Source organism: Glycine max, chromosome 18 (genome assembly GCF_000004515.6).
Source record: "Glycine max cultivar Williams 82 chromosome 18, Glycine_max_v4.0, whole genome shotgun sequence".
NCBI lineage: Eukaryota > Viridiplantae > Streptophyta > Magnoliopsida > Fabales > Fabaceae > Glycine > Glycine max.
Window position 1 is genome coordinate 45,804,130 of NC_038254.2, and position 72,089 is coordinate 45,876,218.

The 72,089-nt window shown below is 33.1% G+C and overlaps 3 protein-coding genes, 1 non-coding gene and 1 pseudogene across 4 annotated transcripts; 2 read left to right on the plus strand and 3 right to left on the minus strand.

The window, feature by feature from the left end:
- Window positions 1-11,906: 11,906 nt before the first annotated feature.
- On the minus strand, window positions 11,907-17,173 carry LOC100793002 (PRA1 family protein A1). Its single transcript, XM_003552157.5, has 8 exons — window positions 16,767-17,173; window positions 16,087-16,127; window positions 15,924-16,002; window positions 14,520-14,606; window positions 14,355-14,443; window positions 14,162-14,233; window positions 13,942-14,072; window positions 11,907-12,126 (listed from the first exon to the last, which is right to left on the minus strand). The coding sequence occupies exons 1-7, from the start codon at window positions 16,922-16,924 to the stop codon at window positions 13,969-13,971; spliced, it is 630 nt and encodes a 209-aa protein (XP_003552205.1). The 5' UTR covers window positions 16,925-17,173; the 3' UTR covers window positions 11,907-12,126; window positions 13,942-13,968.
- A 36-nt stretch (window positions 17,174-17,209) lies between these two features.
- Window positions 17,210-17,282, minus strand: TRNAV-CAC (transfer RNA valine (anticodon CAC)). The gene has a single exon. It is a non-coding gene; the product is annotated as a tRNA-Val (tRNA).
- Window positions 17,283-26,183: 8,901 nt separating this feature from the next.
- On the plus strand, window positions 26,184-30,835 carry LOC100783806 (protein RETICULATA, chloroplastic). The gene is made up of 8 exons (XM_003551457.4): window positions 26,184-26,342; window positions 26,561-27,279; window positions 27,424-27,522; window positions 27,951-28,171; window positions 28,357-28,426; window positions 28,516-28,595; window positions 29,343-29,407; window positions 30,449-30,835. The coding sequence occupies exons 2-8, from the start codon at window positions 26,671-26,673 to the stop codon at window positions 30,640-30,642; spliced, it is 1,338 nt and encodes a 445-aa protein (XP_003551505.2). The 5' UTR covers window positions 26,184-26,342; window positions 26,561-26,670; the 3' UTR covers window positions 30,643-30,835.
- Window positions 30,836-32,217: 1,382 nt separating this feature from the next.
- On the plus strand, window positions 32,218-34,955 carry LOC100784337 (protein NRT1/ PTR FAMILY 2.8). The gene is made up of 3 exons (XM_003551458.4): window positions 32,218-32,534; window positions 32,641-32,858; window positions 33,330-34,955. The coding sequence occupies exons 1-3, from the start codon at window positions 32,423-32,425 to the stop codon at window positions 34,746-34,748; spliced, it is 1,749 nt and encodes a 582-aa protein (XP_003551506.1). The 5' UTR covers window positions 32,218-32,422; the 3' UTR covers window positions 34,749-34,955.
- Window positions 34,956-61,558: 26,603 nt separating this feature from the next.
- Window positions 61,559-62,288, minus strand: LOC106797015 (uncharacterized; annotated as a pseudogene).
- Between the last annotated feature and the right edge of the window lie 9,801 nt (window positions 62,289-72,089).

The window sequence follows — 72,089 nt, forward strand, 5'->3', positions numbered from 1 at the left end:
AAAGAAAGATAAGTTGTCTAGCTGAAAAACCAACATGCTTTTAAAAAGAGATGACTTCCAACTTTTCTTTGAAAAGATTTTACTGATCTTAACCAGTTTTTGAAAAAAAATGTGTGTACACATTTGAAGGGTAAATGCTGTGAAAAGTTTTTCGAACACCCAAGATAGACTCGGATGAATGCACAAATTGATAGAAGAACATATTTTGGAAACACTGGGTTGACTTAAAATAGGGAAAACGAATCCTGAGCCCTAGTGTCACATGACCATAAAAACTTGATGCTTGAGTGTCCACATGGGTGCATGCATGACCAGTTTTGCATAAAATTTCCTAATCATCAGTGTTGCATGTGTATCATGGAAATAATGTAGGACATCCCCTTTATCCCCGAACCGCTGGCCAAACCCTGACATATATCATGACCAGCCATTCTACAAGCCTTGAGCCAAAATCCCAACTTATCATAAATCCTTGCCCTCGGAAAACAAAAAAAAAAGAAAAAAAAAGGAAAAATTCCCAATCAAAGAGTGGGAGGAAGCAAAAAAGGAAAGAAAATTCCCGATCAAGGATCGGAAGAAAAAGAAACATCCAGAAAGTTCTTTGGACCAGACAATATCTGAACAGTACAGAATTGTTACCAAATAAACTAAAAAGAGAAAAACAAGAAAAAGGAAACCACGACCTAAAGTGGTCCTCTCCCTTTGATTGCCGACAAAATCCTGTGCGCTAGCGACTTTCTCGCCACGCACTAAACAAAAACAGAAAAGGAAAAGGCAAAAACACTCAAAGCCAAACTCCCCACCTAAAAACCATTCCCAAAATAAGTCCTATTGATCCATGATCACGCATGTAATCTTTGATTTGATAGGAAATGATTTGCAAAATCAAGTCATGACATATCTATGGTTCGGAATTAGGATAAAACACTTACCTGTGTGAGATTGATACACTTTGAGTGATTTTCTCCTATCTTTGTTGGACCCAGTGTTTCTTCTAAATGGTCGTTTAGAAACGAAATGCTAACATCCAAAATCTCATTTACGGTTATGAGAAAATTTCATCAGCATACTCTCCTTCCCCGATAGACACATCATTTTTCATAAAAAAAAAAAAAGGAGCATATGTTGCTCTGATCAGTTGGAAGTTTTGTCTCTTTACTAAAGCATGTTTGCATTTTAGTGAGGAAAACACCGAGACTATTTTTAGTCTCACAGTTGTCAAGAACTACGTAGGTTTGAATTCCTCATCACAAATTGAGGATAGGTAGGAGCAAAAGCCCTGCTTTTATCGACCACCCCACTTTTGTTACCGTAACCCAAGAGCCCGGTGGCATGCGGAGCCACATGATTGGGAGATCCTTTGATCCGTATTTCTTTTTGTTTCCATTTTTTCCTGTTACATATCATCTTATTTTTGTTTGACTAAGGGACTAACGTTTGTTTCGTGTTGATTGACTTTTGTTTTGTACATACATATCGTTTGAGTTGTTACGTCAGTACTTGTTTCGTTGTTGTCAATAGTGTTTGTTGAAGTTCCAAAATCGCGTAGATTTTTTCATTTTTTAGGAACATTGTCCAAAATCAAAAAAATGAACCAAAATCATGATAAAAAGAAAGAAGCATTGTGAATAAAATGTCTGTGTATACAAAGAAAAAGGAAAGTGTGTATAAAAGGATTTTTGGTGTGTAAATGACGCGTAGAAAGGAATTCTTGTGTGTGTGAGTAACGAGTATATATGAAGGAACTTTTGTGTGAACCATAAGTGTGTGTTGGGAAAAATGGAAAAAATCTTTGAATGTAAATATGGTTTGTATATAGACCGTGTGACGTAAAAAGAAGAGTTCTAATGCGTGTACAAAAAAAGTTTGTCATATAGATGTACAAAGAAAGGTTTTCCTCATAAAGGACCACAGGTGTATAGTTTTAGTGAACATATATAAAAATGAAACAAAAAGTAAAAAGAAAGAAAGACCGCAAAGGTCGACATGTTATAGTTAAGAAGTATAAATCATTCGTAAAGAGCAAACGCATCTTCTGGAAACAAGGGACTGATGCTAAGAGTTTATTTTCCGGAATGAACCGAGATAAGGATGGATGAATTCATTGAACTGATGAAAGAACATAACTTGGAAACGTTGGGATTGTCTGTGTAAATTCCCAACCGTAGTGTCACAAAGCCATAAATGGGATGCTTGAGGGCCCACCTGGTTGTAGCCATGACTAATTTTGCACGTTGTTTTCAAATCATCATTGTCACGCGTGCCTTATGGAACAATATGGAAGTTCGGCCCGCAATCGACAGACACCCAAATTTGTTTTGCCCCAGATATCGAGATTGGGGTTCCCGCGATAAAGGACCCCATTGAAATACAACCTTAGACCATTTTGAACCTTGGCCTGTAAAAAAGGGAATCCTCATTCTTTCCCCCGAAGCAAAGGACAGCGGAATCTCCTCAAGGGAGAGCAAATAGAATGCTAAACCCGATTTCCCAAAGAGCCTTTGAAATCTTCCATTTGATGAAGACAAAGCATAGTGGCAAGAAGGGCTATATGGCTTTGAAGATCTATATGTCTAAAGCCTACGACAGAGTGGAATGGAATTTCCTTGCATGTATCTTATCATTCATGGGCTTTTCCTTTAAATGGTCAAAGTTAATCATGAAGTGTGTCTCCATTGCTACCTTTTTGGTCCTTATCAAATGTGCTCCTACTAGAAATTTGAAGCCTTCTAGGGGTTTGAAATAGGGGGATCCTCTCTCCCCCTATCTCTTCATTATGTGTGCTGAGTCCTTTTCAGCTTTGCTTTCTAGATCCTTGGAAAATCATAATCTTCATGGTATTAGCATTTGTAACCAAGTTGCCCCTATCTCTCATCTCTTATTTGTTGATGACAACATCATCTTTTCTCAGGCTACTTATAAAGAAGGCTTCCACATTGCTCATCTTTTCTAAGTATATAAGAAAGCTTCAAGCCAGAAGATAAACCTTGACAAAACTAAAATTTCCTTTAGCCAAAATGTTCTGACTACTAGATATAATGAGCTAACTATGATGTTGGGTGTAAAGGCGGTGGGATCTTAAACCAAGTATTTAGGTCTACCTTCTCTTATAAGAAAGTCCAAAAAACCCAGGTATTCCAATTTGTCAAGGAACGAGTCTGGAAGAATATCAAGGTGGTGGTTCAGTCCATTCCCACCTACATTAGAGGTGTTTTCTCCTCCCTATGAATGAGATTGATTCCATGGTTGCTAGATTCTTTTAGGTAGGGGACCCAGGCAAATGGAAGATGCATTGGCTATCTTGGGAGAAGCTCTCCCTCTTTGAAAAAGATGGTGGTTTAGGGTTCAAAAAGATCAAAGATTTTAACAAAGCTTTGGTAGCAAAAAAAATGTGGAGACTTATTCAAATGGATAACATAGTTGTTGCTCAAATTCTCGAAGCCAAGTATTTACCAAATACTCTTCCCCTTTATGCAAAGAAACATTTTAGACCTAGCTAATCTTGGAGTAGTATTTTCTCAGCTAGGGATCTACTAGTAGATGGGACACTTTGGCGGATTGGGGATGGAGCATCAATCATAATATGGGATGACAATTAGGTTCCAGGTTTATCAATTTTTCCTTATCTTGAGGGCTTGGATCCCAATGAGCAAAACTTAGTTGTAGTAGATCTTATTAACCAGACTACTAGACAATGGGACTCTAGTATTGTTTCATAATCTCGTCCCAAGTCACATTAGCTCAAAAATATTCTCTATACCTTTTCTCTAACATCTCGTCGGGGTAGACTCATTTGGAGACATTTTGAAGATGGTCATTATTAGATCAAATCATGATACCATGTTGAAGGGAGCAGAATCTTAGATCATGTCCCTTCCTCTAGCTCGGTCTCGGGTGATCTTTGGCAGAAACCTTGGAAGATCCCTACAATTCCAAAGAGTAAAAATCTGGCTTGGAGAGCTTGCAAAGACATCATCCCAGTTATGACAAATCTTTAGAAGCTGGGAGTGCATGTGGAGAACGTTTGCCCCATATGTGGTCTCTCCCCCAAAATGTTGCCCATGCCCTTCTGATATGCAAAATGGTTAGAAGAATCTAGTTTGCTTCTCCTCTTGGTGGCCTCTTTTCTATTAGAGATTATTTTTCATTTGCATAATGGTTTTGTTCAAATATGCAAATCCTTAATCCAGAAACCAAGGTAGAAATGATTGGGTTTTCAAAAAAGAAAAATGACATTCTATTTCGATTTTCTTGAGTATGGTTGCAACCTTAGTGACCCCAAACAACCTCCATCCAATACCACGAAGAATATAAGGAAGTGGGAAAAGCCAAGGACAAGCTTGATCAAGGGTAACTTTGATGCATCCATTAAGGAAGGGAGAGGTACAAGCTTTGGAGTTATCTTCAAAAACAACAATGGAGAAGTCCTTGCAGCAGCTGCAAAGATCCTGCCTTATTTTCCAGCCTCATATTAGGGAGGCTATGGCTTTTCGCTAGGCCATTGAAACTGCTCATTCACTACTTCTCCCCTTAACCATCTTTGAAACTGATTGCCGGAGATTATTCCTTGCTTGGAAAGATAGATCCTCAGCTGATTATAGCTACTTCGATGGAATCATTCATGCTATGCCCATGTGCTACACTAGGATTCTTCAGACCTTTTAATAGAGCTGTGAATTCTCTAGCTAGATTAGCTTTTTTTATTAATGATTTTGTTTGGATTGAAGAGGTTGCTCCTCAAATTTTGAATATTGTTGAAGATGATTTAAGACTTGATGCCACTTTTGTTCCTTTTCATTGAATACACATCTTTCTCCTAAAAAAAGTTGGAAGAGTGAATCTTAAGCTTTAAAACCTAGTCGACATTCTTTTCGTTGAAAAAAGTATTTGCATAGCTGTAATGTATTCAATTTTTCCACCTAACAATATTGCAGGTTGACAAAAAGAGTAATTTAGAAAGTACTCACTCGAAAGTGTCTAGCAAGATAGATTCTCAAAATTAGGATAGGACAATAAATTTGTCCAAATATTTATAAAAAAAAAATGAATTAAAATTTTCTCCTAAGTTAGAATTAACTTGTACACTTATTTTTTTTTCTCATTTAATCTTTCTAAAAACTCAACTATGCACATAAGTTGATTTTTGTTTCCGATAGAAATTCAATTCATTTCACTTTTATTATATTTCCTTTTCCTATAAATATATGTGGAGAAATTTATTTAAACATCACCTCGATATTTTCAGCTTTTAGTTTCCTCCTTGTTGTATTCATAACAATTACAAAGGAAAACTATGAACTGTATGGAACTAACGGAGAAAGGAAAGTGGTAAGGAAAAAGATAAAACACTAACAATAAAACCCACATTGGAAGCTCAAATTTAGAACACTGTATGTGCATTTATCTGCAAGTCTTCTACATATCATTCAATAATCTGAATGTTACTAAATTGCAAAATCATCTGCGAGCCCCCCACGCAATTATAAGCACGTCAGATACTACTACCAAGTCTTTATATCTTATACTAAAAAATGAACAAAATCACAAAAGCAAAAATATAAATAAAAAAATAACACTAAATTAATCAGATATATACTTCAAATATACTCTAACACCAAACGAACTATACCACTACAGAAAAATATGGAAGTGACTTCTATGCCTAAAGGGAGAGAGATAATTAATTGAATATATGAAGAAAATAAAAATCAAACACAAGCGTGGCCACCACCGTCACAAGTGCAACCACCGTTACCAGAGATAATATCACTATCTTGTCTCGGTTTGGTGCTGAGGCAACAACACATAAGAGCCACCACCAACATGAATCCCCATGCTGAAGCCAAAGCCTGTGCCCAGCTCAAGTAATGCTTCATTAGTTTAATTTTCCTTCTTATTAATCACCCAAACCTAGCTATCTCTCTGCCTTGGATCCTCAGCTAGCTCCTTAATTTCTTCAACTAATATTATAAATGCCATTAATAATATGATGCTAGTTGAGACATGAGATATTAATTAGCATAGGTTGCATGGTATGTATGCTATGGCATGGTATCCCTTTGGGGGAAGAGAATAATGGTATCAACTGGGATGATGATAATGATGATAAGAGGTTTGAGTGAGACATGGTGTCGCACATGGTATGAGCTTGAAAGAGTCTGAAATAACATGGGCCAACCTGTGTGAAGTTTGCAGGATCTTCCACCTCTCATACTCTCTTAAAGCCACAAATTTATTTGTTGTGTTTGCTAATTAAAAGTCATATTTAGCATAAATGCGTGCTTTCGGGGAATCTAACTATGATTATAACCTTTTGATCAAGGTTAAAAGGTTTTAAGGGTTTCCTTTAAATGGGACCTAACCCCTTTTTGTCACAAAAAAAAGGGTTTTAATTTATATGAAGAAATGTGAATGCCAATGGTTTAAAAACATATGTTTAATTAGCAATAAGATTTTGTCACAAAAAAAAATAAAATAGAAATTTTTTTTTTGAAACTCGCGAGAAAAATTAGCAATAAGATTTTATTCATACGGAGTCAAACGATGAAAGAAGTCGCGTGAGGAGTCGTATCTATTTGTCTCCTTTGCCGGTTTTTTTTCTGTGTTTCCAATTGAAAAATGACCTCTCCCACCAAAGTAACATTCTTTCTTAATTAATTATTAACCTTTTTTAACCAAATTATTAGCTTTTAAATTTTAATTAATAGTAAAAAATAAGAAACTAAAAAAAATTGAATTGACATGGATTCTCTATATACATTTTTCATGTTATAGATTTGGATTTCTTGCTTAAGTGGAAGTCTTTTTTATGATAATTCCTCGACTAGAAGATCTATTAGTGGTAGCCTTTATGTGGTTTACTAAACCCTTGCCTTTTGCCTACCTTTCTAATTCCATACACCTTTCTTATGCTCTAAGAATACATAATGGTGTATTGCACTAATTTATCTTTATTGCCAACTTATTAATTTAAGAAAAGAAAGGAAAATAAAATAGTAGTAAACAAAAGGAAGACGCCCTTCATGGTCAGTGGTTACTTTTGGACTTAATGATATCTTTTAAAAAAATATTTAGGGTATGTTTCATGGAAAGGAAAGCATGATAAACAAAAACTGAATACAAGAGAAAGTACAAGAAGAGATATTTTGAAATTTCATTTCTAATTTTTTTTCTTTCTGTTTTTACTCTTTTTCAACCAAAAAAGAATACATCATTATTTATATTAATTTCCTTTTCTCTTTATTTTCCTCACCTCTAAGCAAACATACAATCTGGCTTTTTTTTTTTTTTGAAGTATACAATCTGGCTTTAGAGTTTAGACAATAAGCCAGTCTCATCTCCGCGTGACGATGCCCATGATCACAAAAAGTTGTTATTCGACTTTATTCAATCACGTACTAGTGCTTTTTTCGTACTTTATGTTGGAACAAAAATAAAATAATGGTTACTTCTTGGTAACTATATCATGGAAAAATTCAACTGACATTTCCTTGAGGTTCCCTTAACTTATATTTCAAAAATATTCACCCCTATTATAAGAGATAACATTTAAGAAAAATCATTTAAAACTCTGATATTATTTTATTTATGATGTGAATATTAATTTCTTTCCTAAAAATTGAAAAACCACATAATAAAAAAGAAAAAGGAGAAAAATGTAAAGAAAAGGCAAGTACTTTACCAACGATATGGAACAGAATTGTTGAGAATCCAAATATATCCAATAATGCACCATGCATATAGCTCTTCTGTTACGTAATTGTTTCTGTATCCTAAGGAATCGTGAGGTAAAGAGTTTCGGAAGATGTCCTGCATGTGGATTTTAGTATTAACAGAGAGCAATTAACGTGTGTTGTGGGGCTATGTGTTAATTGATTAAACAAATAAGAGATATTAATTTTGTTTAAAACTTAAATTATGGGTTGTGATTGTTATTTGAAAAGACGGGAGAGATGAGAGAACTTTCTTCTTTTAGCATCAAAGTATGTTGTCTCCTATGATTTTAGAATTTAATTTTGATATATTGTCTCCTACTATTTTAAAAAATATGTTTATTTTGTTAATATGATTAAAAATAATAAACAAATTTATAACCACAGAAATATAAATAAATAAAATAAAATACTAAAATACCTTTATTGAATGTAGTAAGGGTAGTAAGGGTTTGGATCATTTTTATTATAATATTATTCATATAAAGAAAATTTAAGTACAATAATGGAACCCAAAAAAATTATATTAAATAAATATTATTCAAATATTATAATTAGAACTTGTGAGGATAACTTTATAATCAATTAAAACAAACAGTACTAAATCTGTATTAATTATATTAATGTATTTTTTTCATTTTTTGAGATTTATAAAATAATTTTCTATATATTGAAAATTATTGTATTTCTTATTTCCATGTTTTGGAAAATATTTTTAAAAAACTATGAAATATAAAAAAAATGTTAAATTTATAAGGTTAAAAGTAAATTATATAGATGGTAAATTTATAGAATTTAAAATGAAATTTGAAATATATAATTTATTGATTAAAAGAAAAAAAAATAATTTATCTCTTTATAAATTTGTTTCAGATTTAAAAAATGTCAAATATATTGGCAAGTGACTTAATAATTTGATGCTTTAGATTTGTGGATAGAAATATTAATTATAGAAGTTGAAGTTGTTGTCGTGGACCTAAAATTCCTCCAAGTCTACTACTAATAGGACCAGCAAAAGCCAACATCTTGTCTTCTAGAGAATGAAATGAAAGAAGTTTCCATAGTAAAATAATTAAAAACGCAACCTATAATAAGCTGACAGAGAGGTTCTGGTTCAATGTGTTGACATGGCAACTGGCGGGCACGTAATTTATTTTTATTTTTTTATCAATAAATAAATATTAGTTATTAGTTTGTTAACGAGAGAATTCCAACTTACAATTTTCTCTCTCTCTCATTTTTTTCGTCAAGTCTATCTTTTAACTCATGTGTATGTATATAATATATGAACCTCGGAGGCCATAACACCGTGGGAAAGATCGAAAAAAACTATTAGGCAAGGAGGCCCTTATCAATCTTGACCTGATAATGTTTAATTACTGTTTTGTTTGATAAAATTAATTAATAAGTTAGCTTGAAGCCTATAAGTTATAAATTAAAATTAAACTAGAAGTTAACGAATAAATATCAAATAATGTAAAAAAATATTTAATATTTTTTACATTTGAATTTATTTTTAATAACTTATATTCCTTAAAAAATAGAATACTAACTTTTAAATTTTGTATCATAAGAAGATGGTAAAGATTTAATGATTTTACTCATATTGTTTAAACTAATTTTTTTATTTTTTTTCTTCAAAAAAGTAAAATTAAATGAAATAAATTTTATTAAAATTATATTTTTTTAAATCATTTCTTACATTTAAATACTTTATTAATAATATTATTTTTAAAACAAAAAATAAAAAGTGTTTTTTCTTTATAATATTCTTAAATATATTTTTTTATACAAAAATAACTTGGATTATGTGTTTCTAACTTACATTACTACAAAATATGATACAAATTATATCTTCTATTTAAAATTAATCATATATATTTGAAATTCCATTTAAATTAGATCATATAAATAAAAAATCACTAAATAATTATAAAATTGATATAATTCAAATAATTTCTAATCTTATAGAATGGTGCGACGACGACGAGTTGACTATTGTGTGCATGTAAGAATGGTAAATTAAATAAAAGAAGCTCTCTAAATAATAAAAAAGGATAAGAGGATTTTTAAATTGAATAAAATGATAAAACAAAATTTTAAATAAAATAATAAAGATAAAATTGAGAAAAAAAACTTTTAAGTTAGTTTATTTTTCATAAGCTACTTCAAATAACTTATTAAAATAAGTTACGTAGCTTATAAAAAATAATAAAATAAAATTATGTATCAAATAAACTTATTTTGATTAAAATACCTTATAAGTTAATCAAAAGAATTTATAAGCTCTTATAACCATCTTATATGAAAATTATTAAAAATTATGATGATTTCATACCAACTCAGAACCAATAATAACATAATAATTATTCACTCACCACGCGTTGATTTTGAGTGTAATATGGGCCATACATATTTATTCAAAGTAAAATACTGTTTTAATTTCTGAAAAGTTTGAGATGGGTCACATTAATTCTTCAAAGATGGAAATTATTATTTTTACCTTTTCTCACATCAATTCAATGCTTGATGGAATTAAATTGATCTACATCTTCAGCTTTCAAAACAAAAATAGTCATTTTATTAAGGAATAATATAACTAGCTCCTGATCTTTCAAGGAACAAAATAATGTTAGACTTAAAATATATTTTTTCATTCCTATAATTTAGTACTTTCATCATTTTCATCTTTGCAAAAAAAATGTTTTTGATCTTGTAAAATGTGTTTTTTTTTTTATTTTTCATCTTTAAAGTACTTTAGATAACGTTTTAAACAGTAAATAAACGTTATCTAGAGCATTTTAACAATAAAAAATAAAACAATCACATTTATAATGATTAAAAAAATTACAATGATGAAAATAACAAAAAAACTAAATTGTAAGGACAAAAAAATATTTAAACATATAATGTTTCACTCTTTTCTTTCCTCCAAAACAAGGACATCATATAACATCTAGGTATCCTGCTTCAGAGTTCTCTGGATTTTTTCCTAGTATTGGTTATAGTTAAAAGGGCCATCAATCACAACTACCTCTAATGCAACTCACCTGTGATTACTAACGTTAACACTGGCCTTCAAATAAAATAAACAGCCATCGTTCCAAAATCTATGATCCCATTTTTAATAGAGGTCGTGGCTCATAAGGTGCGAAAGGTACTATCTAGAATAGGGCCCCATCTGAGCTACACCAAGCATTTCACCTCGCTTTCCACGACTAGTAGTTTAAGTTTTGAGTGTAGCACCAGAAGTTGATAGTTTTAGCCATAGGAATAATTACAAAGCATATACAGGTATTGCGTGTTGGCAATATTAACTCTCCAAACAGATCTTAACCATAAAATTTTAGTGGTCATATACTAATTTGTAATGATAATATTTGAGGGAGACGTGTAATCTTTTTTATAACAAATTTAATGCAATTTTAAAAATGTTTTGAGGGACGTGGCTTCTCTAGTCTCATGAAAGTTTACTCAACCCCAATCAAAAGCCCATTTAGAGCGTTGCAACCTCCTTTCATTGCAAAGAAGAAAATTATCTTCCTTGATGCTATAAGCCTGTTTGGATACACAATTTGAAGAACTTTTGAGAATTTCTCTTCCGAAAAAAGCTCAATATTTTCAACCTGTACTCAAACAGGCCCTAATTGTCATTGAGATAAAGCTCGAAACAGATCCCCCCAATCATTACTAGCAAAAAAAAAAGCACTTCATGCAATGAATTACATTATCAACTTGTTCATGGAAGATTGTAATGAAAAGGATAAACTGAATGACATTTTATAAAATCAGAAATTAAAAAATTATGAAGTCAATTTAAGTGACAATCTCTAACACGAACTATAGCGGAGGCATACGCATACTCCGACCACATTTACACAATGAGGTTAGAAACACATGGTCCTCAGTTTTACTAAGGATTGTATATGCACACAGAAAAAGTAACAAACAGCATCTGAAACAAAGTTAACAGGCAATTCAAAGTTAATAATATATGTGATGCAAGAATTGAAGTTCTACTATCCCACTTCTTACTAAAATAAACTGCTTCAGATGCATGCATCATACAATGCAAGCAACCATTGTTACAATCTTTACCAGAGAACACAACCACAATATCAAAATAAAATGAAACCTACTAATAACAAACATAAAAGAAATTGAAGTATTTTATGTCACCAATGTCCAGAGCAATTAAGAATTTTGGCAACTAGAATTATGACAATGTCTAGGTTACAGCGTGTATCAATATTCCAAAGCTTCCGCTAGACATAAACAAGAAAACAGTGTACTTTACAAAAAACAAGATTCCTGAAAATTTACAATCTGCTTATAGTCTCCAATGGTCGGCAGCTTGCCATGGAATGTTCCATTCCAATTAACAGAAAATACTTCAACAATAAAGCAGCAACACCTAAAACAACATTTATGTCACATCAGTTCTGCAATCAGTGTCAGCATTACGAAAAACTAAATAATGTCAAAAACAAGAAGTTAGAATGTTGCTATTTCCAGAAATCAAATGCATAATAGAAGACACAAGATCACAATTGTACTCCAAAAACTGACACTGCTAAAGTAGTAAGATATTTTTGACAAAAAGAAGAACATGATTCCAAATTAATAAACGGATAAACCTCCAAGTTTCTGTAGCCTGAACCTGGAGAAATCTAAAATCTAGCCAAAAGAAACATATACTTCCCCAGGTTTACTCATTATCAGATTATTAAGTCAAGTGTCATATTCATGACATCTGACCCCTCTTTTCAGCCACCAATGAGGGGAGGAAAAAACCCTTTGTAGTAAACGAACAAAAGTTAAACAGAAATAAAAAGTGGTGAAATGAAATACAAAAGATAAGGCAAACAGACATCGAGTACAATTTTTAAATGTGCATATCTCAGGGGATCATAAGGTAGTTTACAGCTTATTTCATTTTAATGCCGCTAAAATACTAAAAGCATGTTATTAAATGTTTAAAACCATACATACACCCAACCGTATTGGAAGAAACATGATAGTAACTTCAGACAGATAGAATATGTTTATGATTAAATATGTTTTTACTTTTAGGCCCTCCCAATTAAAATAAAGCAATGTTCATTTTTAGTCCCTAAAATATTTATGAAAATGTATCATTTCATAAATGACTACACGAGGGACCAAAAAGGAACAATTTTCCTGTGAAAGACAAGGACCGCATCTGACACATTTTCATAAATGAGGACCAAAAGGAGATGATTTTATTTTGAACTTTGATGAACTAAAAGTGAACATCTCTATATTTGCATGGACTAAAAAAAAATTAACCTTTATATTTACTACTAGAAAGAGAGCTTGTTTGTGTCCTGTTCAGACACTGCTCTGAATTCTATTTAGTAAAGAGAGCTTGTTTTACAAGCCTTTGGGGATGTACAAAATAAAATAATAATAATAATAAAAACATATAAAGCTAAAGATACAGAACCAAGACAATAACATTATTGGTTGGAAACATCCCTATATATCCAACAATATGAATAGGAAATAACTGGGAGCTCAACTGCATCTCAAAAATCCCAAGAATGCAAAGAAAAAAAGAAGACTCTGCAATGGACCTCATAGAACCTCACCAGCTTTATAATAGGCTTAACCCTCTCACTACCTTAAATCTTTCCTGCCTTCTTGTCCCCCAAGCTTTCACCATACCACCCCTCCAGACTTTTTGGTATTTTCTTATCTCTCTCCTCCAACTCACCCCCCTCTCCTCTCCATAACTAGCTCAATTGGCAGCACCTCTCCTGTCACATAATCATTGCCAAAATAGATTATAGGAATTACTCTCCTAATCTCCCTTTTCTACCTTCTTTTGTATTTCTGCTTCTGTTATTGCTTTAATTCTCACTAGTACAAGCATTGCTTACAGATCTATAACAAGACTAACCTTTAAAAAGAGAAAAACAATCAGTCTTCCAATATGTATGTATCATTTTGTTAGACGAAAGTTCCGATAGTACATATTGATTGAGAATGAGATTTATGAACATATTGATTGAGAATAAGATTAATTTATCATGTGATGACAGAAAATATGCAACTTAAGAGGATACACATTCAACCTAACACCTATAAGATATAGATCTGTTTCTCAATCACTTCAATGGACAGATGCATTTTACAAGCTTTTCAAATAAGCACCAAATCGTTAAGCATATTAATATGTACAAATTCTAAGGCAGAAAGCACTTACATCCAAGTCCAACAAATTTTATGTAAGCTACAGTTCACTATAATTGCGCCATACTGCACGAAATTCTTCACGGAATGTGTTTAGACGAGCTTTCAAGTTAGGTGTTCTAAAGCTTGCATGCAGGATGGTAGCTGAAAATAGCAAGAAAAATTAACTCAAAAGCAAATTCATAGTTGCTAAAAATATTTAAAAGATTAAAATTTCTCAGTATGCAACGTACCAAGAAGACCAATAGCAAGAGCCCATAAAACTGTCAGGAGACCAGCAGAAACAAACCAAAGAAAGAAACTTGCTGCAGAAAAATGGGGAAAGAATCACTGGAATCAAAAAATATTGGACTGGTAGCAAGGATTGACAGAACATCCCACATTATTAATGATTAAAAGAATCCCTGTTTCAAAGACTTTATTTACCAGAAGAAAATATCAAGACAAATACCCAACGCGGCCGGCCACATATATAAATTGCTCTCTTGGATGATGGACGTCCACGAATAACAGGCCTGGAATTCAAATAATTGACAAGCATGCATAAACTTCCAAAAGTCAAAAGAGACAATAACAACCAAATATACTTACGTGAGAGGAGGTCTCATTTTGGCAGCTAAATGTGGTGAAAATTGCCTAACTGTTCTTGTTACCTTCTCACTAAAGGTACCTGCAAAGCTGCAAAACATTACCAATTAAATTGATGTGCAAAATATATAAAAGATAAAATAAGCACTTCCATAACAGTATAACTGGGGCTGACTAAATGAAGATTTCACAGTTCAAACTTTATTAGACTTCTATAGATTCCCAGGATTGAGTGTAAAAATTATAATATTTTACAAATTATCCAGAGGTAAATCTTAATTAGGAAAAATAATTGTATAATAGCCCATCATCTGAGTATAGTCAAATATTTAAAGTCATACTCAAAACTCCTCAAAGAAGCCCATTGTACTCCACAGTTGTGTCATAAGTTATAACTAGTAATAACCCTTTCAAGTTCATTTTTCTTCTCTTTTTGGTAACCATGATAATATCACAGCCTCCTATAAATGATTTTAAATTTCTACTCTCTAAATACAAGACTAGTGGAGTGGTAGAGAACATAAATTTTCACTATATCCAATCCAAGTCATGAACAAAGATATTGACACAGTTGTCTCAAGTAGAAATAAAATGTACATAACTGAAATACTAAAATCTAAATTTGATCAAAGCTCTCACTTTCCTACAATGCCAACCTTTCCCATCCTGCAGATTAAAACCTATTCATTTTTCGGTTCATTCCACAAAAGAAAAAATTGATGTACTTCCTAAAGATATATGGTAAAACTATGTTGATCATTGTCAGAATAGAACAAATTAACATGCTACACAAATCAAGCAACAAAGGTACTATATCCAAAGCTAGAAGTAAAACTATCATGCAATTGATGCCATGTTAGCTTTATGACAGGATCCATTTTAGGGATTGAGACTGCAATTAAATTCAAGTTATATCATCTAGAATACCAACCCATATATAAACTTTACCAGTTTACCCTAGGCTTCTAATAAGCACCTTGTTTCTGCATAAGGAAATACTATGAACAATTGAACACTGCAAAGAGTATTATTCAGTATTCTGCCAAAAGCAGGTCAGGATTTCCTTAAAACTGCTACCCTCACAAAATATGGCATCTATATTGTATCAGCCTAGAAGTAAATAGGATGATTCAATATAGAAAACTATTATACAGTGCGATTGGAGGCTCTGGTTAACAATGTGAAAAAGAAAAAGAATAAAAAAGCATAAAATTGAAGCAAGTTTGTTGCACAAGCAAGGAAGTCAGATTAACATCAATAAAAATGGCATCAAATGCGTAAGTTCTAAACTGATACAAAACTTTCCCCCTAAATAGCACAGCCCTTGCACCAAAATGTTTGCAAAATCAAATAAACTTCAAAACCAATCTATTGTGATATATAAAGATAGCCAGTAACACTGCTTACCTGTCATTCAGAAAAGCAATGCTGAGTGCCGTAAGAAGTGCAGCTACAATAGCTAGCGGTCTTCGAAGAAAACCCAATACTACAATTCAAAACGTTGATAATGAGACAAACACATCCCCAAACATCAAAATTTGAATAAACAGCATCCATCAAGCTCACTTACTGAGAACAGAAACAATCAAAATGAAGTAGTTGGTCCGGTAGCTGCAGCAAACAAAAGCAAAACCATCAGTATCATTTCCCAACTCTGATAAAATCCAGAGCACACAATAAGTCAAATAACAAGTTATCCCTAAATACACAAAAACACTATCCTATAACTAATCATCACATCCTCGTAATTCGAAATTCATCACGGAAAGAGCACAAGATAAAATTATAATAAAATAAAATAGAAAAACAATACGATGTAGTTGGTTGGGTAGCTGCGGCAAACAAAAGCACAATCATATCACTATCATTTCTCAATCCTAAAATTTCTCTACTCTGATAAAATCCATAGCAAAATAAGTCAATAGCAACTTATCCCTAAATACACACAACACTATCCTAAAATTAATCATCACATCCTCGTAACTCGAAATTCATCACGGAACCCTAAAAACAAAAATAAAACAAATCCATAACGTCATCAACAGTAAAACCTCCAAATAAGGCAAAAAATAAAGGTAAGGTCACGGAAACAAAAATCCATACAAAAACAAAAGATAAAGGAAATGAAATGAAATTTCGTTCGGCTGATCATCTAATTCGGCGAAAAGATAGAAACAAGGAGAAAATTTAGAACTGCATGGGATTGTTGTGAGATGGCGATGAAATTCTGAGAGGGTTAGGGAAGGTTACTAGTAGAGGTTGCATTTGAGGCGGCTGTTCCATTTAGAGGAAGATCTGGGAACAGTGAATCGCGAGAAGAATTCCGACAGCGGGCGCGGCGGCGACGACCAATCGACCTCGCGGAGCGCGTCGATCAGATCCTCCGCGGTTACGTTTCCCCAATCCATTATTCTTTCTCTCTGCGATTATCGGAGAAAAGCTTCGGTTGAAAAGGAAGTGAGGAATGGATTGAATTAGAAGGTTAACGAAACGAGGAAGGAAGTGATATACGAGTGAAGGAAGGAAGAAGAAGAAGGAAAGTAGAAAACTGGAAAAGAGTGAAGGAAGGGAAAAAAATGAAGCTTGGGTTTTTATTTTCTGACTTGTCTTCCTTCGTGGGTTTGGTTTTGTCAAAAAAAGAAAATGGAAAATAGAATACTAAACCATTTAAAATAATAAATTAAAAAGGAAAGTGTCTGAGCCCGGGTTCGAACCGGGGACCTCTAGTGTGTGAGACTAGCGTGATAACAAATACACCACCCAGACTGTTTAATAATCCTGATCACATTAAATATTTATATAATTATTTTTTAATGGCATTTTTCTTTTATCTGTACCACTAATTTGCCATCAATTTTACACATTGATTATATAATCGTGTTACTCAATTAAGTGCTAAATTTACACACTTTGTTACTCAATTTTAAAAAATCCGTGTGTTTGTCACTCAACTTATTTTTTGCACACTTTGTCATTGAATTTTCCAAATTATATGGTTTTTCTTAATAATAATAATTAGAATTAAAATAAATGAGAAACACCTTTTTTAGTATGTGGCTTAGAATACGCGTGAATAAAATGATGTGAAATAGCATTGCTACAACGATGTGAAATGACATTGATACAACGATATGTTTGGGTGTGGTTGGATGTAGTTTTGAAAAACAAATTATTTTGTAAAAAAAAATATGTTTTTAATCTTTATATTTTTTATTTAAACTTGGTTTTATTTTTTATATTTTAAAATTGTTAAATTAGTCCTCTAACTTTCAAAAATATATGAATTTAGTCTCTTAACATATTAAATTCATATACTATTTTATAAAGTTAAACAACTAAATTTATCAATTTAAAAATGCAAAGACTAAAATTAAAATTGGTATTTATAAATGCACCCCCAACACTCAAATCATATATCATTTAATATAATAAATGAAAATAATAATTAAAAATAATGAACTACATTGAGAATTTTTTCCTTTATGTAGTTTTTAATCTTTATATTTTTTATTTAAACTTGGTTTTATTTTTTATATTTCAAAATTCTTAAATTAGTCCTCTAACTTTTAAAAATATATGAATTTAGTCTCTTAACATATTAAATTCATATACTATTTTATAAAGTTAAACAACTAAATTCACCAATTTAAAAATGTAAAGGCTAAAATTAAAATTGGTATTTATAAATGCACCCCAACACTCAAATCATATATCATTTAATATAATAAATGAGAATAATAATTAAAAATAATGAACTACATTGAGAATTTCTTCCTTTTATGTAGTATTGATTGTCGGCTCTAAGTACATGAAAATGTTAGATATGACATAAGAAGTGTCAATATGCAATTACAAAATTAGAGAGTTTTAGTACCCTATATTGATAGGTACCCCTTTGAAAGTACAGAAACCTCTTATTGAAATACCACCCTATACGGCCTTTCACAAGCCATTACAGTACAATTACATATCACAAGATTAGATGCAAATGATTTTCACTCAAGTAGAACATGCACCACATCATATTCCATATAGGTTTAATTGAGTTTTTCCTACCTAAAATATAGGTCATTTTTTAAAAATTACCTCAGATTCATTTTTTCCCTAGATATCTTAAAAAAATTTGCGTTTCATTTTAATACCTACTGTTAGACAACATCTGTTAAGTGATAACGTAGCTCACGGAGTTTCACGTCATCACGCGTATTCACTTATCATGTCAGTGCTTTTTTTCCACATCATGTATTTTTAATTAATTGTACCACATGGCTTCAATTAAGTTTTTAAAATATTTTTTTTAAAAAAAGAAAATTTAAAGGAAACTGAGTTTTCTATCGTATTGGAAATCATTCATACCTCGCAAAATGGCACTTCATCTTCTTGACAATGGTATTCGCTTTGTTCAATGGGTGATTGCGAGTGTTATTGAGGGAGTGAGTTCATGTATTTTGTGAGTTCATCGTAGTGTTCCATTTGTTAATGGTTTTCTTTCACAAACATGAGTTGACTTTTTATCTTCATTGACGTATGTTCATGTGTACTTGTTGTGGCATTCGTGTTGTTTAGTGGTCCCTATTGTCTTCAAAAACGAAAGAGGAGTTGTCTTCGAACTGTATCAGGTAATGTTGTTTTATGGTATTGTTTATTTGCTTTTTATTTGTTAGTGGTCACCTTTTCTACCATGACCTTCTTTTTGTGATGACTATTTTGTGGTCCTCGAAAATTTTTAAAATTGCATTTGTGTTTTTTTCCGATTTTTGGAAGTTTCACGCACCGAATGATTTTGGGTTTTGTGTAGGGTTAGTTTATTGTTTAACTGGGTTTGATTAGGTTTTAACCGAGTTAAACATTGTTTCTATATGTGTTGCAAGCATGAGTTTCAAATTGAAATTGCATCATGGTGGTTTCTTTGAAAGAGACCCTATGATGCAATATTTTGGGACTAGCAATTCCATAAGTGTCATTTATATAGATGTTGACAACTGATCGTTCTTTGAAGAAATTGGGATTTTAAAAGAAGACTTTGGATATGGTGATCAACCAATGAGGGTATGGTTGAAAGGTAGTGATGGTGACTACAAGGAGATAACCATGGAGAGTCATGCATTGGAGTTGTCTAATTATGCGATTGCTAACAGTTATAAGGTGGAGTTGTTTGTGAAATGTGCTGGTGGTAATGAGGGGGTCGTGGATGAAAATTTTTATGAAGACAATAGTTCAGAATTACTAGAGGATAGATGTCCAAACAATTCATGTTTGATTCGAGTGGAGAGACCATCCATTAAAGTGCTACCAAAATTTGGTAGTTTCTATATGTGCTTAAAAGGTCCAAAATTTGCATTCAAAAAGGCATGCAGGCCCTTGATTGGTGTTGATGGTTGTCATCTGAAATCAAAGTTTGGAGGACAACTGATGATTGTTGTTGGTAGAGATCCCAATGACCAGTACATGCCAATTACCTTTGTTGTAGAAACAGAGACTAAGGAGACATGGAGATGGTTTCTGAATGTGTTGTTTGAGGATATTGGTAGCGTTGAAACCAACAAATGGGTGTTTATTAGTGATCAACAAAAGGTAAAAAATTATGCTCTTGGATTGTTCTATATGTTGTAAAAATTATTAAGATTATTTTATTGACTTAATTTATTTGCAGGGATTACAACAATTTTTTTTGGAATTTTCAACTCCGATAGAGCACAGTTTCTGCCTGCGACATCTTTACAACAATTTTAAGAAAAAATTTGGTGGTGGCATAATGCTGAGAGATCTGATGATGGGACCTGCTAAGGTTACTTATGAACATCTGTGGAAAAACAAAATGCAACAAATAAAGGACATCAATGAAGCTACATATCATTGGTTATATAACCTGGAGAGGAAAGCATGGTGTAAGTATGCATTTTCTCATTACCGTGTGATATTTTGATGAACAACCTTAGTGAGTCGTTTAACAGTACAATACTAGTAGCTAGCGATAAGCCTATCATAACTATGTGTGAGAGGATTATAATGTACCTTATGAATAGATTTGCAACCCTTAGAGACAAATTGAAATATTACAAAGGTAAGGTGATGCCTAAGCCCCTAAAAAGGTTGGACTGGGAGGTTGAAAAGTTAGGAAATTGGGTAACTGCTTAGGGAGGAGACGAAGATTTTGAAGTTATTCATTTGCATTCAAGTGAAAAATTTATTATTGATACAACAAACAGATTTGTTCATGTAATTTTTGGGGATTGGTTGCAATGCCTTGCAGACATGCAATGACAGCTATACAATTCAGAAATTTTAAGGTAGTGGATTATGTAAATAAATATTACTTAAGGGAAACATATGGTGTTTGTTGCGACCATAAGGTGGCATCAATCAATGGTATGTATATGTGGCTAGATACAAAGTTTGATGACATTCAACCACCAAAATACAAAAAGGGTCTTGGTAGACCAAAGAAATTGTGAAGGAGAAAGCCTATAAGGACCCTAACGGGACTAGACTAACAAGGGACCTAGTTCCATATAAATGCACTAGATGTCGGGCAATAGGTCATAATTCGAGGAGGTGTCCATTGCCACCTCCACCAGTACCTGAAGAAGACAATGTGGAACCTAATGGAGCTTAGGATGCAAATCAAGGTGCAGGTGACGGTGCAACTTAAGATGTAGCTCATGATGCAAATCAAGGTGCAGGTGAGGGTGCAACTCAAGATGTTGTTTAGGGTGCAAATGAAGGTGCAAATGAGGGTGAGGGTCTAATTGAAGGTGTTGTTAATGGACAAATCAATGAGCAACTGAATGTTCTTTTGGGTGCACATGTTGGAGTTCAGAATCAGAATAAAAAATGGACATCAAACAAAAAAATGCAAGATATACCAAATGACACTTCATATAGATTAATTTCATAATTTCATTTTGTAGGGAAAAAGTGTATAACAATCTGTAAGAAAAGTTATTGGTCCTCAACAACATTTGCAGACCAAACCTACAAATAGGCACACAACGATACTGAATGTGTTAATTTTAAACACATGCATTATTTATTTATAGAACACATTAAATTCACAATTTTAATTTTTATAGGGCCACTGTAGACAGAATACTACTTTAAATGAAAAAGTACAGAAACTTGTTCCTAAACGCAAGGCACCAACAACAACCAAGGCACCCAGAAGCAAAAAAACTTAAAGGTTGTCAACTAAAAACTATTAACAGGAACATGGAGCTGAGAATTGGATTTCTTGACAATCAAACCAAGCCAAACACATCAGTTAAAGATACAAATTGATAAAAACTATGTGAAATACTTTTTGTAATGGGGTGTGGGGATGTAAGTTGCTTCACTTTTTACTTTTTGTTGTGAGATGTGGAAATTATGTGCATAATTTCCTGCACCTTTTGTGTATTTGTTCTGCACAATGGGCACATTAATAGTTATCAATATATTGATATCTATTCTCTTATATTTATATTGCCACATTAAGTCCATGAAGGAAATCTTCATTTTACCGCAAGTAAACAATTTAACAATTATCAATTTTATTACCCCAAATTAATTTTTTTAATATTGAAGTACCTATAAAATGAAACATTTTCATTTGACTACCTATAATTATTTATCTATTCCAAAAAGGTACCTGCAAAACAAACCATTTTTGTATAATTGGCTCAACTACCTCAATTTCTTTTTGGTTTGAAGACCTCACCTTGTTTACCTTATTAAGCCAATACAAAAGATCACATTAACACATCATAAACTAATTTCATTAGAAACATCCAACTATATGAAATACAACATAGTTACTTACCAAGTTCTACATCCTACCAACCTACCAAATTTTAAAACACAACTACTCAAAGAAATGAACAACTTCAACTCCAACTCAGTTTATTCTATGATCACCAACATTAATTACAATTACAATGCTTAGTAAAGAAATGAACACCCACGGAACTACAACTACAAAACCTAATAGCTTGACCCTATTCCTTTCAACAACAACATTTTTCTTTTTCCTTCCAATTTTACTCTTCAAGTGCACAACTTCAGTTGTGGATGCATAACATTCTTCTTCTTGTACAACAATAATTTTCTTCAATTATGCTATTTCTTTTGCATTTGCTTTAGCTTCCTCCATTAATGAACCAAGTTTCAGCTTTAGCTCTTCATTTTCATGAACATAGTGGATCAACTCACACCCTTCTACGAAAACATTATTACCACCAACTCAATATCATCAACCCATTGAAAAAATCTGCAAGAACTGGATTTCTAAAATACAATACCAATTCAACAGAGTAAAATCCAAAACAAAACACAGAGTTGACATTTCTTTACATCCCAGTGTGGACATCTCCAAAACCTTCTCCCAGATGGTTCACACTACGCGACGTGAATATAATAGCAGGTACCTCACATTTACACTTAACCATCATAGGACATGACGAAGACAAAGGTGATGCCCCACCCTTTGCGTTCATTCTTTCACCCATCAACCAATAGCCATTCCAAAATAGCCTTATGGTTCAAAAATCCCAAATGCCTACCTTACATGGAGGGGACAAAGAGGACGTCGGAGGGGTCACCCACGATGTAGAAGATGACGTTAGAGCTGCCGGCAACAACGTCGGGGTTGAAAACAAGCTTGCGAGGTAAAGGACTGGTTCAACCTTCAAAAAAACGAAGATGAGGGGGTGCACTTCATTTAAATTTCATTATTAAATATTTTAAAAACGAAAAATATGACATGGAAAAAAGCGTTGACGTGGTAAGTGACTATGCGTGATGATATGATACTCTGTCAGCCACGTCATTACTCAATGGATGTCATCTAACGACAGGTATTAAAATGAAACACGAAAAATTTTCAGATGAGAAACAAAATGAATGTGAAGTAGTTTTTCGAAAATGATTTATATTCTAGGTAGGAAAAAATTAATTAAGCCTTCCATATATTATGAAATTTGCATGAGGCAATTGGATGGGTCTAATCGCCAAACATACATTGAGAATTCGAAACCTTTAACATTTATCTTGCACCAGCTCCATTCTCAATACCGAATAGTATCCATTATGGCATCAACATCAATATTTGCTTCCTTAAAAATGATGAGTTCTGTGATTCCAGATTTCCCACACTAAAGAGGTCCAAACTGCCCACCATACCGATTTTGCCTTACTCCCTTTTATGTTTCCAGAATGTTGCCAAAAGTGACTTATAGGATGAGCCGGAAGAATCCTCAAATCACCCATGACCCAACCACAATAGCACCTTGTCCATAAATGATAAGAAAACGGACACTCAAAAAACAAGTGAGTAGCGATTTCATCAAATGTATTGCAGAAAACACATTTTCTATTATTGTTAGCCGATAAAATGTTCCTACTCTTTAGGTTGTCTTTTGTTTGAAGACGATTACTAGTGTCTGCCCTTCATGGTGTACAGAAAATAGCTAGTAAACTGTGACCTCTCTAGACCATCTCACGAATAGGTTATGTAACCATAGGATATCTTGCCTATAAATTATATAGTATATTTTTATTTAACATTGCGTAACCTTACATATTATGTATCTTGCAATTTGTGGACATTTTATTTGTACAAAATAGCATCATTCTATCTTTTTTAGATTAAATAAAATAACAGGTACAACGACGGAATGCATTTAGTTTTTTAAATTATGTAACTTTTTTATATTATTTTTAAAAAGATTAATAAATTTATCTAGATCATTAATTTTATATTAAATCTAAAACCTGCCCTAGTATATTTGCCTCAGTTATTTTCCCTGTGAAATTTCTTTAATTTTATGGAGATAGAAAAGTGTGATTTAACAACTGCACATTATATGTTGATTTTCTAATCATCTTTGTTACTATGATAATGGTTTATTACTCATTACTTTACCTTATTTTATTTGGCTTGTGCTCTGGCCAACAAAAACAACTTGCAATTTTTTTTTTATACAAAAGACATATAGAATTTTGAATATGACTAATGTCGTGATGTTTTGTGATAATTGTTGACAATTAATTCGGTGTGATTTGAAAACCAACATATTATTCAATGGAATGTTACATGATTTACATCGTTACATCTGATAATTCATTTAATTAAATTTAATAAAATATTATCTAATTAATTTAAAATTAATCAATCATAATTAAACATTATCTAATAAAATGATCTTTGCAATTATCTTTTATCCAACATTTGAATAAATATATCTTTTAGAACAAATGAGTCATCTTTTATCCAACATTTGAATAAATATATCTTTTAGAACAAATGAGTCTGATAAAAAAAAGTTAATGTAATTAAATTTAATTAATATGTTATTGAAGATGTAATTAATTTTTGTATATAATTTTAATGCAACTATATTTAATATGATGCTAAATATGCTAAAAACGATAATTAAAAGTACATACTAAATTTTAGTATATAATTAAAAATATAATTAATCTTTTACTCAATTTTAATGTAATTATATTTTATATGATACTAAATATTTTAAAAAATGATAAATTTATATATATATATATATATATATATATATATATATATAATTTTATTAAATACAAAAATATTAAGTTTAAATTTAAAAATTTATAATTTAATCAGACCGTACATCGCACAGATATAAAATATAATATTTATTTTTAATTTGAAATCATATAAAATCATTTTTACTTAAAAATCATATAAAATAATTTTATGAATAAATAATGTTTTGGAAAATCTTTATATTATATAGTTGAAATTTTTATAATGATTAGTTAAAATATTTATTATAAAATAATATTTTATGTCTAAGTTTAATAATTTTATATACATAATTTTGTTAATTAATATTTATAAAATAAGGTAAAATATTAGTTTTACATAATTATCTAATAAATATTTTAATATTAATTTATTAAATATACTTTAATTAAAAAATATTACATATGGAACAATATCATAAATTAAATTAATTGTTATAGTGTTAAAATTTTGTACATAAATATATTTGAATAAATTGTATAAGATTTATTTCTCATACTTGCTTTCTTTTATTATAATAAAATTTTTAAATATTTGAATTACCTTGATTAAAATATATACATGTAATAATAATTAATTTATTCAAAATTTAAATATAAAGATATAGTTGTTCTAATTATCTTAATTATATTTAAATAATTTAAATGAACTAAAAAATAGAAAAAATATTTACAATTTTTCGTTAAAATGCATAATATTTTCCTTTCTAACTTTTTTATTATAAAAAATCAAGATAAATATATATTTTCAAATTTTATTAGATATATTTATTTTAATCTTCATAAAAGATATATTTGTTTTAATATTAGATAAAAATAATTGTAAAATCAATAGATATAATGACATCATATTATTTTATTAGATAATATTTAATTAAAATTGATTAATTTAAAATTTATTAGATGATATTTTATTAAATTTTATTAACAAATCGTTTAATATAACGATATAAACTATCTTATATTGTATAATTAAATAATATATAAATAAGACTGATAAAACTTACAAATAACAACTTAAAAAGAATTTCATAGTCAACAAACCTTCATAAATATCTTGCGCGACCCACGCGTACGATAGGTTGGACTCCACGTGCAATATGCGATCAATTATTTATGCTCAGAGATGAATCTCCTAAGTAGTACTATTTTTGTATATGCATGTATCTTTTATAATAACTCAAACTTCAACAGCAACACAAAGTACTTAACCCTCTCTTCGCCTTCGCCGCATCCACCCACTTCCTGTTGTATCCCTGGCTTCCTGACATTCTTCCTTTTCTCAACAAGGTTGATTTCTTACCCTCTTTCTTTTAATCTTGCAATTTTCCTTAATTTTCTCAGCTGTTTTACTTTCTGCTTTTAGTGAACTTTCTCACTTTGATTTCAATAAAATTTCATTGCTTGAGAGCTGCCCTTGTTGATGGTTTTCATTTTTCACTACATTCCCAGATGCATGCATTGGTTTGGCTCAGTGACTGTTTTGTTTGATTCTGTGTGCCCTGCAGGTTTGGGGTGTTTGTTTGGTTTCCTTCTGATTGTATAATCAGTAGAAAGAAAGAAAAAAATTTGTCGACTTTTCTGTGTAGTGTTGTGGTGAGAGAAAGTTCAGTTTTTTATGATAATGGCGGGTTGTTCTTCAAATTTTGCTGTGGCTGGTTGTGCCAATGTGAGGAAAGAGATTGTTTTGGGGAATCAAAAGACAAACTTGATTAGGTTGAGTTTCAGGGGTGTGTTGAATGAGGCTACATTTCAAGTTCTACGTGGGAGCAAGTGCAGTAGATCATGTGTGCCTATTCAAAAGAAAGCAATGTTTTTTGTAATGAGTATGTCACAACCGTCGGCTGAGGCTGAATTGGAATCTGCTGTGAGTTCAATAGGATTATCAGAAGGGGGAGGTGATAGTGTCCTGAGAAAGGACCAAGAGACTCGGGATAGTGAATCGGACTCCAAAATTGATAGAGATGATGATAATGGAGTTGTATTGGATGGCAGTGGTGGTAATGGGAGCTTTGGAAGTGGTGGAGCGGGAGATGGGAGTGGAGGGGGTGGCAGCAATGACGATGGTAATGACAATGAAGAGGAGGAGTTTGGGCCAATACTGAAATATGATGAGGTAATGAGAGAGACAGAGGCTCGTGGAGCTACCCTTCCTTTGGATATGATAGAGGCTGCTAAGAGTGTGGGAATCCGCAAGGTGCTGCTTCTTAGATATTTGGATCTGCAGGTACAGTTTCTAATTGTTCATACATTTTCCCCCGTTCTTTCAAAGTTGTGATTATGTAATGGGTTACGTGTGCCAGCGAGTGTAAAACAAGATTACCATTACCTTGGACTCTTAATATTGTTATTTGTGATGTTTTAATTGCAGGGATCTTTTTGGCCTCTAGGATTTTTCATGAAATCGTGCTCTATGCTTCGCAATCGAATGCTAGCTGATCCAGCATTTCTTTTCAAAATTGGCTCAGAGGTTGGTTGGGTTGTCTTACAGTAATCCTAGCTTTTACTATTCATATTATTTTATGGTAGGACTGCAGTGTCTTAAGTTATCCAATTTTTTACAGTTTTATGTAACATACGACAGTAAGTGTTCACTGTTGACAATTATTATATATTAATGTGCTCTGTTTATTTGAGAGGCTAGGACATAGTTGACTCTCCTTGGTCTGCTTTCCTTATCTTGAACTCTAGAAATTATGGTACTACAATAGTTTTCCTATGTGACAAGGTATCTATATATTAAAAAAAGTTGTGCTGTATCCCTCATATTTTGGCTGTTTTAAGAATTAAGACTGCTGTCTGGTATCTGTGAAAATCATTCATGTAATGTTGGCATAGTTGAATAATTTTGGACGTTTAAAAAATATTTATATAATTTTTCTCTCACATGATATGCAGATAGTCATTGATACTTGTTGTGCTACTTTTGCTGAAATACAAAAGAGAGGCAAAGATTTTTGGGCCGAATTTGAGTTGTATCTTGCAGATCTTCTCGTTGGGCTTGTTGTTAATGTTGCTTTGGTAGGTATGTTGGCACCCTATGCTCGATTAGGGAAACCATCAATATCTAGTGGATTCCTTGGTAGAATGCAGAAAGCTTATGCAGCCTTGCCTAGCAGGTTACTCATCATATCATTAACACTGCGTTGTTATGTCAAAAATTTTATATTCTTGTGTGTATATGTAAATAACAATTGTCCATCTAAAAAAGACATGGAAGTAAGGTTTCTCATATCTTAATTGCTTTGTGCCTTTGGAGTGAAGAAGCTTTTGTCTAAGTTTCTATCTTGCTCGCTTTATGCAGTGTATTTGAAGCAGAAAGGCCAGGATGTAGGTTTTCTGTACAACAGAGACTTGGAACATACTTCTACAAGGTAATGATTGAAAGGTCATTTCATTTTTCAACCAAATCATGATAAGATTTTTGTTGAGCATTTATTCTAATCCCTATTTCTAATTCCAGGGTATAATGTATGGTGCTGTTGGATTTGCATGTGGTATTATAGGCCAAGGCATTGCAAATATGATCATGACTGCAAAGCGGTATGGTTCTTTCTCTAGAGTTTTTTTTTTTTCCCCCTTCATAATTTGCTTCATTGTAGACACAAAGTGATTTGGATAGAAGTATGGTACTTGATAGAACATTATGGCGGAAGTTGATCCATGTAGTCGACCCCACCTAGTGGGATAAGGCGTTGTTGTTGTTGTTGTTGTTGTTGTAGACACAAAGTAACATTCCCTGTTCAAACACCGTCTGTCCACTTCCCTCGTACCCCACATATTAAAAGGAATTTTTTTGGCCTTTTTAATCATATATCTGCAATTGGCCTCATGGATCCATCTAATAGAATGATGATTCTGTTAATAAATATAATTATGATTGAAAATTAATTAAAGCATTGGTATATTTTCAGTTATAAATGAGTGGTGATATGTTTGAGCAATTGAGCATTTATTTGGAGTCTATTATTTTCTTTTAAGACTTGATTGATATAATGTTCATGTAAACACTCTACCGAATCAGTAAATGTGCAAGTGTCACATCTTTGTAGAAACTAAGGTCTTTCTTTCACTTGACATAAACGATCATGACCAGACTTTCAAACAGGTGGCACCATATGCTGTAATGATAAAGAAACTGTTTATGTTGATTGTATATCAAAGTTATATTATATCTAATAAATAAGCAGTGTACATACTGAATGATGCTTTATATTACACTATTCACAGCATATGGATCCTTATTTTTCTGAGTAATTAATTTCTCACCTATTCCTGCTGGTATACCAGGAGCATAAAGAAATCAGAAGAGGACATACCTGTGCCACCTCTTGTGAAGAGTGCTGCTCTTTGGGGTATGGTGTTCTTTGTTTAAAAATATTGCATGATTTCTAGTTCATCTCTTCTGTACAATTAGAAGACAACAACCTTTATCTTCATTTAATTATTAGGAAAGTATTCTCAATTTTAAGCTTAGTATTATCAATTTTAGAAAGCCGCCTTAATTGCGGTAGTGCCTATTTGTGGCCTCTTTGTGGCTGCCTTAATTGCAACATCAAGGGTGGTGTTTAGTCCCACATCGACTATAGATATAGCTTAGGTAGAGCTTCTAAAACTTGGGCAATCCTCACCTTTTGCGGGGTTGAGTTAGACCTTAAGTTCAAATTCTAAAAGTCAAGTTAATTTCTGTGCATAGAGTTGAGGTCAAATTTAATGCCCTTTATTCTTAGAGGATAAAATGTAATCATATTAGGACAACTAAAAGATTTATTTTATATTTTTGAAGTATGTGTTTTACTATGAATGCTTAAAACCATTCAATGCATATCTTGTTATATTCTTTGAAAAGCTAATTTATTGTATGTAGTAGTTAGAAGCTTTTACTTATCTATTTAAAACTGTTTGGTTCAGTTAGAGTGGTAGAAAATACAAGATCTATTATCTCTTTGCACTCTTCCTTTGCAAATTTTGAGCAGGTTAGGAACAATTGAGATAGGGAACTATTGCTTAGAAATTAATTTGACTTCTGCAGTTTTCTGTCCAAAGATATAATTTGTTGTATTGTTTTCTGGCAATCTGAATTTAACTTCTCTCTCCCCCTGCCCCCATAACCCTTCCTACAATTAATGAAAAATGCTAAAAGAACCTGTTACAATCAACCAAAAGGTGTGTTAAATGTGCAAATGTCACATGTTAACTATTTGTTGCCAAAGATGGTATAAAGTCTCTTTTCTCTTTCTACCAAATGCACAATGTGGATCACCAAGATTTCTTATGCTTGATTTGGTGTTTTCTGAATTACTGTTATTTTGACTTTTGAACATTACTTCATCTTTAGACTTGTATTTTATTCCTGTTTGTAACTTGTTTCCTGACTCCCTGAACCTCCATGACAGGCGTCTTTCTAGCCGTTTCTTCCAACACGCGATACCAAGTCGTCAATGGACTGGAACGTTTGGTTGAAGCTTCACCAATGGCAAAGCAGGTTCCCCCAGTTGCTCTGGCTTTCACAGTTGGTGTGCGTTTTGCCAACAATGTGTATGGTGGCATGCAATTTGTTGACTGGGCTAGGTGGAGTGGTGTGCAATAACTCCTTTATCTTGTTCTGTATTGTAGTCATGTAGTTGTGATTTTCTAGCCATCAGTTTTCTTAGATTTCAAGCATAACTGAACAGGATATTGATGGATGGAATTCATAGATTCCCAGACCCATAGTGACCAAAGGTTGAATTTTGCTATTACTTTGGTTAAGGCTGCATGGTTTTATATAGAAAGATTTTTTCCTTCTGGCGTTATAAATGTTATTAGGAAATAATTTAGAGGCATGAGCATTTGTTTCTTATATATTCTCATGTCATTTCTGCATTGCTGCATAATTAGCCGTAATTGATAAGGATCAATTTTGGTCAAAACCAGCATCTCTCCTTTGGACAACCAAAACGAACCACGTGTATTGCTAAAGTATTGTTCTTTAAATGAAAATTCATTATTCATATACCGGTTGGGGACTGGAATTCTATTTTAATTATTGAAAATTTATTTGTTTTGTTGATTAAAAGTAAATTTTAAAAAAGAAGAGAAAAACAGAAACAGCCGGTCTTAATTCAAATCATAAAAGTTCATATTAGTTTTGTTTGAATTTGATATTATTTTCAATTTGATTGAATCACAATGTTATACAAATGAAACAGAATTGTCACCCTAAAATTAATCCAAGGCTTAAATACTTTTTGCTTCATTGCATTTTAGTGCTTTTTTTTATTTTCATTTTTTTTTCATTTCAATCCTTTCAAAATGTTTTTGTTTTGTTTTTTTTATTTTTAAAGCATTTTAGATAATGTTTTTTTTTTTTCACTATTTAAATTTTTTTTATTGTTCAAAGCATCATCTAAAGTGTTTTACGAACGAAAAAATAAAGTAAACAAATTTTTTAAGGAAAAAAAATAAAAAAAGGATAAATTACATAGATGTAAAAAATATTTAAACCTTAATCCAAACCAAACAGCAAATTCTTTGATTAATGTTCTGTCTTTTGAAATGAAATGTATCCTCCTGAACTTGCATTTCAAATCCAAAGATTGTAAAGTTAGCAAATTAAGTTTATGATTTTTGTTTTTTGCAAAAGGTTAAACTGACCTAAGGATGGAAATCCTCTTTAGATATTATTCAATTCGGAATCCATCACTCACAACATGTCATCATTGACAAGAATGTTATTTAGAACTGTTTAATTCACCTACCTCAAAATATCTAAATTCCAATAATTTCATTTTTACCAACAAAGTTTGCCTACTACCGTACTACGCGTTAGTTATTAGCACAACCGATTTCGGGTTTACATCTTGACTTTTGCACTTAAGTAAAATTAGCAAAGTGAAACAAATGAGTGGTTCATATTTCTTCTTTCTAACAAAATTCTAACATTATGCATGGAAACCTCCCAAAACCAGTTACCTATTTAGAGATGTATCTACCTGTCCAAGTTTTTAAGTTACAACAAGCATACCACATCAAAAAAAAGTTACAACAAAATGATGTTTGGTAAGAAAGCTTTGTACAAAGGCCGTTACAGAAATTCATTAACTATGGTTTGAGAGGGAGATATAAAAAGAACAAGTAAAGCCACTCATAATTTAGATAAAGTAATAAACTATTATTTCACTATTTTCTATTCACCATGAACCAGCAGTTTTTATAATATGATCTTACCTAACATTATATACTAAAAATCAAATTACATTTCTGCATTTTCTCTGCTTCTATAAATTGGAAGGTCTTTGGCTCTTTCCTGTCACATGCTACTCCAAAAGAAAGATTAAAACCCTTAGTGCAAGAAGAGGTGTTGGTTTATAGAATTGTTGGTGGAAGAAATGGTGAATGAAAACCATTCTTCAGAAAGCCAAAATCATTTACCATACCTTCCTCATTCTTCTTCTGCCAGAAAGAAACTAGGAGGATGGAGAGCAGTCAGATATATTCTTGGTAAAGTCTTTAGTTACCATTGCCTTATTCATATTCATATTCATGTTCTTCTTCTTCTTCTTCTGAATTGTAACGTATGATGAGTCTAAATTTTGTTTATTTGAAGGGAACGAGACATTTGAGAAGTTGGCTTCTATGAGTTTGATAGCCAACTTGGTGCTATACCTTCGTACCCAATACAACATGGACACTACAGTTTCTGTAGAGGTGTTCAACATTTGGGCTGGTTCTGCAAATTTTCTGCCATTAGTGGGTGCTTACTTAGCTGATGCCTATATGGGAAAGTTCAACATGCTCCTCATTGGCAGCATTGCTTCATTTCTGGTAAACACATGCACATAATCAGAATGCTTCAATTCATTTTTTTTGCCTTTTGAATCAAACAGATGATGCCAAGTTAAATTTTCCAGGAAATCCGATTTAGCAAAGCTGGAGCATTTGGTTTAAGAAAATACTTTGTACTTTTATCCCCTGCTTTTACTTCTAGTTTAAAAAATATGACTTTGTTTTCATTTTATTTTCCAGTTTCTTAGATTTTTATATTAAAAGTGAAAAGGACTTTTTCTTGTTCCCATTGTTTCTTGAACAAACTTTTAAAAATAGAAAGTATTCTTACACCCTTGATCTTAAACTATTAATGCTATTGTTACTGTTCTTTAAAATTTAAGCCAGAATATATACAAAAATAGAGCATAGCTCATGATTAGTACTTGCGTAAATAGAATCAGTTTTGATTTCTGCTATATGCTCTACTTTCATCAATGAATAATTGAAGACATGCCTTTAACATGACAGGGAATGGTATTCATGGCTCTAGGTGCTGGTATACCATCTTTAAGACCTCCAAGCTGTCCTACTCAGTCTAATTGCATAGAACCCACAGGATCACAGCTTGCTATCCTTTATTCAGGGCTTGCATTGTTTGCAATAGGCTCTGGAGGCCTAAGACCCTGCAACATTGCCTTCGGAGCTGATCAATTTGATACCAAAACCGAGAAAGGGCGAGCTCAATTAGAGAGTTTCTGCAATTGGTGGTACTTTTTGTTCACAGTAGCCCTTTTGGTGGCTCTTACTGTGGTAGTGTACATTCAGACTAATATTAGTTGGTTTCTGGGTTTTGTCATTCCCACCGTGTGCTTTGCCTTCTCTTTAACCATTTTCCTGTGGGGACTCAACACATATGTTCGCTCGAAGCCCAAAGGAAGCATCATCACTGACTTGGTAAAAGTAGCTGTTGCTGCCGGTAGGAAACGCCATGTTAAATTGGATTCTGAACTCTCATTCCATGATCCACCACTTGCTTCTGAGTCAGAACAAAGCCTCACAAAACTTGCTCACACCAATAGGTTCAGATACTTTGATAAAGCTGCTGTTGTTACAGATCCAAGTGAAAGGGATAGCAATGAAAAAACTGTTGATAGTTGGAGGTTATGCAGTGTGCAGCAAGTGGAAGAATTGAAATCAATATTAGCTACATTACCAGTTTGGCTAGCAGGAATTATATGTTTTTTCTCTATGGGACAAGCAAGCTCCTTTGGCATCCTTCAAGCATTGCAAACAAACAAGTCAATTGGACCAAATTTCAGTGTTCCACCAGCATGGATGGGTCTAGTACCCATGATAGCTCTTTCCTTATGGATTTTCCTTTATGAGAAAATCTATGTCCCTTGGACTATGAAAGCAACCAAAAGGGGCAAAAGGTTGTCAATTGAAAACAGAATATTGATAGGAATTTTGTTCTCCATTGCCTGCATGGTGGTTTCTGGCCTAGTAGAGGTGCACCGCCGCGATGATGCACTGAAACATGGATCATTTGAGTCACCCTCAAGCATTTGGTGGCTTGTGCCACAGTTTGCACTATCTGGGTTGGTTGAGGCCTTTGCCGCAATTCCCATGATGGAGTTGCTCACCTCATACTGGCCCGAGAGCATGAAGACACTAGGCGGTGCAACGTTTTTTCTCAGTTTATCTATTGCCAATTACTTGAACACTATTCTTGTAAGGATCGTAGTGGCAGTGACAAGGAATAGCAGAAGACCATGGTTAGGTGGCAATGACTTGAATAAGAATAGGCTTGAGTACTATTACTACACCATTGCTGTTCTTGGAGGGTTGAATTTGTTGTACTTTCAGTTCTTTGCTCGTCATTACCTGCACACTGAAATGCTCCAAAGACCGGGTAGAAATGAAGCAGAAGATGAAGAAAAACAATGACATAGACCATAAGCAGCCTAATTCCACACACTTCTCATCTAACTTTTTTTGAAAGTCTACACTTGTCACTACCCGAAAAAGAATTGCATGTGATTATCAATATCAATTAGGATAAATAATAACTTTTATTAGTGAAGGTGTAATTCAGTGACAAATGTATTTTTGAAAGATGAAAATATAAAATTTAGTCTCCGAAAGTGTAAAGAGTGCGACAAATTTATCCGGCCGTTAACTTCCGTCCGTTGCTGTTAATAAAATAACCTACGTGACACATAGAGAAGAATTTGTCACTAAAATGATTGTTAGCGTGGTCATGCTAACTAGATTGGACGAAAGTGTCAGTAAGATATAATTTTTGGACGTAAATGTCAGTCATTTTTTGTTGCACAAAAATGTCAATATTTTATTGGAGGAAAATATCAATAATTTTTTTTGGACCTAAATGTTAGTACGTTCCATTGGACAAAAATTTCAACAAGTTATCATTATTGGACGAAAATGTCAATAATTTTTTATTAGACCTAAATATAAGTATGCTTCTATTGAACTAATTTGCTAGAATCAAAATTTTGTTTCATTTAAGAATAAAATATAATTTTAGGATAAATTTTTGCAATTTTTTATTGTTACAAACATAACATTACAATAATCACTTAAAAAAATATATTGATAAACACAATTTAAAACAAACATAATAATAACGATAATATTGATCATCAACCATATTTTGTCTATCACAATAGAAATTATCCAAAATAAACATCGTACCAATTTATCAAAATAAACATTGTAGCAGTGTACCAATCATTACAAAATTTTCCAAATTATAATAATTAGTCACAATCTACTATAAAAAAAGATAAATATGTCTCATATTTCACTTCTTCGAATCTTGACTATTTTAATAACGGTGACGGACGAAAGTTAACGATCGGATATATTTGTTGCACTTTTTACATTTTCATGGACTAAAGTTTACATTTTCATCTTTTAGGAACACATTTGTCAGCAAATTACACATTCAAGGACAAGTGGTTATTTACCCTATCAATTATCATACCAATTTCTTGAACAACCACAATATACAAAATAAAATGATAGTTTTTAATAGGTGTAACGATTTCCTGCTTAATGTAAAAGAAATGGTTGAGTGAATAAATGACTGAATAGATTAATTAGATTATCTTTTATCTCCTTTAACCCTTGCGCCTCAAACTTAATCATATTTACATATATACTTAACCATGTGTAGTCAACATTAAACATAATGATAGTTTTATACAATCATATTCATTTATCATTAACCAATAAAATGAAATTAAGCACTTTTTACACGTAATGGTTGTCAAAGTTATATCGGTGTAATTTGATCCTTTCTTTCTCTCTTTTTCTCTCTCTCTCTCTATATATGTGTGTGTGTGTACTATTTGGGGTCCACAAAATTGATGTGACATTAAAATATACATGCCAACCCTCATTGTCAGCCATACTACAGGAGCTTGGACGTGACTCCCTTAGCATCCGGGGCTAATGGGCCACTAAACTAACGATATATATATATATATACACATGCATATATTTGAATTCAAATGACAATGTTATTATTCCTTTATCAAGATGCAGTTACTTACTTATCTACTAGTAGTGAATTATCTATAAGCAATGAATTATCTACAAAGGTTGTTATGCCTCTATAATAGCCCATGCAACCAAGGACCTGAAGCCCCTCTCCCACATTATAAATACCAGGTTCTGTCTCCCCCTTTCAATTCATTTTCAACTCATGTTCTCCTAATATAGGGCACCTACAGTCCAACATGTGAAATCATGAAGCCTATCTTGGTTATGTCGACCCTGGCGTCAGTCTGCTCTAGATTTTGGCAAGTACATTTGGCGCCCACTGTGGGGCCGTGGTAAAACTATCCTCGCGGCCTCTCTTCAACGATGGTTAGCACACAGTTCGACCTCAGACGCGAGACACCCCTATAAAGATCCAATCCTCCCCCAACAACCATGACAGGCAATGACACTCTTCAACAGCTCCAATCCCGTATTGCGGAGATTGAGCGACTCCATGAGGAGGAACTCCGAAAACTGAAGGCCAACCAACTTAGAGGCTCGTGTGCGACGCCCCAAAGGGAACGAGCACTCTGCCCACATGATTCATGAACGTACTCAGGGGGAATCACACCCTCGACAAACCATCAACACCCAGGGTGACCAAGATACCATGTGCGCACATCGCTACGAGGGAAGGATGACTCGTCGACATCCTTTTGTTGATTGAATTATGGAAGTTGACCTGCCTGTAGGTTGGAAACCGCTTAACCTAGAGCGTTATGATGGAACTATCGATCCAGACGAGCACCTTGACACGTTCCTCACCCAGGCAAATCTCTACACCAACGACGGCACAATCATGTATTGAGTCTTTCCTACGTCCCTTAAGGGGGTAGCATTGACATGGTGCAGAGGACTCCCTTCGAAATCAGTCGACAGATTCGAAACCCTTGTCCAACATTTTAGCTCTCAGTATGCAACGAGTCGGTCACACTGCCTTACTTTTGCTGCCTTGGTCAGTCTGCGGCAGGCGGATGATGAATCACTTCGCAAGTTCATGGATAGGTCAACCAAATTGTTGTCCAAATTAAAAACCTCAATCTTGAAGTGACATTACACTCCATGCTCCTCGCCCTGCAACTTGGTAAGTTCGCGAACAGCTTGTGTAAAAAGCCTCCCCATAACATGGACAAGTTGCACGAACGAGCCAAAGGAAGAAATGTTTAGGTTTAGGAATGAAGTTTGACAGGGCGGACACAAGCATGATAAAATGGAAGGAGGCACCAAGACCGACTCACACAAGTCAGACAAAAGGTACAAGTCGGACAAGCGTTAGCCTCTTCCAAGAGGACCAAGATACGAGCGTTGCAGACCTCTAACAACAAATCGAGCCACCATCCTTAAAGAAGCCTTCAACGCAGAGATACTCGGACAACTACCTCCAATGCCTTGTTAACTCATTGGCAAGTGTACCAAATTGTCACAAGTAGTAAAGTTACTCAGAAGTTTGAGTGTCAAATCCACAGAGACTTTCTTTGTACTTGAGTTGGTGTATATCCCAATTTTTAAGCAAGAGAAGAGTAAAAAAGATAAGGAATTATAGATGTAAAATTTAAAGAAAGTAAGGGATAAGACTGATAAGAAATTTAAAATAGAAGATAAAGAGAGGTAGGAGATAATTTTTTTTTAAAGAGATAAGAGATTTAAAGATAAAATAGATAAGAGATTTTAAGGTAAAAGATAAGAAAATTAGAAGATAAAGATAATGATAATACATTTTAATGCTTAAATATAAATTTAGAATTTAAAATATGTTGGGGCCTAGCATGCCAAAGCTACCTGTGATGCAACTTTAATAATTTTTCTCTATCTAATGTTATCCAAATTTCCAACCACATCTACTATGATACTCTATCTTTGGTTCCCTGCATGAATAGCCTAATTTATCTATTTTCTCTCCCAAATTCCTTTGCAAAGATAAATAGTAAATCACATTAAGGAAAAAGATGCATGAAATAGGCTAAACAAACATCACTCTACTCCTAACAATGATTTCATTTAGATGCCCTTTCCCAGTTCTTTAGAAAATAACCATTTTCCAATGCATTACTTCCTAAACAATGCATGAGTATGGGTGATTAGACCACAATCAGCAATAATAAAGCACAGAAAAGAACCATAAAAACTAGAATTGCATTAAATAGATAGTGTAAAAGCAAAGCTTCATGGTGAATCAAAGGTGATTCAAAGGTGTTTTGATGATAACAATGATGATGACAAAGGTGATGACAAAAAGCTCAAAGATCAATCAAAGAACAACTCAAGTGAATCAAAGATCAACCAAAGAACAACTCAAGTGAATCAAGAACAATTCAAGAGTTCAAGATAAGAATCAAGAAGAATTCAAGACTCAAGAAGAAAGTTTAGAGTCAAGAATCAAGATTCAAGGTTCAAGATCTCAAGAATCAAGATCAAGATTCAAGAATCAAGAGAAGGCTTAATCAAGATAAGTATGGAAAGTTTTTCTCAAAAATTGAGTAGCACATGATTTTTCTCAAAACATGTTTACCAAAGAGTTTTTACTATCTGGTAATCGATTACCAGATTGTTTTAATCGATTACCAGATTGTTTTAATCGATTACCAGTAGCAAAATTGTTTTGAAAAAGTTTTCAAATTGAATTTACAACGTTCCAATTAATTTCAAAAACCTGTAATCGATTACAATGTTTTGGTAATCGATTACCAGTGCCTTTGAACGTTGAAATTCAAATTCAAATGTGAAGAGCCACATCCTTTCACATAAAAGCTTTGTGTAATCGATTACACTGATTTGGTAATCGATTACTAGTGATTGTTTCTGAATAAAATCAAAAGATGTAACTCTTCAAATAGTTTTTGACTTTTTCAAATTGGTTTTTAAGTTTTTCTAAAAGTCATAAATCTTCTAATAGTTGTGTTGACCAGACATGAAGAGTCTATAAAAGCAAGGCTTTGTTTTGCATTTAAACATTCATTTAATCAATCTTTTACTAGCCTTGAATCTCTTTGAACTTCTTCTTCTTCTTTGTACCAAAAGCTTTCTGAAGTTTTCTGGTTTTCTAAACCTTGAAAACTTGTGCTATTCATCTTTTCATTCTCTTCTCCCTTTGCCAAAATGAATTCGTCAAGGACTAACAACCTGAATTCTTTTGTGTCTCCCTTCTCCCTTGTCAAAGAATTCAAAATGACACAGTCTGAGAATTCTTTTGATTCTTCCCTTTCCCTTATACAAAAGTGTTCAAAGGACTAACCGCTTGATAATTCTTTTGTATCCCCATTCACAAAGTATCAAAGGTTTAACCGCCTGAGATCTTTGTCTTAACACATTGGAGGGTACATCCTTTGTGGTACAAGTAGAGGGTACATCTACTTGGGTTGTTGACTGAGAACAAGAGAGGGTACATCTCTTGTGGATCAGTTCTAGTGGAGGATCCACTAGGTTCAAAGAGAACAAGGAAGGGTACATCCCTTGTGGATCTTTGCTTGTAAAAGGATTTTTACAAGGTTGAAAGAAATCTCAAGGACCGCAGGTCGCTTGGGGACTGGATGTAGGCACGGGTTGTTGTCGAACCAGTATCAAAACTCTTGTGTGTTTGTCTCATTCTTCCCTACTCTTTTACTTTCCGCTGTGCATTTAATTTCCGCTTTTACTTTCTGTTAAGTTTCTCTTCTACTCCTCATTCTCTTAAAAATTTAGTAAAAGCCTTAGAAGAGTAATTTTTAATTAGTAAAGGTGTAGGAATAATTAATTCAACCCCCCCTTCTTAATTATTTTGAGGTCACTTGATCCAATAGATAGTAAGGAAGAGTTACATTACAAGAGGTTGGCTTGCCAGGCTCCTAACAATGAGGTTTAGCCTCTCATAGTCATGAGAGGCTTTACACTTCAGGGATTGATAGGGATAAAAGAAGAAGAGGGATGGATAGAGGAGGAGAAGGGGATAATGGATATAGAAAGAGAGTTTCCCCTATTTGAGATACTTAGGCTTTGAATGTATTCATTAGAGAGCTTTGAGTCTCGGTGTGTCTTTCTCATTTGCTTCCTACTCCTTTTATAGGCCTAAGGTAGCTTAAAATTCATGCAACCTCGCACTAAGAGGGTTTCGCGCTAAGTGGGTCTTTTGGGCTTCGCTAGTATGACGGTGATCATGCCCTTAGCATAGGATTCACGCTAAGCGCGCTTTGGGCTTCTTCGTTGGCCTTATTCGCGCTAAGCTTGTGCTGACCCAATAAATTTTTCTTCAATGTTTTTTTCTTCAAGTTTTTGCATCAATGTTTCCTCAAAAGTAGTTGTAATTTTCTTTTGAATTCTATTGGTCAAAATTTAAAATGATATTAAAATCCTCATTATTTCATTAAAAACAACAATAAGGTAGAGAAATTTTAATCATTCTTAGTCAAAATTGACTATCAATTAAACCTGAATTTCACAATTATCAGCTCCCCAAATTAAAATCTTTGCTTGTCCTCAAGCAAAATAAAATTTCTAAAAAGTTCTAAATGTGCCAACACATGAGATAACTACGAATCATTTCAAACCTTTCAATGACTGACCCTCGAGCTTGCATTTTTCATGATATTGTGATGAAAAAATGAAGGAGTGCATACAGAGATGGAAAAGGTTAGCAAGTAAAAACTTCATCAAGGCAGACTTACCACCCTTCATTCCCTACAAGGTTACTGTTTCCCTCAACGCATAAGTGTCTCGACTAAAAGTGTGTTTTAATCCAACAACTGAAAAAAATATTCCCAACTTTGAACTTCATCTCAGTTAATGTAATTATACACACATACTGTGGATCACTAAGGAAATTTTAGGCTTGTTACGTGGCCGAGCTAAGAAGGAACTCATGGTTTTTCTTTGGATTCAAAGTTAGGTTCTAAGAGAGCACACACCCATATTTTCCTAATAACTCATGGCTTATATTTCACAGCCCCAACTTCTATGTTTTCTACTCTTAACAACACACAAAATTTATTTGACACTTAGTTGCTTTCAGCTCTTTATTTGAAACACAATTTTTTTTTAACTAACAATAGCACTATAGCAACTGATCACATGCTACAATTTACATTTGGATGTATGCTGTTATTATGTCCCTGAAACAAAAATCACCCAAGATCCCTCCCCCAAATTAGGGGCAAATTTCTCTTAACCCATAAGTGCTCTCCTACAACCTAAGATAAGGTAGTTATTCAATATTAATTCCATTCGACTTGGGTTTCAATGACAATTTATTCACATTAGGCTCAACAGGGTGCAAGAGATTCATTATCTAATGACAGGATGGCTATTTGGCTAAATGGCTGAAACAATTAACAAAAATAAGGCCTTGATCATTTCCACATTATGTATGTACTCAAACAAGCTAAGAATCATGCAAAATCAGAAAGTTAAAGACAATCGTTCTCTCATAATTTAAGGTTCGCACAACTCACCAGACATTTATGAAGTACTCAGGTTACCATACCATGATTTACGTTCAAACATGCTAACCTCTTCACTCTTGTGTTTTCTGTTCATACTTCATCACTCACAATGACGTCTGCTCACATAAGAATAAATTTTTTCACAATCATCTTATCAGTACATAGTATATCTCATTCATCGATTCATCCAGAACAAGTTGCAACTAATTACCGATTTCCTATGTCTCTATCATGCAATTTTTTTTATATTAAAAGACTAAAATTATACTACCAGAATTAAATTTCTGAAATTAAAATACACAAAAATAAAATAAAATAAAATAAAGAAATAACACAACTATCCTTAGAAATAAAAGAAAAGCACACAATGCAATTAACTAAAAGAGAGATAGAGTAAGAAATCATGGGTTGCCTCCCAGTAAGCGCTTCTTTAACGTCATTAGCTTGACGGGTCAAATGCCTTCAAGGTGGCATGAAGGTCACATAGAACACATCTTCTTTGCACTATTGCCTCTTAGCTAAAGACTCCATGAAACTCATGTATCCCGAAAACTCCTTCCATATCATTGCAAGAGAAGTGCTAGTGATCAAGGAGAGAATGGCACTTAAAGATTTATCACATTCTCCATGCCTTTCTTCCTTGCCAATAAGTTGATGAGGAGGGGTATTAACTTGGAGAATACTTTCTTGTTGAATTTCTATTTGTAGCCACTTCTCCCATTGTTGTTGTGCTCTCTCCTCACCTTTTTCTTCTTTTTCTTTTGAATCATACACTTCTACAAGACTTTCCTCATGAGCTTTAACCTCTACAAAGTTTTCTTCCCTTATGACTAAAAAAGGTAATTCAACCACTTTTGCTAATTTACCAACTTGAATCTCCAGATTGCGTGTTGATTGGCTTTGAAGTTAGCCTCAGATGTTTCTATGAATTGCATCAACACATTCTCAATATTAGAAAGTCTTTCTTCTTCATATTGATTGTAAGGGTGCAACTCTTGCTCCCACCAAGAATTTTCCATGGTGTAGAGATGACAACTAAAAATATCTTCTATGGATCAAGTTCTTCTAAGGTTCCACCTTGCCAGCATGGACTCACAATTTTTTTTTTTTGTAAAAAAAATAAAGAAAAATTGAAAGAGATATATGTATTTTAAAATTTAAATAAAAAAATAAAAATAAAAAGTTAAAAGATAAAAATTGATTGCTTTAAAATTGGAATATGCAAACAACCAAGTACAAAGGACAAAGTCCCTGACAACGGCGCCAAAAACTTGTTAACTCATTGGCAAGTGCACCAAATTGTCACAAGTAGTAAAGTTACTCTCGAAGGTCCGAGTGTAGAATCCACAGGGAGTTTGTACGTACTTGAGTTGGTGTATATACCAATTTTTAAGGAAGAGAAGAGTAAAAGAGATAAAGAATTATGTAAAATTTAAAGAAAGTAAGGGATAAGAAGGATAATAAATTTAAAATAGAAGATAAAAAGAGGTAGGAGATAAGATAAAAATTTAAAGAGATAAGATATTTAAAGATAAAAAAGTAGAAGATAAAATAGATAAGAGATTTTAAGGTAAAAGATAAGAAAATTAAAGGATAACACTACTAGAAATTATAGATTTAACATCGCTAGATTAACATCGGTTTTGGATAAAACCTTCTATCCTTTATTTTTTTTATTTTTTACTATAGTGTGTTCATTGCATCGTGTTGTTTTTATGATTTTTCATTTCCTAGTACTTTTGGGTTTGATGTTGTGATAACTATCTTATGGATTAAATTGCAGCAAAGAGTGGACTTGACTGGTGATCAAACACAAAAGGTATTTGACAGGATCCTAACAAACTTAGGTTGTACTGCCCCACCAGTTCTTGGATTTCGCATGCAAAAAGGAGGTAAGAAGCTGCATTTTTTAAACCATGCAGATTTGATCTCTAGAATCTTATGTCCTTTCATCGTGAATGACAATTATTGGTTATTGTATTTGTGGTCATTGTCATTGAGAAACAAATGGCACCTTGGAAAAGAGTTAGAAAGTGACTAGAATCAATCTGTTGAGTCTATGAAATCATTCAAATCTGTTGAGTCACTAACATATGAGAGCAACAAAATGAAACCATCATCTTCTTTAATTTCTGTTGAAGGATGGAGTCATTAAATGAAATGCACTGGTCAGGGAGACAAAGTATTGGGAATTGGGACAAGTTAGTTTTTCACTCAACAAAACAAATGAAGTTTACTAGTTCATGTTTGATTTGCGGCTGAAAATGTTACAATGTGTGTTTTAATGCAAATCTAACAGGTAAAAGTAAAATAAACATAAAAACAAGGATCTTAATATGTTTTGACAAAATTACTTTTGTGTCAAACGTAATTTTACAACAAAAACATAATTTTGCAATGATTCCTAAACATGTAGTTAGTGTGGTGTCATGTTATGTCATGAAACTTTTCTTCGCCTTCATGCATATTTACAATATATGGTTGATCAACAATTGAAGTTGAGAGTTTTATTCATTTAGTGTTTCAGATGTTTGAAAGGGAAACAAAGCATACAAAGCCTGATATGAGTTAGGACTATGTGGGTCACCATGGATGATGTCATGGATGCTCAGTGGGTTTATGATAATTATAGGGATGAGAGTTATTTGAGGAGGGTTGTTATGCCATTGGAGATACTTCTAACTAGCTATAAGAGGCTTGTTGTCAACGATTCTGCTGTTAGTGCTATTTGTTATGGTGCTAAGTTCATGATTCCTAGATTAATTTTAAACTTAGTCACAATAGGGCATTTACCATTACTATATGGTAGAATTAGATTAAATTTTGAAAGCTGATCAATTACATCCTCACCTACTATGGTTCCTTCACAGTTATATCTTGATGTTTAAGAATGTTTTTTTTTTTTGCTTCCTCATGGTTGTAAGTAATTTAGTGGTCATGTTTTGGTTCTCCAATGTTAGAAATTGGAATTAGAATCATTTTGATTTTATAAATACTTTTCTTTTTACTTATGCTTCCATTTTTTTTAACTTCATAGATACATAAGTAACATTACCTTTCTATGTGGAAACCATTAAAGTAGACAACTAACACAAGTATGTTTATATTATGTCACAAAGTTGTCTATTGTACCAGACCTAAATTATTCTAGGCTAGTATAAAACAACTTATGCCAAAGAGGAGATTTTATTGAAGGTTTTTACTCCATCTCATTCTAACATGCAAATTTGATTCTTAAAATTCATTTTTTATGTGATTGTTTGACTACTTCATGGATTTTACTTGAACAATGACATAAATAACTCTAGACTTGTTGGATCTTATTTTTAGTAAACAGTGTGTACAAAATAGGAGGGCTGTTGAAGGTTTCTTCTCCATGTCATTTTAGCATATATATGCCCGTTCTAAACTTGATAGCATTTGTGATGTGATTGTATGCATCACTCGATTGCATGTCACCTTTTGAAACTTTAAATTTGGTTCTTTTGAAATTTGTTAACAAGAAATAGGTAATCTAGAATAGTCTACCAGCTAGGATTTTTCTGAAATTGCAATGAAGGTTAACAGATGCTTATTTAGGTTTGAAAATGGTCTTGAGAAGAAAAATAGTTCAGGATGCAAAATGAATCTAATTTTCCCTTGATTGAGGTTTGGGATTGAGTAAGTGAAGTGGAAATATGGTTGCTGCAATGCAAGGTCTGAACCATGCTAGTTACCCTTGATGGGATTTTGTTCATTGGTTACATGATTGGTTCTTGATAGTGCATCAATACTTGTAACTTGACCCTTTTAGACTTGTGAAAAGTTGCCTTTTATATTGCAGGGTAACATGTATGTTCTTGGATTTTGAATAGCAAGATGTATGTTTCGGTTATTGTTGTTAGAATAATGTAGTTTAAGTATCACATTTTTAATGGATTCGTTTATATTGTAGGCAATATAAAAAATCATTAGCAACCTACTGCTTATGGTCTAGAATGATCATCTCAATTCATATATATGACCCAATTTTACTTGATATATCCAAGTTTGTCTTATATCTCACTTAGCATTGAAATATTTAATTTGTAGGCACTATTTGTCTTCTATATTGATCATCATCACAGGTATGAAAGTTTTTCATAAACTTTTGATGCTCATTTTTGTTACCAATGCCTTTGTATGTTGTTGTCTGTGATTAATGTACTTTGCTATATATACAACTTTTGTTCATCATGAGTAACCTTAGATTCCCATTTGAGATTGAATACAATGATTCTTGTGGATAGTTTGCATTAATCGTTGTATTGAATCTTGAATTGTCCATTTGGACAGTTTGGGAAAAGTCATATTTTTATGGCAGATTCATGCATTAAGGTTAAGATTGTTGAATTTGATGAAATTTCAGAAAAATGCATTTTTAGTTGTTCTCTGAGTGCATACTTGATTGTCGGGGAATTAATGTCACTGCTTTCATGTCATGTGTCGCAACCTACCCTTTTGAGGGCGAGCGAGGCGAGGCTTATGGGTGCGTCTTCCAAAGGAGGAAAATGCACGGAGTCGCCACCAACGTTTATTTGTAGAAAACGTCGGAAAAACCGAAGGAAACCGGTCATGAAGAATATTCCAGATTCGGGAGTTGTATTTACGTTTGAGGAAGGTATTAGCACCTCTCATGTTTGTCTCAAAGGACAACAACCTTAATTTTAGAATTGTGTGAAATTGTGTACCTAAACTTTTATTTCTTTTTTATTTTTGAGGTCGACAAAAGCGGGGCTCTTGCTCCTACGTACCCTCCATCGAAGAGGAAATCAGACCTACATAGTTTTTTCTTAAGGGGGAATCAAGCGATTCTTTTTACTTGGAAGGAGGTCCTTTTTAAGGCGTTGGACCTTAAAATGACCCATTTTTACTTGGTGAGAAGAACTGAAGTATCGAACCTTAAAATCCTTTTTAGTGATTTTTTGCGGACAAGCTTGACTTTGCGAGTTGATTTTAGCCTTAGTTTCACTTTAGTTATTAGTCAATTCAATTAGGAAAGAGAAATTCCAAAGAGAAACGTCCGATTGATTTTTTTGGTTTATTTTACTAAAAGATAATTTTTGATTATTATATTATTATTTTACCTCTTTTTGGTTTCCAACGTGGTTACGACATGACCGAACGGTCGGATTTCATTTTAACAGAAATTAACGGATATTACAAATCAAATGATCGGTGGAAATTTATATTATTTTTTTATTAGACGAGAAAATGACTTAAGTAAATGACTAAAGCACGTCAAAAGGGGGTACAGAAAGTAAATGAAATGAGAATAAAAGTACGCGAAACAAATGGGGACCACCACAGGTACATAGAATGAATTGAAAAGTTCGATTTCGGAAACTTACCGATTGTAGACCGAAGAACGAACGATGAACGACGAAGAACGGTTGAAAATCTTTACGAAATCACCCACGGAAACGTTACGGAAGCGCCTCGGCTTGGATTTTATTCACATAAACAATTTTTCTCACTAATTTTAAGTGATTACGAAGTACCAGAAGGGCTGAACCCCTTTCACCTTCACTCCTCCCTCTATTTATAGGAAAATAGGGGAGGAGCTTGCCACCCAGCTCGCCCAGGCGAGCCAGGTTGCTTCCTCCAGAAGCAACCGCCATCTAGAGGAACATCCTGGAAGGCCCAAATGGGCCTAGTTGCTATTTGCACCTTTTTTTTACTAAATACACCCCCTTTGCTTTTTTGGTGATTCTTTTTCCGTAACGTTACGAAACTTTACGAATTTCGTAACAATACTTGTTTTCTTTCCGTAAGGTTACGGAACCTTACGAGTCATGTAATTACTCCTTTTTTAGCTTTCGGAATGTTACGGAAACTCACAGATTGCGTAACAATACTTCCTTTTGATTTCCGGCATGTTACGGAATTTCACGGATTGCGTAACAATGCTTCCTTTTGATTTCCGGAATGTCTCGGAACTTCACGTATTGTGCAACAAAGGGTGCCAAATACCTTGAAGCGGTCAACCAAAGGTTGCATGCCATCAAACAATAGTCCCCGAACGAAATTAGGGTATGACATCATGTACTTAGAGATCAATGCGAAATGCTGCCGAAATTTTGTCAAATTTAACAAAAGAGACTTAACCTTGACATATGAATCTACCATAAAAAATATCTTCCTGAATGGGATAGGGCCACACCTTTAATGAAAAAGTGAGATTTTCATGCATCGAATAACTTTGTGAGTATCACAGAGTTATTATTTAGATGGATCGAAGTTGGATGAACGAAAGTCGCATGAGCCCTACGTATGAGAAATTTTTTGTCCGTGCATAAATTGTTTGAATGGGAAACGCCAAATACTCGATGGCATACAGGAGCATCTGTTGCATGATGGAATTAAGAAGAATTATACAACATGGATATGACATGGTGAATTGACAGACATGCATAGTGGGTCCCAATCTAAACCGTTTGATGTAGAAATGGGAGATCGCTTGGAGGATATGATTCGTGATCTTGGACAAGAGTCTTTTCAACAAGCACATGCCTTTATCTATGATACATTGCAAACTGATTCAAATAAGTCTTTGTATCCGGGGTGCAAGAATTCCTTGACATTGTTGTCAGCGGTGTTAAGTCTGGTTAATGTGAAGGCCATATATGGGTGGAGTGACAAAAGCTTTAGTTCACTGCTTCAAGTAGTGCATGATATGCTTCCAGAGGAATACCCGTTGCCAAAAAGTTACTATCAGGCCAAAAAGATATTGTGTCCGATGGGTATGGAGTATTAGAAGATTCATACTTGCCCTAATGACTGCATACTGTACAGACATGAGTTTGAAAAAAATGCACAAATGCCCTAGGTGTGGGGTATCATGGTACAAAGTGAAGGATGACGACGACAGTAGTAGTGACGAAAACTCAAAGAAGGGCCCCCCAATGAAGGTGTTGTGGTATCTTCTGATCATTCCAAGGTTTAAGCGTCTATTTGCTAATGGAGACGATGCAAAAGACCCATGGCATGCAAATGGGAGAAACTACGATGGAACGGTCCGTCATCTGGCTAATTCTTCTAGTGGAAGAAGATTGATCGTTTGTATCTGGATTTCGGCAAAAAGTCAAGAAATCTTAGACTTGGACTAGCCACTGATGGAATGAATCCATATGACAATTTAAGCACTCAACACAGTTTGTGGCCAGTTTTGCTAGTAATTTACAATTTGCCTCCTTGGTTGTGCATGAAGCAAAAATATATGGTGTTGTCTATGATGATATCGGGCCCAAAAAAGCCAGGAAATGACATTGATGTTTATCTCAGTCCCTTGATTGAAGACTTGACAAAGTTGTGGGACGATGGGGTTTTATTGTTTGTTGGGTTTCGAAATGAGACTTTTCATTTGTGTTCAATGCTTTTTTGTACCATTAATGACTTTCTAGCATATGGGAATTTGAGCGGGCACAATGTTAAGGGCCATCGTGCTTGCCCCATTTGTGAATAAGACATAAGCTACATACAACTGAAACATGATAAAAAACAGTATACACTAGGCATCGATGTTTTCTGAAACCTCATCACCCTTACCAGCGATTGAAAAAAGCATTTAATGGAAGTCAAGAGCATGAAACTGCGTCGATACCGTTAATTGGTCACCAAGTCTTTCAGCGGGTTCAACACTTGAATACTATATTTGGAAAGACCCAAAAGAAGGAAAAAAGTAAGACTTGCATATGGAAGAAAAGGTCGATTTTGTTTGATCTTCCGTACTAGTCTGATCTAGATGTTAGACATTGTATTTATGTTATGCATTTAGAGAAAAATGTATGTGATAGTGTCATTGGGACGCTCCTTAACATTTAAGGCAAGACGAAAGATGGTTTAAATACTCGTCAAGATCTAGCTGAGATGGGTATACGAGCGCAGTTACATCCAAGGTCTGATGGTAAAAAAATATACTTGCCTCCAGCTTGTCATACTTTGTCCAGAATGGAGAAGATGAGTTTTTTTTTTCAGTGGCTGTGCCGTGTCAAAATCCCACAAAGATACTCTTTGAATATTAAGAGCCTTGTGCAGTTGAAAGATCTTAAGTTGGTAGGCTTAAAGTCTCATGATTGTCACATCTTGATGCAACCATTGTTAGCCGTGGCTATACCAGACATTTTGCCTAACAAAGTCAGGCTTGCCATAACTCGGTTGTGCTTATTCTTCAATGCCATATGTAGCAAAATCCTTGATCCTGTCAAGTTAGATGAGCTAGAAAATAAGGCTGCTATTATATTATGTCAGTTGGAGATGTATTTTCCTCCTACTTTCTTCGACATCATGGTTCACTTAATTTTTTATCCGGTCAGAGAAATCAATTGTTGTGGGCCTGTTTATTTGCGGTGGATGTACCTAGTTAAGCGATACATGAAGATCTTAAAAGGGTATACAAAGATCTACACCATCCGGAAGCATCTATTGTGGAAAGGTTCATTGCAGAAGAAGCCATTGAATTTTGTTCAGAGTACATTGAAAAAGTAAAACCTGTTAGGCTTCCCGAGTCTCGACATGACGAAAAAGTGGGAGGTAAGGGTTCAAGAAGACTGCATGTTATCACACCAAGTGTAGAAGATTTGCAACAAGCTCATTTGTATGTATTGAATAATAGTAATGAAGTTTTGCCATACATACTTCGCCATGAAGGTTTAGTCAAGGAAAGTAATCCAAAAATGTCAAAGAACAAGGTCTTGAAAGAGCATAACAAGACTTTCCTAGATTGATTTAAAGATATAATCTTTGCTGATGATAATGCTTATGAAATGTTAAGAAAGCTAGAAGATGGGCCTAAAAGAAATGTTATAACTTGGCAAGGATACGATATAAACAACTATTCCTTCTATACAAAAGCACAAGACGAGAAAAGTACAATGCAAAATAGTGGGGTTACCATAAGGGCTAAATCTCAACACTTCGCTAGTGTACATTATGACAATCTCTGTGTAGCATCCATCCTTTACTTTGGTTTCGTTGAAGAAATGTGGGAGCTTAACTATATGAAATTCATCGTCTGTGTTTTCAAATGTAAGTGGGTTGACAACAATATCGATGTGCGGACCAATGATGTAGGATTTACATTGGTAGATCTTAAGAAAGTTGCTTACCAGAATGATCCATTCATCATGGCAGAACAAGCTAAATAGGTATTTATGTTCAAGACCCTTGTGATGAAAGGTGATAAGTGGTTCTACACGGGAAAACAATTGGTGTCAATGTTGAAGATGATGATTCAGTCATTGATACTTATGTTAGTCCTTTGTCCACACAAATCTTGCCTAACATCGTTGGAGATGAAGAAGCTGACGATGTTCATGAAAATCGTAATGATCATGATGAAGGAGAATTATTAACATCATCTAATGTAATTTTTTTTACATGTACTTCATTTTAGTTTATTTAGTTATATAACATAAAATATTTTTATGATCATTTTTAAAATTAATTTTTTTTCTTAAAAGGCAAATGGCTACACCACCCAGTTCCCCTCCTCCTCCTCCTACTCATTCAACATCACATTCACCTTCTACCATGAAGAGGACAAGAAAAGTGACTTGCCTAAGATCATTGGCTACTAGACCAGTTGGGGCAGAGAAACCCCTAGTCCATGTGGATCCTGCAACGGGGAAAGCCGACAGTCCCCACATAAAGAAGTTAAGAACATATTTGGGGATCGTCGCTCGTGATAAGGTAGATGTCACATACAAGAACTAGAAACAAGTCCCTGTTGCCCAGAAGGATTTGATATGGGAGGATATTCAGGTATTTGACTTAAATGTTGCATTTTGTTGATTAACAAAAAAATTGTAATTGACTAACAATAAAATGCATTTTTCGTTTGTTAGGCTGAATTTGATATCCTAGAGGCATATGATTTAAGGACGAAAAAGAAAATACTTTAGACCATGAGGGAGCGGTGGAGACAGTTCAAGTCTGATTTAACATCGAAATGGGCACTTGCAGCCGACAAGGACAGTGTCGATGACATTGTTTGTGAAAAGTACGACATTAGCAAGGACAAGTGGACCTAATTTTGTCAGAGCCGCAGAGACCCTTCGTGGGAGGTAACTTTGAGATTTTCATTGTTTTAAACATTAAATTTACTTATTATTGTCAGTAATAATAACTTTGGATGATGTTTAATTTTTAAAGGAAGTGCAAAAGAAGGCATGGGCCATTCAGAAACAAAACATTACCCCTCATGTGTTGTCTCGTGAAGGTTATGAATTTCTAGAAAAAAACTTGATGGATGAGAGGAAAAAGAAACAACTGCAAGAAGCTACTAAATTCGGAAGCACTGACACCATGATTGATCCTCCATCTCCTATCAGACGACACGTGAAGTGGAAGATGGTCCGCACCAAGAAAACTGACCGAATGACGTTTGAGGCAACAGAGAAAATTGCTGACAAGATTGTAAGTCACTTTCAAATGTACTTAGCATATGTTTATTGTGTGCTTTAGTAAACCAATAAATATGTTCATTACAGGATTCCTTGGAGGAGCAGGGTCACAAGGTTCCTTTGTCGCCCATGGACGTCAGGATGTATTGACTGTTGCCATTAGGCGACCAGAACACCTTGGTCGTGTGCGTACTATTGGAGCCGGTGTCACGATCAAACAATACTTTGGACCAGCTCCAAGGACCACTCGCACTTCTTCGTCCATGACTCTCGAAGACCTGGAGTAGTTGACACAAAAGATTAGGGACCAACTAGAGGAGTCGATCACAAAAAAAGTGACTCAACAACTTATGTTGTCCTTCAGCCAGATGCAATCCCAGTTTCAATCACACATGCAATCACAGGGACTCATATTAACTCCTGAGCTAGAGGTTGGTCCTTCAGTTGCTCGTGTCAACACAAAGGAGAGTTGTGTTGATCCCTCAGGGAATGACTTAGACACGGGTGACTCAGAGAAATGCGGGTTGTACGTCGAAGAAAATCCTCCCTGCCTAGTTGCCCTAGGAATACTTTATGAGGGGTCGACAACCGTTCACAACATCCCTTTATGCCATGATCAAGACAAGTTAGTGTTGAGGAAGTTAGAGATGCAGATGCTCCCATTCCTGTACCCACTCAAGAGGTTCAGTTAGTGGGGCAGACACTTAACACCTTCATTGCTTGGCCGACACATCTTGTCAAGCGTTTATCAGAACATGTATTTCACTGCCATTGAATGTTTTTTTTCCAATTAATGTGTTCATTGTATATATATATATATATATATATATATATATATATATATATATATATATATATATATATATTATGTTAATTACTTGTGTTGGATAAACAAGGAGTTGTGGAACCGACAAAACCTGCACATAGGCCAGATCATCATGTCGACGATCCCCTGTATCTGATGACATTGACCATCCCACAACTTTTTCTTAAGCCGTTGCAGGTTATGTGGGATGCTACTGTGTTTGGAGTGTTTAATGACAACTTCTCCTTGTACGTAAAGCATGAAAATCTGTTTGACATAGCACACGGTGGTCAATGTCTCCGCATGTCTATTATACACTTATGGATTTTGTAAGTCAATTTACATTATTGTTTATTGCCTAACTATTTGTTTTAAATTCATACATAATTTACTTTATTTTAACAGCAATAGGCATATGATCGAGACAAGTATGTGAGCGGGGAATGCCGATGTGTATGGATTCCTCGAGCCACAGTCCATACAGAGATCTGGACAATTGCAATTTGAATCAGAAAGTTATATTAAGAACTGAATGTAGAATTCAAAGAGAGATGTGTACCTCAGAGCCTACTTGAATGGGTAAGTTAAACTGAACAAATGAATTTAAATAATGTATAATAGTATAATAACTTATATTGTTCTCCATTGCAGTGCACACTGGAAAATGGTCGTCATTTTGCCTAAGGAAAATGTAGTCATCTGGTTTTGTTCGTTGCATAATAGTCCAGACAACTACCTCAAAGAAATTATTAACAGGTCAGTTCTATTTTTAATACATTTGTATTAGCATTAGTCGGGAACATCAATATTTTAATTGTACAATACTCATCCATGTTTGTATTGAACATTGCTTTGAAAGGATTTGATGATACTCCACAAAGTAAATCCAAGGCTGCTGCTAGGTGAATTGTTGTTAAAGTAAGTCATTTAAACAATGCTTCTAGTTATATTTTAATACTGTGTAAACTAATTTGTACTTAACATTGAATATCTAAATTTCATAATGTATTTAGTGTAATAGACAAAAAGGAAGTATTGAGTATGGATATTACGTCATGCACTTGATGTTAACTACAATCTTAGGAAGTTTCAAGAATAATTGAGAAATAGTAATTGTTTAATTCAAACGTATTTTATTTTGTTATAATTGGTATTATATATTATTGACTTATGTTTTATTATATCATGCAGTAATTCAATGATGCTAGACCATTGGAACCAAAGAAATTGAAGGCGCTTTGCATCCAGTGGGCAACCTATTATTTGAAAGTTCAAAATGAAACAATTAGTGTTTAAACAATTTTGAATTGTAGTTTAGTTAATTTATATTTTTTTTACAATTCATGTTATATGCACATTAAATATCCTTTTAATTCATAGTAAATAATCAATTTTTTTATGGAATTTCTAGTAAAAATTGTTTGAAAATAGAATGAAAATTATCTACTATGGTCATATTTTTAAATTTGCAAGTTAATTTGAGGTTATTAAAAAAACAGACAGCAAATTAAAAAAATCCAAAAAATAACATTGGTTATTATTAAAAATTGATGTTGTATGTATATATTAATATCGGTTTTTGAAAAGCTTCATTAACAACATCGGTTTTATAAAAGCCGATGTTGTTGAACATACAACATCAATTTTTACAAAAATTGATGTCATGTTAACAGAAAAAACCAGTGATTTTTACTAAAAACCGATATTGTTTGCTGACTACCAACATCGATCTTTGGTAAAAATCATTGTTGATATAAAGATATATGACTTTTTTTTTATAATTCTTACTATATAACATCGGTTATTTAAAAAATCAATGTTGCCATTACGTTAACATTGGTTTTCCAAAACCGATGTTAACGATATTACTTTCAACGTCGGTACTTTCAATATTGAAAATCCTTAATAATCGATGTTAAAACCCTATTTCTAGTAGTGTGAAGATAATGATAATACACCTAAAGAGCCTAACTTATCTATTTTTTCTCCCAAATTCTTTTGCAAAGATAAAATAGTAAATCACATTAAGAATAAAGCTGCATGAAATAGGCTAAACAAACATCACTCTATTCCTAGCAATGACTTCATTTATATGCCCTTTCCCAGTTCTTTAGAAAATAACAATTTCCTAATGCATTACTTTCTAAATAATACATGAGTATGGGTGATCAGACCATAATTAGCAACAATAAAGCACAAAAAATAATAATAAAAACTAGAATTGCATTAAATAGATAGTAAGAAAGAGTTACATTACAAGAGGTTAGCTTGCCATACTCCCAACAATAGGGTTTAGCATCTTATAATCATGAGAGACTCTACACTTTAGGGGTTTGTGAGGATAAAAGAAGAAGATGGATGGATAGAGGAGAAGGGGATAATGGATATAGAAAGAGGATTTCCCATATTTGAGATAGTGAGGCTTTGAATGTATTCATTAGGGAGCTCCGAGTCTCGGGATGTCTCTCTCCTTTGCTTCCTACTACTTTTATAGGCATAAGGTAGCTTAGAATTCATGTGACCTTATGCTAAACGTGCCTTTGAATTTTTTCGTGGACCTTCTTCGCACTAAGTTGATGCTGGCTCAATAACTTTTTCTTTCGCAGTTATCATACCTCCTCTCAAACCCGGATTAGACAGAACCAAAGGTACCATCTCAAATTAAGTGATAAATTAAATATATATATATATATATATATATATATATATATATATATAATATTAATTTTAGCATGTATTTTCAATCATAATCTAATGGCATATCAAGAGTACAAAATTGTGTTGAAATAAATTTATCTTTACAGTAAAAAAATGTTTTTTTTATTTAATTTAATTTAAAAATCAGAATCTTAACTGATAAAATAATATAAAACATTATTCTTTAAAAGTTTAGCATTTTCATGTCTATCGAAATATATTTACCATCGCAATTTATATAAATAAATCATACATATTTGACGCCAATAATTAATTAATAATTTTTTTATGTACTCAATTGTTAATCTCGTTATTTGCCCAAGGTTTAAACAAATAATGAAAAAAACGTATATTGTCACTTTTTACAATTAAATGACCCTTGATTTGGAGAAGATATTAAAAATATTAATTTGATTTTTTTCATTAAATACACGTTATAAAATATTACTCACAAGTTTTTTCATGTTATCGAAAATTAGAAAGTGGAAAGAATAAAAATTTAGTACTATTAAATGATTAAATGTTAAATTTATTTAGTCACTTTTTACTCATTATATATATATATATAAAAGTCATTAAACAATAATATATTACAATTCTTAGTTTTTACTTAACCAACTTTATATAGATTTTTTCTCATCTACTTTTTAGCCTATAAAATTTTATATTTTAACCTATAAGAGTTAATATTAAAAAGATTCCCGTAACTTAACAAACTATATATATACATTAAGATATGAAATTATATAAATATCTTATCTATAGATGTGTCATATATATTAATGATTTAGTATAGTGTAAAGTAATTTAATAAAAAATATAAAATAATCAACAACTTTATATATTAGTGATTTGTTTCTATAATTATAGTTAATTATTTAATGCGATTTAAAATAAAAAATGGCTATAAGAAATTGAAGTGATGATATTTTTTTTTCATATCAAATAAGTTGATTACAAATTTTTATTTTTCAATTAAAATTTGTTAAATTGAAACTGTTTTTTAGGAAAAATAAGCTAAATGAAGAGTTTATTCTAGAGTTATATTTGACACTTCTAATATTAAAATTTCTATTAAATTTTAATGTAAACAATTTTGAACTTCTTTCTGTGACAATAATTAAGAATATCTCTTAAACATATTAAATTTAAATATTCTGTCAGTTTTCTTGATGAAATCAAAACTTAAAGGTTGTTTGACTATTACAACCTAAAGTAGATTTAAATTGTCATTTCATATTAAATTTTGTACAATATATTTATTATTTTTTAAGTTTTAAATTTATTTTTTTCAAAATAATATTATTCTCCTAAGAATAATTTGGCCCATATATTGCACAAGAATATGCACTATTACTTAAAGTAATATACACTCGACAAAAAGTTTTGTCCCAAAAAGTAAGGTTATTTGTGTAATTATAAAAATTAAGTAAAAATGTAACAAATAATGTAGCATTTAATTATGATTAATAAATTATATATTTATTGAAAATAATATAAAATTACTTGAATTATAATTATAATTAGTTAAATACAAGTGATTATCCTTAATTCATGTAATTGATTTAAATACGGAGGAAAATATGACTATAATTAACTATGATTCTTAAGATTACCTGAATTACATTAAACTATTTTTTTTTAACTTATTAGTATTTTAACCTCTAAATTACATAAAACAAACATTTGAACCAAAGGTAGTATATTTTATCAACTCTAATATAAGTCACAACTAACATATATGTCGTTTATGACATGCATTGCTTGAATTTATTTAAAAATATATAGCTAAAAATATCATTTCATTAAATTATTGTGTTGTAAAAATATATAGTGTTTTATTTATTTTTTCTTTATATTTGGAAACTCTCAATTTAAATTGATTGAAATATTATTTCAAAATATAAATATTTATTTAAATTGCCACCTAACATAAGATATAAGAATTTTCATTTCTACTAAATATACAAAAAACAATTTATCTATAATGAAAATTAATAATGAATAATTAAAAGTATTATATTTAAAATAAAAAACTTAATCATAATTATTTATTAATAGAAAATTGAAAAATATATAATACTTTATAAAAAATTATTAATTTTTTGTTTGATAGTTATAAAATTTAATGAGTTGCCTTTACTTATAATTGGACAAAGATCAAAGTTAATTATTTCAAAAGTAACTCTTGGTACAGTTATCCTACTACATTTCCTTATTATAATTGTTGTTTTTGTTGTTGTATTACATTTTTATTTTTGTAGTTTCTGTATATTACACTTTTTATTTAGGTTCTATTATTGTAAAATAATTTAAGTTAATGAACTTTCATGTTAGCCCATTATACATGGGCTGTCAGTAGGTAAGGAAAATAGCTCACTTGTTATGGACCCCAACCAGGATACAATATTAACTCTGATGGATCTATTGTCTTACCAACAACAAAAGCGAGTTTCCACCAGGAGTTGAAGTACGGCGTTGGAAGCTTGTTTTCAATCATTGGTATACTTTTGACTTGAAATGAGAGAATCCTAAATACATAGAGCGTGTTTGGTTATACGTTCTCCATCCTCAAACGTGCATCTCCACTGGTCCAACAGAGAAAAATGGTTAACCAACATTTTTGGATATTCCAGTAAACCTGATTGTGCGTCACAAAATCGATTTTGTGGTGAAGCTACTTAGGGTAGCTTCTGCTTCAAGGGAGAATCAATTTTTAACTTTGGGTCTGGTTTTTCTCATTTTGCCCTTCATTTTTCTCATGTTGCGTGTGTTTGTGAGTTGTGTGTGGGTTTCATTTGTGCTCTGCTTATAAGGAAACTTCACTTGACACTCCGCACACAAAAATTATACATATCAATGAGATGGTACCAGTAGTACCTTAACAGCTTACGTAATTATGTAGATCACATAACAAAGTTCATTACCCCAGATGTTAATACCCTTCCCATTTAATAATCACTAGCAAATAACCAAAAAGAGCCCAACAGTTTTTGTTTGCAGTAGTTACAAGCCACCCCATGACTTGCGTGTTTGACATATGAAAATCTGATGGAGCACTTCCTGCATAACATGGTACCCGAGTATTTATTGGTGGTTGGTGATTGTTGAATGAGTATTGATTTTCATCTGTTGATAAGTCTGTCATCACTATGGCATGCAAGAAAGAAAATATATTATGATAACACCTTCCCTTTTGTCGAATGGGTTGCATTAGTATCCAAGTGTTGCACCCCAATGTATCATTCGTTGGTGAAAATGTGGTTAATATTTGAGGATCTTTAGCTTTAATAATCATGTATCTGTTCATTTCTATATTTATTAACCCTCCTCCAATCATTCTGGTCTTTAAAAGGAGCATTCGTCCTCCTTCGTTTTTAATGCTAAAAAGAAAATTTTTCCCTTTTGTAGTATGGGTTGCATTAGTATCCAAGTCTTGCACCCCAATGTATCATTCGTTGGTGAAAATGTGGTTAGTATTTGCAAACTTTAGCTTTAATAATCATGTATATGTTCATTTCTCTATTCATTAACCCTCCTCCATTCATTCTGGTCTTCAAAAGGAGCATCCATCCTCCTTTGTTTTTAATGCTAAAAAGAAAATATTTCCCTTTTGTAGTATGACTTGCATTAGTATCCAAGTCTTGCACCCCAATGTATCATTCATTGGTGAAAATGTGGTTAATGCTTCCTGCATTGTTAGGTTTCTTAAATATCGATCCTTTAGCTTTAATAACCGTGTATATGTTCATTCTTCTATTTATTAACCCTCCATTCATTCTGGTCTTTTAAAGGGAGCATTCATCCTTCTTTGTGTGTATTGAGAAAAGGCTTTCATTATCCTTTTCACTTGTTATTGGTACTATTCCCATTGTGAACTGAGATCAGCAGATTGAGCTTAATTATTATATAAGTATTGTAATATTGCCAATACGTTTTTCTCATGGTTGTGATTTCGAACCAATATATATATATATATATATATATATATATATATATATATATATATATATATATATATATATATATATATATCATGCATTTGGTGCTATAGACGTTATCACCTAACTTTTGGTGTATGGAAGAATAAGTTTTCAATTTTGCGATACATGCTTAAGTACAAATTTGAAACACATTTAAAACACAAGTTGAAATAGTTTGTGCAATAATAACTATACATAATTTTATTAAAAATCATGCACAAACTGATATTGATTTTCTTCATTTTGAAGATGAAAATGTAACTCTTAACACAAATGATGATAGTCATCACAGGATGATTATCTCAGACCAAAGGAAAATTTTAAATGTGGTTTCTTCATCTGAGATGGATCATATTCGAGATTCAATGTGAGATCAAATGATACAATTCAAGAAAACAAACTAGTGTTGTTATTGTATGTTAAATTAAGTTGTTTTGTACTACAAACTATTTCTCTTATTTGTATCTTTTTTGTTATATACTTTGAATTTCATTTTTATGTCAATTAATTTTCTAAGTTTTTATTTGTAAAGAAAGTTCAAGCTGTTTAATTTTAAATTATATATGTATACATATATAAAGAATTACAATAGAATATAAAAAGTATACATGGATACTAAAATTCTTTTTGGTAATTATACACTCAAAGTCAATTTTGATCCCAAGTTTCTAAACAACTTTGTGTCATAAAATTAGGAGTGTTCACGGGTTGGGCTTTACCAACGACTCAACCCGACCCAATTATATTGTGTTGGATTTTTTAATAGTTCTGATTAAATGTGACTCAATCTAGTTAAGATCCGATCATAAATGGATTGTGTAACGGGTTCTATTTTTTGAACCCAACCCAACCCGTATTAGAGTTAAATAAGTAGTTATTTTCTATTGTTAAATTAGTTTGACTTGGTCTTTTTAGTTAGTTAGCTATATGTTTGTCAAGGGTTCCTTTCTATATAAATGGTTCCTTTTATCTCTTGATAGTGTATGGGTGAATCACCTAATAATGCAATTTTGTTTACCTCTTTTTGTACACTTTTGAGTTCTAAAAATATGGTATTAGTTTATCATTGTGCTTCAACATCTTTTTAGCTTCGTTCTTCATGACCAATCATGGCCGATTCAGTCCCAACACCATCACCACACTACTATAAAATAGGCTTTTAACATCGATTATTAAGGACTTTCAACATTGATTATTAATTGATGTTGAAACTATCAATGTTAAAAGTAATAACATTAACATCAGTTTTACTAAAATTGATGTTAAGATAAACCCCACAACATCAGTTTTATAAAAAACCGATGTCATATAGTAAGAAATAACAAAAAAATGTAAAATATGTACGAAACAACATCAGTTTTTAGAAAACCAATGTTAAGTTTGACTCACAACATCAATTTTTCAAAAAAACCGATGTTGTTTTGTACTCCCCAACATCAGTTTTACTAAAAACCAATATTGTGTTATGCTTAGTAACATCGGTTTTTACTAAAAATCGATGTTGGTGAGCAAAAACAACATCAATTTTTAGTAAAATCGATGTTGTTTTTAAACAACAACATCAATTTTTATGATTGCCGATGTTGTTTTTTTGGATTTTTTTAAATATATTGTCTATTTTTTTAATTACCCCAAATTAACCTGCAAATTGAAAATCAAAACCAATCCATACAGTTTTCAGACCGTTTGCAAACAGTTTTTAGCAGAAAGTCCATAAAAATTGAATATTTACTATGAATTAAAAATAATATTTAAAGTAATTAAAGTCAATACATAAAATGAATTGTAACAAATCTAAATTAAGAAAAATCTACATTTCTAAAATTACTGAAACACCTAGTGTTTCATTTTTAACTTTTAGATAATATCTTGCTCACTGAATACGAAGTGCCTTAATTCTCTTTGGTTCCAATGGTCTTGGATCATTAAAATACTGCATGATATAATAAAACATAAGTTCATAAGTATACATAATAACAATTATAACAAATTGAATTACTTTTGAAGTAAACAATTGTCATTTCCCAATTATCCTTGAAACTTCCTAAGACTATCGTTGGCATCCAATGCATTACGTAGTACCTGCACTTAGTGCTTCCTTTTTTCTTATTACACTAAATTGAATACGATATTTAGATATTCAAAGTTAACCAAAAATTAGTGTATAGAGTAATAAAATTTAATTTTTAAGGCCACAAGCATTGTTTAAATCACTTACTTTAACTACAATCCATCTAGCAACAGGCTCGAATTTACTTTGTAGACTATCGTCGAATCCTTTCAAAGCATTGTTCAATAGAAACAAGCATGCGTATTGTACAATTAAAATATTGATGTTCCTGACTAATGGTAATGTAAATGTATTACAAAATACAACTGACCTATTAATAATTCATTTCAAGTAGTTGTCGGGCCTATTGTGTAAGGAACAAAACCAGATGATAACATTGTCCTTAGGACATATAACGACCATTTGCCAATGTGCACTACAGTGGAGAACATTAAGTTATTATAGTGCATACATGATTTAAATTCATTTTTTTCAGTTTAATGTACCTATTCAAGTAGGTTCCTAGGTACACATCCCTCTTTGAATTTTGCATCCAGTTCTTAATATAAGTTTCTGATTCAAATTACGATTGCCCAGATCTCTGTATGGACTGTGGCTCAAGGAATCCATACACATTGGCATTTCCCGCTTGCATACTTGCCTTAATCATATGCCTATTGTTGTTAAAATAAAGTAAATTCTGTATGAATTTAAAACAATCAGTTAGATAATAAACAATAATGTAAAGTGACTTACATAATCCACAATTTGATAACAGAGATGCTCAAACATTGACCACCATGTGCTATTTTAGAAAGATCTTCATGCTTTATGTACAAGGGGAAGTTATCATTATACACCCCAAACATGGTAGCATCCCACGACACCTGCAAAGGCTTGAGAAAAAGCTACTAGAGATGCCGCTATCACTATTGCACTACACATGTGAGCCCACTTAGAGGTAAGGGATGAGTTTATCACAATTGGGGTTAGAATGAACATGTGTAGGAATCCTTAGAGGATTAAATTGAGGTTTATTTTGGGATGTTTATTGAATTATAATTTTCCTTTATGATTATAAATATAATATTGTTGTGTTTGACGGATCAATTGATGTTTGGATGCAAATTGGTTGATAAACTTGAGTGATCTTGATGTTTTCGTGTTTTTGACCTATGATTTTGATTCCTTGATTTTAATATGATTGTGTGAATTGTTTGAGGGGTTTTACGCCCCATGTTGTGAGAATCATTTTGTATAAATTGTTATATTGAGATTATGAAATGGTGATTCAAATTGTGAGTAAGTGACAAATTGAACCTATGATGGATGGTGAGATAAATGTGTATTGAAATATTGTATGTATTTAGTTGTGAGCCATGAACTGTGTAATCACACAATTATAAGACCCTTTAAAGGCAATAAGTTTTTGCACGATGAGTATTGTGATGAGATCCATTGTGGGAACCCAACGAGTTGAATCACTTTGAGACGCGACGAGTTAAAATGATTTTGAAAATAATTGAGTAGTTGTGTGTATTTCATAGTTCATAGGTAAAGTGTATATGATTCATGCATGTTAAATTGAGATTATACCATTGTGATTGAGACCGAGTGTATGTGATAAATTGAGTATGTATTGACTTGTATAATATATATGTGCATTGAGATGTTATGTGCATTGAGTTGTGAGTTATGAATCATACAATCACACGACTATAAGACCTTTTAAGGACAACGAGTTAATGCATGATGAGTATTATGATGGGAACCACTGTGGGGACCCGACAAGTTTAATCACAAGTACAACAAGATAAAATTATTTTGAGAACAATTGGGGAGTCGTGAGTTTTGTACAATTCATAGATAGAGTCTGTGTGCTAAAATGTTTTCTGGGTTGGACTTGAATCAGGAGGGAGAGGCCCTGATGGACTCTTTGGAGTCTAGGCCTTGGGGGTAAATACACCCGGTTTGAGTGCTTCTTGAAGCCTATGCTGATCCCACATGGTTGGAGCATTCTCGCAAAACAACGTGATTCTGACTGGTCTTCCTATGATTTTATCTAGTGAGAGTGACCTGACTTACTAGTGTGTGGTTTGTCTTGTCATGTACTCCTAGGCGCTCGATGAGGTTTTTCACTGACATGGTACCACATTGCATACAAGATTGAGTCTTAGTGTATTTGTTGCATAATGCTTGTGTATTGATTGATTTAGTGATATTGTATTTTCATCCTTGAGTACGTGAATGATGTGAAAATGAATGAGACATGTTATGTTGTGATGTGATGTTACGCGACAAAGTGGTGGAATGACGTGAGCTATGTTTAAGTAAGTTGTATTCCGTTTATATGATATGTGTATCTACATGTTTTCTTATTTCTCTCTATTAGTTAGGAATGTGATATCTCACTCTCTGTGTGTTGTTTGTGTTTGGATCCTGTTATGATCTCGAACTTTGTGTTCATGGGAGCAAATGACTAGGTGAATTGCTTTAAGGAACCTTGTGCTGAAAGACGTCGGGACACAATGTTCTGATAGGATGTGACATTGGGGCATGAATTTTGTTTAATTACATGATGTTTTGAGCAAAAAATGTTTCTGACAAGTTTTATTTGGTAATAGTGAAGTGAATGTGAGCCTTTTACCCTTTTGGAATGCTTTTATTTAAATGTATTTTAATTTTTTTTAATTAATTATGATTTCTTATTCCTTTTATTATTAGTACATATATGTGTAGGGTAGAGGGTGTCACATTGGATGCCAGCTACGAATTCAAACACCCCAACAGCCCAGGAGAAGACGACATTTAAAACGACGACGATGCCTGCGACAGAACTATTGCTGTTGTTCTTGCTAAGGCTGAGGTTGAGGTTGAACTTAAGGCGATGGCAGTGGCGGCAGAGAGTGAGAGGGAGAGGAAGAAACGAGAGAGTCAAAATTAAAGGGAGAGTGAGAAATGAAAGAGGAGAGGGAGAGAGATAGTTAGAAACGAGATAAGAGAGAGTTAAAAACTAAAAACACTAACTTCTAGGATGGTTTTACGAAAACCTTCTTGGAATGATAACCATTCTAAGACGTTTCTCGTGAAACAGTCGTAGAACGGGAGTTTCAAAGACGATTTCACCTTATGATTTCACTTAGTGAGAGTGACCTGGCATACCCATTGTGTGACGTATCTTGTTATGTACTCCTAAGCACCCTGTGAATTGTTTATTATGAAATTGTTGAGTGTTGTTACGTCTTGAATCGAGTGTGTGATTCATGTGTAATGTGATTGGTGATTGAAAAATGAGTTTTAAATGATAAAGTGGTGAAGTGACGTGGATTGTATTTTGCTTATTTATTTGTTTATTTGTATTTTATTTAGGAATGTGATAGCTCACTCCTTGTGTGTTGTTTGTGTTTAGATCCTATGATGATCTCGAACTTTGTGTTCGTGGGAGCAGATGGTTAGGTGAATAGCTATGGAAAACCTTATGCTAGAAGACACTAGAACACAATGCTCTGATAGGATGTGACATTGGGACATGGGTTTCTGCATTATTTGCAAAATATTCTAAACATGTTATTTTATGTTACTTCATTGCTTAACTTGTTTCCTTTTTTTTAAAAAAATTGGATGGCCTTGTTTTGGGCCAAAGATGTCTTCATACTCTTATTTGATAAGTTTTTAATTTGGTGATTAATGGAAATGTGAACCTTTTATCCACATGAGCTCTTTTATGCTTAAAATAAAATCATTTTAATTAATTCCGTATTTTCATGTATGACATTATATAAATATGTATGTCGGCGTAGAAGGTGTCACACCTTTAGTTCATTTCCATTTGTTGTTATTTTATATAATATTGTCAGTTTGATGACTTAGACAATTTAATTTGCAGTTTCATTTTGATCAAAGCAAGGTTAGGTCAGAAATAAGATTGCATGAAGGGCGTGCCAGACCCATCGATCTCAATGGCTCTGATGATTAGGATATAGAAATAAATGAACAATACATGGCCTTCAAGGTTAATACTAAGTGTTTTTCTTTCATTTTATTTCTCCTATTCCTCATTCTTGTAATGTCGTAGTATGATTAAAGATATCCAAATTTTAAATCTTAATATTATTGGACATGTTACATAATGACTTGATAAATGGTGCATGGTTTGATTGTGAACAAAATGAGTGAGCTACGTGACGACATCAAAATGCATCTAGACCTTGATAGGGCAACACCAACTCATGTAGAATATTGGGAGGTATCACCTTGTTTCCATTGTTTTTTTTTCTTTATAGTTATGCACATGTTACTTAATTAATAACTAATACCTTGTCATATCAACGACACAACAAATGAAAGATAATTTTAAAATGAAATTTCATGTGACTTGGAGCCCAAATGAACTAGTTGACTTTCATGACCTTATGTTGTTTTTAGTTAACTTGTATGGCTATTAGTATTGGTATCTTGTTTAAAGTTGAATTGTGATTTTTAATGGTGATCTAATACTTAATATATAGATTATAACTTGACCATGTTTTTACATTTGTAGGAGTGGAATCATAAGGCTGTATTAGAAGAGCCGCAAAGACGAGTTCAGGAAGCAATGACATCAAATTTTGAGATGAAGATCATTTTGAGATGAAGGCCTTAAAAGCTATGGGGGATATGGAAGATGGAGATGCTGTGTTTGGATCTAGTGTTGAAGTTGATCTGGGTTCCCAGGTATTGTGTCTTGGCCCCATTCTGTGATTCTTAGAATTTTGAATTTTTCATGGATAGAAAAATATGTATTTTGATCTACAACATTTTGAATTTTTCGGAAGTAATATCATAAGTTATGGATTGTTATCATGGAAGAGTCTTAAATATTGTCTTATCATATCATTTGCTTACTTCTCTCCACAGAAAAAGGTAGGCAGTGAAGGGAGTTTGCACTAAGGTTATACCTTTTCATAGCTTAAAAGCCACTTTAAAGTCAAAGTTCAAAATAAGAGTTTTAAAAATAAAGTAGAAGTTGTTTGATAGTTGTGGCTGACAATCTCCTTTATAAAAACTTTGTTTCGTTGTCTCACATCAAAGGGAGAAAGAGGCAAAAATGTGTAGCTCATTTTTAAAAGCTGCTTTAGTTTTGTTTCAATAGCAACCCCCCCCCCCCCCCCCAAAAAAAAAAAAAGCTACTTAATCCAATTCTTATTTGCTTTTCCAAATGTGTTTGCCCCCAGCTCCTTCTTTTAAGGAGATGAAGAGCTAGAAAAAGTTGGGCCAAACACTATCCTATTATTATGTACTATGTACACTTTGATTGGTATATTTTGGTATTTTAATGAGAAATAGAAAGCTTGTTATTTTTTTCTCCTTGTCATTTAAATTTGTGATGGACTAATAAATGTTGGAGTAGGTTTATTGGTGGCATGACAAATATAAGCCTAGGAAGCCAAAGTATTTCAACCGTGTTGACACTAGATATAAGTGGAACAAATATAATCAGACTCACTATGATCATGACAACCCACCTCCAAAGATAGTCCAAGGGTACAAATTTAATATTTTCTATCCTGATCATGAAAAATCACTATGATGTTAGAACTATAAAGTTCTCCAATATAAATCATTTTGTAAATTAATTTTGAAAACTATTTTTGAGAAGAAACATGCATAAGCTACATTATGATTTAGGTAGTGTGCATGACAAATATTCCAAATTACACCAACAGTTATAGACAACATGTCTTTCAAAATCACAAGTCATAAGAACCTTCACAAGGTCTACAACAGTGAAAGCACAGTCAAATATGGAGTAGCAACCCAATAGGCAATTAGTAGTAGTGTGACACCCTCTACCCCTCACATATATATTAATAAAGGAATAAAAATTCAAATATTAATTAAAAGTATTTTTAAAACATTTTTAAATACAAGCTTTTCAAATGGGTAAAAGGCTCACATTCACTTTCTTCTACATCATATTCAAACTTGTCCAAATAAATAATAAAGTCATCTCGACTCAAAGAAAATCATATAAGTCTCATACAATTAATATAGAACCTATATCCTAATGTCACATCCTATCAGAGCGTGGTGTTCCCGTGTCCTCTAGCATGAGGTTCTTCATAGTCATCCACCTATTCATCTGCTCCCCCGAACACAAAGTTCAAGATCATCACAGGATCCAAACACAAACAGCAAACCGGGAGTGAGTTATCACATTGCTAACTACTAGAGAGAAACAACACAACATATAGTAGCCAAATACAATTTACTTAGCATATCTCACATTATTTCATCACTTTGTCATTCATCAATCACACCTTTCAATCATCAATCATTATACACAGGAATCACACACTCCGATCAAGACATAATAACACATCAATTTCATAATAAACAATTAGCAAGCGTATGCGACAGTTATGCTAAGACTCAAGCCTATATGCAATGTGATACCATGTCAGTGAAAAACCACCCTGGGGCGCTTAGGAGTACATAACAAGACACACCACACAATGGGTTTGTCAGGTCACTCTCACTAAGTAAGATCATTGGGAGACCAGTCAGGGTCACGATGTTTTGCGAGAATGCTCCAACCATATGGGATCAACATAGGCTTAAAGGAGCACTCAAACCCGGTGACCCCCAAGGCCTACACTCAGAAGAGTCCGTCAGGGCCTCTCCTTCCTGATTCAGGTCCAACCCCTAAAATTATTTTAGCACACAGACTCTATCTATGAACTGTACAAAACACACGACTCCTCAATTGTTCTCAAAATAATTTTAACTCATCGCCCTTTAAGGGTCTTATCATTAACTCGTCGCCCTTAAATGGACTTAACATTAACTCGTCGCCCAAAAAGGGACTTAGCATCAACTCGTCGCCCTAAAAGGGACTTAACATCAACTCGTTGCCCTAAAAGGGACTTAGCATTAACTCGTCGCCCTTGAAGGGACTTATGATCGTGTGATTGTACAATTCATAGTTCACAACTCGATGCACATATATATCTCAATCATATACATACTCAATTTATCATATACACTTAATCTCAATCACAATGGTATAATCTCAATTTAACATGTTATCACACCTCATGAATCATGTACACTTTATCTATGAACTATGCAATACACACATTTACTCAATTGTTTTCAAAATCATTTTAACTCGTCGGATTCCCACAGTGGATCCAATCACAATACTCGTCGCCCTTAAAGGGTCTTACAATTGTGTGATTGCATAGTTCATAGTTCACAACTCAATACACACATCTCATCTCAATACACATGTATTTCATCATCCGTCACATGTTCAATTTATCACATACTCACAGTTTGAATCATCATTTCATAACCTCAACATAACAATTTATACAAAAGATTTCATCACAACATGGGGTGTAAAATCCCTGAAATAGTTTCTCACAATTATATCACAATCAATTAATCAAATTCATGGGTTAAACACAAAGACATCAAGAGCACTCAAGTTTATCAATCAATTCTCATCAGGACATCAATTGGTACATAGAACACAATAATATTATATTTATAATCATAAAGAGAAAATTATAATTCAATAAACATCCCAAAATAAACCCAAATTTAGTTCTTTAAGGATCCCTACACATGTTCATTCTAATCTCCAATTACGATAAACTCATCCCTTACCTCTAAGCGGGCTCACGTGTCTTCAGCCAGCGATAGCAACATCTCTAGCGGTTCCCGGAAATTCTTTCAATTATTCATCCGACTGCTCCGATAGAATTCCCAACGTAGAGAGACGGAGAAGAGATTGAAACCTCCACTTGTACTGTCTTCATATGATTCCTTTTTCTCCCTCCACCAATATTATCTCGCAAATCCCAACGGTGGAAGCGTGCGGAATTGAATTTCGAACAACATATCCAAATTTCACAATAATCCAACGGTTAACGAAACCGGGATCGTAGTTTTACCAAGACAGCTCTGGATTTCTGCGGGAAAGAAAAAGGCTACAATGCGAAGGGTGTTTCTCTCAGTTCAGACATGATATCGAAATTCTCAACGGTGAGAAAGCTCGGAATTGTGTTGCGAACATGATACTCAAATTTCACGACAATCCAACGGTGAACGGGTTTGAGATCGTTGTTTTTCTGAGACTGGTTTGGTGGACTGCGGGAAAAAGAAAGGGTTTTGAGAGGAGAAGGGGAAAAACGAAAATGAGGCCAAAAGGAGGCAGCTGACTTAACATAACTATTTATACCTAGGGTACTCAGCCTATTATTTGTTCTATATTTATTTATTTATTTATTTTTTACTAAAAAGCTTTTTAAATTTATTTACGAAAAATTGGGATGTTACAAGTAGAAACTTGAAAGCACAAAAAATTTTCTACTGAAATTGCACCACCTAATAATGTCAATGAAGCCAAAATTTGTAGAAGTCAAATTTTTGGCTTTATACTGATTCATGATTGAATTTTCCCCTTAACATTAATGATTATAAAAATTACGGTCTAAACCAAATATCCAATTGCATCAAATCTAAAAGTAGTAGGAAGGAAGTTACAAAGAAGTAATTAGAAATCCAATACTTATTACTTGAACACAATAAGAGAAGCAACTCTAGAAACTCAATTTTTTTTTACCAAGTTTAAGGTATGGCACAGAAAAAAAATAAAGAGATAGAATGTAGTAAATAGAAGACTAACTCACAAGTGTATAAGCAAGGCCTGTAGGGCCCAATCTTTGGCAATTGCTCACGCAATGGTTTATTGTCACTTGCAAATGGCCATGGATAAACAACATTACAAGAATGTAGAATATATATTTTGTTTTGAAGTGATTTCAACAGTAATTCCAAACTATTTTTAAGAATAAACTTCTTTTGTGTGTGTGTGTGTGTGAAGAACTAATTTCTTCATTCAAACTAACTTAAATGTAAGATAGTGCTTCATCAACAAAAGTAAAACACAACAATGATGGCATCCCAGCAAGTTATAAGCTAAGTAAAACAAGAACAAACCTTGGAGGACAGTCGTGAGTGATGGTGGTTGACGAAAGACGGCGATGACGGCATCACAGAACAAACGTCTCAAACATGTACTGACGCTAGTGAACAATGAGCAAGAAACCGAAAGATGGCAGTGAAAGTGATGGCGTGAGAGTGGTGAGAGTTGTGAGTGATGATGGTGACCAAGGAGGACAGTCGCGAGTCACATTGGTGAGAGTCGTGAGTTGCTCTGGTGAAAGGGGGGTTGGGGAGAGTAAGCACGGGGCGAAAAGGGTTTTGGGTTTTTAATTAAGTTAAAACACAACATCGGTTCTTTAAAAAACTGATGTTAACAAATCGATGTCAACATGAGCTCGTTAACATAGGTTTTAAAAAAAATGATGTTAATAAACTCATGTTATTTACGAGTATGTCACCGCATTTTTATTAACATCGATTTTTTCTAAAACTGATGTTAATCTAGCGATGTTAAAACCATTATTTCTAGTAGTGCCAAATCGATCCCAACACCACCACCAACCAACACCACTTCGTAGAATCTATCAAGCCCATATTATCTGCATCTTAGTGAAAACCCAGGAGCCATTCTTGTGTCACCACCTCTCAACGGTGACAATTTCCATTCATGGAGCCATGCTATGCGACGAGCTCTCTTAACCAAGAATAAACACAAGTTCAAAGATGAAACCATCACCACCCCTATTAACAAAGGTGACCCTCTCTTTGATACTTAGGAATGTTGTAATACTCTTGTCATTGCATGGATCAATAGAAGCGTTACCGCTCATATTGCACAGAGTATTGTATACATTGAAAACACTAGATCTTTAGGGTTAGACTTATAAGATCCCTATTCAAGGGGTAACCATTTCCTTATCTCCAATATCCTTAAAGAGATGCATTCCATGCACCAAGGTGAGAGAAATGTTTCTACCTACTTTATCAATTTAAAAATCCTTTGGGATGAATTAGAATCTTCGCACCCAACTCCATCTTGTGTCTACAATTCACCATGCCCTTGTAACCTCACCAAATCCATGAAGATTCATAAAGAAAAATAGTATGTAATCTATTTCCTTAAAGGTTTGAATGACAATTTCAACACTATCAAGACCCAAATTCTACTTCTTGATTCTCTTCCCCAAATAAATTGTGTCTTTGCTTGAGTTATTCAACAAGAAAGGAAAACTCTTGATCTTAACATTGGTGATCCCATCCCTCTTTCTGTTGCCACCGACAATGGTTCTTGGACCCAATTTTCTCGCCCAAATAATTTCCAAGGTAGAGGTACTCCTAACAATCAAGGTGGTAGAGGACATGGAACAAATAATGGCAAACATTGCAGATTTTATGGCCACCCCTTTCATACTGCTGATAC

Excerpts from the sequence above, each read along its gene's own strand:
- LOC100783806 (XM_003551457.4), top strand. The coding sequence starts at position 26,671 with ATGATAATGGCGGGTTGTTCTTCAAATTTTGCTGTGGCTGGTTGTGCC. Across the intron at positions 27,280-27,423 it reads TTAGATATTTGGATCTGCAG|GGATCTTTTTGGCCTCTAGG; the intron begins GTACAGTTTCTA and ends TTTTAATTGCAG. Across the intron at positions 28,427-28,515 it reads TTGGAACATACTTCTACAAG|GGTATAATGTATGGTGCTGT; the intron begins GTAATGATTGAA and ends TTCTAATTCCAG.
- LOC100784337 (XM_003551458.4), top strand. The coding sequence starts at position 32,423 with ATGGTGAATGAAAACCATTCTTCAGAAAGCCAAAATCATTTACCATAC. Across the intron at positions 32,535-32,640 it reads AGCAGTCAGATATATTCTTG|GGAACGAGACATTTGAGAAG; the intron begins GTAAAGTCTTTA and ends GTTTATTTGAAG. Across the intron at positions 32,859-33,329 it reads GCAGCATTGCTTCATTTCTG|GGAATGGTATTCATGGCTCT; the intron begins GTAAACACATGC and ends TTAACATGACAG.
- LOC100793002 (XM_003552157.5), bottom strand. The coding sequence starts at position 16,924 with ATGGATTGGGGAAACGTAACCGCGGAGGATCTGATCGACGCGCTCCGC. Across the intron at positions 16,128-16,766 it reads CTCAAATGCAACCTCTACTA|CTACCGGACCAACTACTTCA; the intron begins GTAACCTTCCCT and ends TGTTTGCTGCAG. Across the intron at positions 14,234-14,354 it reads TGTCTTGATATTTTCTTCTG|CAAGTTTCTTTCTTTGGTTT; the intron begins GTAAATAAAGTC and ends ATTTTTCTGCAG.